At 37.2% G+C, this 61,557-nt stretch overlaps 3 protein-coding genes, 2 long non-coding RNA genes and 1 pseudogene across 8 annotated transcripts; 5 read left to right on the forward strand and 1 right to left on the reverse strand.

Annotated features, from left to right (window-relative positions):
* The first annotated feature begins 2,806 nt into the window (after positions 1 to 2,806).
* On the forward strand, positions 2,807 to 4,165 carry LOC147943795 (thionin-like). The gene is made up of 3 exons (XM_087450115.1): positions 2,807 to 3,407; positions 3,512 to 3,589; positions 3,865 to 4,165. Exons 1-3 carry the CDS (start codon positions 3,176 to 3,178, stop codon positions 3,960 to 3,962), a joined length of 408 nt encoding a protein of 135 aa, XP_087306241.1. The 5' UTR covers positions 2,807 to 3,175; the 3' UTR covers positions 3,963 to 4,165.
* Positions 4,166 to 11,316: 7,151 nt separating this feature from the next.
* Positions 11,317 to 41,334, forward strand: LOC147943796 (uncharacterized). Of its 2 annotated transcripts, XR_015557037.1 has the most exons (4): positions 11,317 to 11,436; positions 40,497 to 40,722; positions 40,828 to 40,905; positions 41,034 to 41,334. It is a non-coding gene; the product is annotated as an uncharacterized LOC147943796 (long non-coding RNA). The 2 variants fall into 2 exon arrangements; XR_015557036.1 differs by lacking the exon at positions 11,317 to 11,436 and having other exon boundaries at positions 40,302 to 40,722.
* A 3,911-nt stretch (positions 41,335 to 45,245) lies between these two features.
* On the reverse strand, positions 45,246 to 47,645 carry LOC104770618 (uncharacterized). The gene is made up of 5 exons (XR_764586.2): positions 47,163 to 47,645; positions 46,833 to 46,958; positions 46,195 to 46,285; positions 45,981 to 46,077; positions 45,246 to 45,477 (listed from the first exon to the last, which is right to left on the reverse strand). It is a non-coding gene; the product is annotated as an uncharacterized LOC104770618 (long non-coding RNA).
* A 1,899-nt stretch (positions 47,646 to 49,544) lies between these two features.
* On the forward strand, positions 49,545 to 56,280 carry LOC147943797 (uncharacterized). Of its 3 annotated transcripts, XM_087452771.1 has the most exons (6): positions 51,858 to 52,024; positions 52,104 to 52,388; positions 52,473 to 52,578; positions 52,689 to 52,899; positions 55,696 to 55,906; positions 55,989 to 56,280. In XM_087452771.1, exons 1-6 carry the CDS (start codon positions 51,873 to 51,875, stop codon positions 56,278 to 56,280), a joined length of 1,257 nt encoding a protein of 418 aa, XP_087308897.1. In that variant the 5' UTR covers positions 51,858 to 51,872. The 3 variants fall into 3 exon arrangements, with proteins under 3 accessions (XP_087308896.1, XP_087308895.1, XP_087308897.1); XM_087452769.1 differs by lacking the exons at positions 55,696 to 55,906; positions 55,989 to 56,280 and adding an exon at positions 49,688 to 51,307 and having other exon boundaries at positions 51,401 to 52,024; positions 52,689 to 53,273; XM_087452770.1 differs by lacking the exons at positions 52,473 to 52,578; positions 52,689 to 52,899; positions 55,696 to 55,906; positions 55,989 to 56,280 and adding exons at positions 49,545 to 49,585; positions 49,678 to 51,307 and having other exon boundaries at positions 51,401 to 52,024; positions 52,104 to 52,392.
* Positions 53,717 to 55,554, forward strand: LOC147943798 (uncharacterized; annotated as a pseudogene).
* A 1,548-nt stretch (positions 56,281 to 57,828) lies between the features above and the next one.
* LOC104770617 (thionin) lies at positions 57,829 to 59,711 on the forward strand. The gene is made up of 3 exons (XM_010495072.2): positions 57,829 to 58,155; positions 58,268 to 58,345; positions 58,442 to 59,711. The coding sequence occupies exons 1-3, from the start codon at positions 57,927 to 57,929 to the stop codon at positions 58,546 to 58,548; spliced, it is 414 nt and encodes a 137-aa protein (XP_010493374.1). The 5' UTR covers positions 57,829 to 57,926; the 3' UTR covers positions 58,549 to 59,711.
* The last annotated feature ends 1,846 nt before the right edge of the window (positions 59,712 to 61,557 follow it).

Raw genomic sequence — 61,557 nt, forward strand, 5'->3', positions numbered from 1 at the left:
CCGAGTAAACTTTCGCAAGCCGAGTTCTGTCCGAAGTCGTTTCTTCTGTCCGTAACGGATCCGTGACCCTCGGTCACATCAGTAAGGATCAGACTCGAACCTCTAGATTCCGTCGCGAGCCCTCAGTAGAATCCTTTTCGCACTACTGTGCACGTCAGATTCACCATCACCATGGATAAGTTATATTAGAAAAACAAATACACACACACACAATTACATTACAAAAATTATGTATTCTACATCTCAGTTAGCAACCACAATCATTTGCACCATTGAACAAACGACAAGAGCCATGGATCTCTTTGTTGAGTATAAATAAACACACGTTTGTTTGGTGTCATATAGAGCTGTCAAATGGTCCGTCCATAGACCATCTGGACGTGTCAATCTGGACATTCTTTTGCATGGGCCAAAGTTGGACAGTCCGAAATGGACAATGGTCCAAAAAGTGTCCATGCCCATTAAGACCATTTCCAAATGGTCATGACCATGGACAGCCCATTTCTTTTCTATTGTTATTCACTTATAAAATCTGAGTTTTATTTTTGTTCTTTTTTTAATAAAATCTGAATTTATTTTCGTCTAAACCGTAAAATTCTATTTTCCCGCAAAAACCGTAAAATTTCTGTTTTACCACCAAAACCCGTAAAATTGCGTTTTTCCGCCAAACCCGTAAAATTATGTTTTCCCGCCAAAATCCATAAAATTGTGTTTTCTAGCCAAACCCGTAAAATTATATTTTTCCCGCCAAAATCGTAAAATTGCGTCAGGACATGGGCATGTCCACGGGCGGCCCGCCCATTTGACATCTATAGTGTCATATCAGAAGTTGCGGTGGCTCAATTGATATTGAATGTGATGCAGTTATGTCTATAAGGATTGAAGACCCATAAGGATTACACATGATAAATACAAAAAAAATTGGGAGATTTTCAAAAATAGTACCAAAATAAGTTTTTGTTCCAAACTTAGCACAACATCTCTAAAAACTAAATACCAATTAATCTTTTAAAATTAAATCCTAAATTCAAAATACTAAGCCCTACCCCTTAAAACTATACCCTAAACATGAAATTGAGTACCCAAACATCAAAAAACAAATTCTAAAAATTAATTTTAAATATTTTAATATGTTAAATAGTGCTATTTTTGGAAATTAATGTAATGTGTGCTATAATTGTCCATAAAACTTGGTTTAATGCTATTTTAGGGTATTTCTCAAAAAAAATCTGGTTATGCAATATTGTGCCAATGCAAAATCATATCTATAGACCACAAATTTTTCTGTTGACAAACTCACACTAAAAGTGAAATTAAATAAGCCAAATATTATACAAGTGATATGAACTATTCCAAAAGCCAAATATGCAGAAATAATTTTCAAATATTTTAACACACCACTAAAGTTATATATATTTCTGAAACCCAACACACTTCATTTCATATATCATGAATAAACCAATCCATATTTATGAAGATTCAATGTAAATAATCAAATCATGTCAACAAAGCATTCATTTGGTCCCAACGTAACATTCAAAAAAATAATAATAATAAATAAAGAGTTGGTAAAAACAAAAATAAACACAAAACACGTTGTAACAAACTATTTGGATTTTTCTCTCATATTTTAATTCGCCATTAGACATAACTAGAAGATATATAACTAGAAATTTCTACAACCACAATAAAGAAATTAAATGTTTTAATATTTTCACAAATAATATTATTTTATGAAATTTCTGATGAAATGTTATAATTATTTAGATTTTTGAACTTATATGCGATGTGCCATTAAATTTACTTCAAGTTTTCCGAGTTATTGTTAATTAGAATCTTATTTTCTTGTAATTGTTTATTTTATAATCTTCTCAATCGTATCCATACTTCATTTTTTCTCATTCTTAATGGGTAAAATGGTTAAGTAGAAGATATATAAAAAATATTTCAGTATCATTGTTTTGTTTTAAGTTATTAAAAAAAATCCAACTGCAACTGCAAACGCTGCGGGAAATTGCTTTTGGAATACAGTAGTTTCAAGCGGTTGGGAACGATTGGGAACTATTAAAAGCGGTTTATGTGATTGGTACCAATCACTAACAACCGTTACCACCCGAAAACGCAGCATTTATGGGAGGGAGCAGGAGAACCAATCAACACCTTGTTATATTGTGCCAATGCAAAATCATATCTATAGACAACAAATTTTCTGTTGACAAACTTACACTAAAAGTGAAAATAAATAAGCCAAATATTATACAAGTGATATGAACTATTCCAAAAGCCAAATATGCAGAAATATTTTTCAAATACTTTAATACACCACTCAACTTATATTTCTGAAACCCAAACACACTTAATTTCATATAGCATGAATAAACCAATCCATATTTTTAAATGAAGATTCAATGTAAACAATCAATTCATGGCAACAAAGCATTCATTTGGTCCCAACGTAATATTCAAAAAAAAAAAAAAAAAAAAGAGTTGGTAATAACAAAAATAAACACAAAACACGTTGTAACAAACTATTTGGAATTTTGTCTCATATTTTAATTTGCCATCAGCTTATTAGACATAACTAGAAGATATTTGTTTCTAGAAATTTCTACAACCACAATAAAGAAATTAAATGAAGAAACACAAAACTTTATTGACAGAATACAAGTATTATTTAAAATCTCTACTCATACGCATATATATATATATTTATAAAGCTAATCATATTTAAGAACGTCATCATAATTACACAAGTTAGCACGTACATACAAAATATATATAGCCAGCAAAACTAATACGGAATAGTGACTCCCTATTAAGTATCCTGATTCAAATATATCAAGTAATTAACACAATTTATCAAAAAAAAAAAAAGTAATTAACACAAAACTCTAATAGATTTGTTTTTCTTTATCTGGTTAACCAAAAAGAAAAAGAAGAACAGGATTTTAAACAATCCTTAGTGTGAATTCGATTGCCATTAAGATAAGGTTTGGTCCACGCAGCGTTTACACACAAAGTCTACAGAGAATGTGATGATAAGTGTATCATACGAAGTTTGTGGTTGCTAAATGTAGACCAACTAGTATTTAAACGAACCTTGTCTCATCACCATTTCATCAATACAAGCTTATAACTCTCCACATATACATTTTGCAATCAAACAAATCGAAAGATGGAAGGCAAAACTTTGATTCTAAGTGTGCTCGTAATGAGTCTTGTCATGGCGCAGATTCAAGTCGAAGCAAAGAGTTGTTGCTCGAGCACGACTGCTAGAAACTGTTACAATGTATGCCGTCTTCCTGGAACTGCTAGGGAAACTTGTGCAAAACTTTGTGGATGCAAAATTATTAAGGGGAAAAAATGTACTACTCCGCCATATATACATGCCATTCTTGAAAACTCTGGTAATTTCATACCTTTTTCTTTGTTGTTTCATTAAGTTACATCTCTTACATGTTGGACCAAGATTTTCACGATCCAAAAACTTTTTTTTTTAAATTTATTTAAGGTGATGCTGTCAACGAATACTGTAAGTTGGGTTGTGCATCCTCTGTGTGTGGTACCTTAACCACTCTCCAGAACTCTGGTAACGTGAAAACTCATTATTATTATTATTATTATTATTATTATTATTATTATTATTATTATTATTATTATTATTATTATTATTATTATTATTATTATTATTATTATTATTATTATTATTATTATTATTATTATTATTATTATTATTATTATTATTATTATTATTATTATTATTATTATTATTATTATTATTATTATTATTATTATTATTATTATTGTTAGATTTCTGGAACAAGTGATAAATCAATTAATTTTAATTTTGTTTTGGTGAAATAGATGCAAGTGAAATTGTGAGTGGAGCAGTTGTACAATGCACCGAGGCATGTTCTGAGTTCTGTACCAAGGACTCATCCAATGCAGTTGAAACTGCCTAATAAGGATATCCAAGAACTGTGTTGTTGTTTTTGCTGTTTTCAATAATTGTCGTGTATGTGACAAAAAATGCTAGAGTCTTAAGCAAGCATCTACTATATCCAGGATTTCTATGTGACGTATAAGAAGGTCATTGATCCCTAGATTGTTTACCCCTTCTACTTGCTATTATCCAAATAAAGACTAATAATGTGTCCTTATCTTCTATCTACGATCAAAACTCTCGCATTAACGTAATGTTCTCACAATCAGTTATTTTTTTTTTTTCCGGCAAATCAATATATTTGATATTAAAAAGTGTTTACAAGATATAAAGACATTTCTAAGCAACCGATTACACAAATACAGGAAATTATTACAATTTCGATGAAAGAGTGGAGGGTAACCATGCTATCTTTAGACTTATAGGCTAACAGATTATATATGTTATGTCCCTCTTTCACATACATTTTAATGGCTAACAGCTTATAGCTTAGACTCCAAAATGCACTTGGCATTACATTACTTAAAACAATGAAATTAAGTGTCGCTAGAAATGTTTCTGGAACTTGTTGTCGCATTAAAATCAAAATACTTGATGGTTACCACAAAGATTCTCTATGTTCATCATGATATATCCGTCGGTGATCTCTCCCATGGCTGTTGCCCTAGTGATTGTTTCCAAAGTGACCATTTTTAATATGGAACACAAATCTCTCATGTCTCTTGCCAACGTTGCCTTTTTGTAGCGATGCTTCTCAGTAGTAAGATCATGAACTTCCACAACATGTTGGTCCGAATTAGAAACAGAACTATATTCATCAATAGCCTGATTTTCTTTCTCCATGACTTCAATAATAAGGTCGTAAACGTTGGCTTTTTGTATCCAGAGAGGAATTAACTTCAATACTTCATCTTGAATATTTGGAAACCATTTTTGGATTGTTATCATACAAACAGGAAAAAAGCCATAAACTTCTCCGAATCACCAAAGACATCTCTTCGTCTGACAATTGGGGAAGTGGCAAAAGTTCATCATCGGTTCCTAGATTAATCCTAACTAGGTTCGGACCCCGCACGTACGTGCGGGGTTATTTTATAAACAAAATTAATTTTGTATATATAATCAAATTTATATTAATTGAGGATTTTTGTTTGATATTTGGTTTGGTTTATTAATGTTTGAAATTTAAAATAATAATGATTTCACCAGTATCTTAAAATTTGGAACAACATAACGGTTGGACTGGTAACAAACTAAATCAAATAAATGATTGGTTAGATTCTATTAAATTTGTGAACTATCAAATTGGATATATAACCGCTAACAGCGATAAAAACCCATTTGAAACATATACAAATATTTAGAATGGTCATAACTCTCTTTTCGTTTTGTCAAGTTCCATTATGTCCTACACTCGTTCTCAAATTTTCGTTTGCATAACAAAAAGCATTCCCAATATGGAACATTCCGGATATGGGAAAAAAATTGTATTTCCGATTGAAAACGGGAGGGGGACCGGATGAAAACATAAATTCTCGAACTCCCGTATGAAATATACATAAATATAATTCATAGTATATATGTATATCATATTTTTTAGTAAAAATATTACGAAATTAATTGACTTTTTTATTATTACTATTTTATATATATTTCACCTATATTAGATTATGTTTTTTTTTAAATACTTTTAACTGTTATAGAACATATTTAAGTCTTTTTATTTTTATTTTAGTTTGAACTTATGCTAGTTCAATTGAAAATAGTAATATTTATTTGAAAAAATAAATGTATTTTAATCTTTAATAGAACATGTCAAGAATTAAAATTATTTATTTAGTATGTGTAAACATATTTATATAGTATAACATCATTAACCCAAAATTTTGTCATTTTGGTTTATGAATATTTGGGGTGTTTGAGTGTTAATCAGTACTTTAAGATTTAGATTACAAATTTTTATACTATGAATTATACTATGAGTCATCGTTACCTTGAATATTTCATTAGAGATTCAAGATAACCATGACTTAAAAGTCTATAAAAAATTTAAAAAGTATTGAGATTAACATTCAAACACTCAAATTTCAAAGAAAATTTTAATAGACTTTTTAAAGATAACATGACTTAAAAACAAATTTCAAGGTGCTCATGTTATAAAATTTTACTGCCATGTGTGTTTTTTTGTTTTCTTTTCCGTGTCATCTCAAATTATAGTGCCATTTTAATAAAGACTGTTAACATCATATATTTGGAAAAATAAGAAAATAATACAATTTAATACATACAGCTGATTACAATAAGTCATGGAAGATTAATTGTACTTATATAGTTTATGTATACGTAGCCCTTGTTGTATTTGCTGGTTTCAAAAGTTAATTAATGTTAATGCAAAGCTCAACTACATACTCTAATAAGAATTTCCTACAGAGGTTTCTTAAATAAATCTATATAAAAACTGATGAAAACAAACACTAACATTGTATTTTGTGATTTACCGGGTTCATATAAAAAATGTGGACTTCTTTTAAGCAATCAAATGTAATTTTCTTGTTTTGCAGATGCTATGTCAATTGGATGAACAGCCGTTCATACCACAATCTTCCCTTATATACAATATCTAGGTAGAAAAATGTATGCTTTCAAAAAATATCTTGATTTATATATGCTTATATACACGACAGAAAATTATAAATTTAACAAATCATAAGAATCATAAATCATAAACTGGACATATAGCATAGTATTGGTGAACTAAAAAAGAATATAGTAGATGTTAGCAATGTATATTATACAAACTCAATACAAAGACACTTTTTTTTTCTTTTTTTTTTCAGAAATAAAGAGATAAAAAATAGTGTTAGAGTGGTTTTATAACTGTATGTGAATGTTAGGTCGATTTCTCTATTTATAAGCTGGAAAGAGTAAACATTTTTACTTTTACGTTTAAAACTAAAAAATCTATATAAAATCTTCTAAAAACTTATTTAGTTTTCAGTAACTCTCAAATATACAATATGTTTGAGTCTATATGGATGATTAGATTTGAATTTTGAATTAATTGTCTAGATTTTCCTATTATACCGATGAGAGTAATATATAAGGTTAGTTTTAGAAATAATACCTAAATTTAGAAATTTGGTAAATAATTACTGATTTTATTTCAAGATTTCTTAAAATAAATAATCTATTTAAATTTAAGTTAAGTTATTTTAATAAATGCTATTAAAAATTAATTAGATTCATTTTTATAGAAATCTTGTTAAATAATAAGTTACATTTTTGGTATGCTATTAATTGCCGAAATCTCTTATTATTTTATAAAATTTTAATAAATATATAAATTCAAGGAATCATTAATATAAACAATTTCATTTTTATTATAATATTTTAAATTTCATTTTGTAATCTTGTTGGCTTTAATTTGATTTAGAAAACTATACATGTTTAATATTTAATACATGTTTAATATTTAAATACATGTTTAATATTTAATTTAGAAAAATATTTGGAAAATTTAATATATTCGAAATTAATTATTTATGCTTTATACGCATATCAAAAATAGATACGAAATCTATAACCAATTATAAAAAATTAATCATTTATTTCATTAATAGTTGTTACAACTGTTTTGGGAGATTTAAAATTTTATTATTATTTAGGCAAATAGGTCTGTTTGGCAACATGGATATATGTTATGTTTTTTTACTTTTTTTTATTCTTTAAGTGTACTCCCCAATTAATAGTATAGATATCGAAGCCGAACAATATATCCCTAATACCAAAAGAAACAAACAGAGAGAAGAAGAAATATCACCAGCAATACAGGAAATTGTTGTTGTAGTCATGAAATGAAGAACTGTGATCACAATCGCCAAAACAAACAGAAAGTGGGTTCCGTATATATGATCCGTCCGGAGTCGTATTCCACCCTTTCAAAATCTGTAAATAGGACTTCCTGGATCCCAAATCTGGGTTTGAAATTCTTTTCTCAATTTGAAAAAATTAACATCATAGTCATGAACACGACGATGTTGGAGACAAATATATTCAATATTGAGAAAACATAGGCCGCCTGGACAAAACCCCAGCGGAAAGACACCACCACTGTTCCGAAACCGATGCCAGATTGTGGTCGGAAAGAAACTCCCTTGAAAAGAGAGAACAACAATAATCGAACAAATTACCTGGGAAATCATATGCCGATGTTATTGATTATCTACAGAAGTAAACTAAAGTAAGGAAAGAGATCCGACCGACGCCAGAGAAGCCGACATCGGCCGGGGAACGATGAAGACGAAGAGTTTGGTTGGGAACGGTGGCTTGGAACAATGTCCAGAATGTCATATTCTCGAAAGAAAAAATGCTAGAATGCCATAGTAATATTTTTTTAATTATTTTTTATTTTCTTTTTAATTAAAATTTATTGAAAAGACCCAAAAACCCATCTAACATCATCCCTAATATTGTATCCCTTCGTTGATAACGTGAGACAAAATCTCAGATCTAGAAAAAAAAACTGACGAAATCGAGAGGAAGAGATGGATATAGAATCAGACAAAAGAGTGAAGAAAACTGTTAGAGATCTCGTTGATGGTGTTGAATCTGCGCAAAGGGAACCGATGTATCTATGTTGGCTTCAAATCCGATAAAGATTCATTTCTTTGCCATCGGAGATGTAAACAGACGACGCCGGAGGAAACCGTGGAGAGATTAAAATCTGGGGTCGACGGCAGAGAAGCGATGGCGAGAAGTAATGGGAGGTTGATGGTGCAGAATCGGCGACGGCGGCGGCGCTAGGGTTTAGAATTATAAGTGGTTTTGATTACAGTTGTACCCGTTGTATATAACATTTGTACTAGTTGTACTTTTATATATTAGTTGTACTAGTTTTACTATTCTTTATCAGTTGTACGCCCGTTGTATATATCATTTGTACTAGTTGTACTGTTATATATTAGTTGTACTAGTTGTTGTATTCTTTATCAGTTGTACTCGTTATAATATTATATCTCAGTTGTACCAATTGTCTTAGTTGTTCTATTGTACCAGTTGTCCATTTTTCTCTCAGTTGTTCTAGTTGTATTATTCTCCTCTAGTTGTACTTTTCGTCTTTAATTTCATTAAGGGTAATTTTGTAATCTCACAATTTTTATGGCATTCAGATTAAAAACTGGCATGCCAGATTAATTTTTTTCAGTTTGTGGCATTTTAGCCTGGCGCCCCGGTGGCTTTGGGTAATCGCCTGGCGAGAGAGAAAAAACGGTTATTATTACAAAAGTTTCATATCTTGACAACATCCAATGCAAACTTAGCAAAAACAGTTAAGACTTACAAATTTCAAATTCTATAATTCATTGTATGAACCATTCAGCATGCAATCGATAGGTTGAAGTAATGGAAAACTTTTAGTCATGATTGTTAGAGTAGTAACCCAATAACTTCTTGGAGCAAGTTCTTCAAGTTAATCTTACAAGCAAAAAGTTTTTTGAGAGCGAAGAAAAGTATCAGACGGAGCAAGAGAAGATTGCAACCTCGCAGTCCCAAATTAAAGATGCACATTTTTTGGGATCAAATGATGGCCCAACTTCATCAGACATAATTCCTCCTTCCGGAGCTGGACACTAAACTGCTTGGTGTTTACGGATATATCTCTTGTTAGCAATTTCGAAAATGTTCTTCGGCATTTAGTAAAGAGACTTACCCAAAGGAAGCACTTACATACAAAGAGTAAAACACCGATATATTGCCGCGTTCAATGATCTATTATTTTTATAGTAAACCCTAGCCCTGGGCATTCGGGTTCGGGGTTTTCGGGTTTTCGGGTTTTCGGGTTTAGACATATAGAACCCGTTCGGGGTGTTCTATACTTTCGGGTTTGGGTTCGGGTAATACCTGTTCGGGTTCGGGTTATTCGGGTATACCCAAACTCAATCGAACCATGAACAAAGAAAAAAAAAACTAATTTTTATTTCTTTATAAATTTAGAAAATTTGTATATATATAAATATTTAACATTTCTTTTTGAGATAGAGAAACTGAAGTGGCAAAATGGTTAATGATGTACCCGTAAATGTTCAAGGTTGTGGGTTCAAATCCCCTGAAATATATATTTTTACATTTAATTCGGGTTAGTTCGGGTGGGGGTATTCGGGTTCGGGTAATACTCGAACCCGATCGGGTTTATACAATATCCGAACCCGAACTGAACCATCCACTTCGGGTTGGGTTCAGATTCAGGTTTCGGATCCGGGTAATATGCCCAGGGCTAGTAAACCCGAAATATTTATCTGTATAACACTGCGAATGGATGATAAAATATTTTCTTGCATTCGAACACTTTAAAATTTAAAAGGCTTTCGTCGTAAAGGAAAATCAAAATATAATATTTTTTGGTTATGCAACTTAGTATATTGTGCCAATGCAAAATCATATCTATATATATAACAAATTTTCTGTTGACAAAACTCACACTTAAAGTGATATGAACTATTCCAACAGCCAAATATGCAGAAATATTTTCTGAAACCCATATCCATACTTAGTAAACCAGTCCACATTCTTAAATGAAGATTCAATGTGCTATACGTAATTTCCAATGGGCATGTACAAACCAATCTATATTTCAACAAAAATCCTTTTTTTATTCAGAGAAAATAAACAAATCATGCCCACAAGCATTCATCATGGTCCCGCGAAAAACAAACAAAAATAAAACACCGATTTATTGCCCACGACAAACAATCTATTCTTTTTACAGTAAACCCGAAATACATATAGAGGATACATAGATATATTATTTTTCTGGTTGAACTGAATTTTATAATTTCAGTGAACATTTAATTTCTATCGATCACGAAAGCTATTAAATATTTAGTACTCTAGAATTATCAGTTAATTAACTCTAACACACTAAGTCGGATGGATGACATAAGTTTCAAATATTTTAGCACACCACTCAAATTATTAGGCACCAAGTGTTTATTTGGTCCCAACATATAATTCAAAACTCCAAACAAAAAAAAAAAAAAAAATTGGTTAAAAAAAAAACACAGAACACGTTTTAACAAACTACTGTATTTGGAGTTTTGTCTCACTCCAAATTATAAGAACGTGCTTAATAATTACACGGTTAGCACGAATATATACAATATATAACCAGCAGAACCAATACCAAATAGTGAATATTAGGTATCCTAATTCGAATACTAAGTTAACCATAACGAAAAAGAAGAAGATGATTTAAATTTATCCTGTCTGAATCAGATTGCCATAATGCCATTAAGATAAGGTTGGTCCACGCAGCAAGTACAGAAAGACTCTATAGAGAGCATGGGATAAACATATCATACGAAGTTTCTGGTTGCCAGTCGTAGACCCAACTAGTATTAAAAGCGAGCTTTGTTTCATCACCATTTCATCAATACAAGCTTATAACTCTCCACATATACATTTTGCAATCAAACAACTGATCAATCGAAAGATGGAATGCAAAAGTTTGATTTAGGTGTGCTCGTAATGAGTCTTGTCATGGCACAGATTCAAATCGAAGCAAAGAGTTGTTGCCCGAACATGACTTCTAGAAACTGTTACAATGTATGCCGTCTTTCTGGAGCTTCTAGGGAAACTTGTGCAAAACTTTGTGGATGCAAAATTGTTCAGGGGCCATGTCGCCCTCTGGATCCATGTAATTTAATTTCACATTTTTTTGTTGCTGTTCCATTAAATTATGCTGGACCAAGATTTTGATGCAAGTTACAGGAATTTTTTTATTTTATTTTATTTTATTTAAGGTGGTGATGTCAACCAATACTGCAAGTTGGGTTGTTACTATTATTATTTTTTTAATTATTAGATTTTTGGAGCAAGTGAAAAATCAATTAACTCTAATTAATATTGTTTCCGTAAATGAGATGCAAGTGAAATTGTGAATGGAGCAATTATACATTGCACCAAGGCATATTCTGAGTTATGTACCAAGGGCTCATCCAATACAGTTGAAACTGCCTAACAAGCATACCAACGAACTATGTGTTGTTTTCCCTGTTTTCAATAATTGTCGTGTATGCGACAAAAAATGCTAGATTCTTGAGCTAGCTCCTACTATTTCCAGGTTTTCTATGTGACGTAGAAGAAGATCATTGATTCCTAGATTGTTTACCCCTTCTACTTGCTATTATCCAAATAAAGAATAATAATGTGTCCTTCTACTTGATTTAACGTAAATTTCTTACAATCAGTGTATATATATCTTCACAACATCCAGTGCCAACTTAGCAAATCGATCAATCTCAAATTATATAAAGCCTTGTATGAACCACTGATGTAGCGACATCTTATTCTCTTAATGGACTTTACTCTATATTTATTTTCATTAGTTTTGTTGGGCTTTGTTACTTATTATTGGGTTTCTTTTAAGTCCGTGTAGTTGTTGCTAGGTCGACAAGTTCCGACGAGGGTTTTGTGTTTGCGGAGACATATAAATACTCTGTTTTTCTGGTAAGGTGGACGGCAGTTTTTATTCAGAATTATAATAAAAGAGAAGTTTCTCTTGTTCCAAGTCTTTGAATTCTCTTATTCTTTGATCCATTGATACAAAGATAATAGACTCAAAGCTGCCACTTGTTCTTCGAGAATCCATTGATCTCCGGAGTTCGTGTCGTACTATCACACTGCATTAGTTGGTATCAGAGACAAATATCCTAATCATGCCTCCAAAGAAAAATCTTCAAACCCAGCTCGATGAACACAACGATGAATTCTGGAAGATGATGGCTGAGATGCAAAAGAATTTTCGAGATACCATGCGAACTACTATTGAATCTGCAGTAAGAGCTATCTTCCAAGACGAGGATGTGCGGAGACAAGAAGAGCCAGTTTTCGATGAGGATGACGACGAGGAGGAGGTTGAAGATAACCCTTTTGCACCACTTGGTGACTTACCAGATCGAAGAAATCAACATCGTGACATCATCGCAGCTCGACATTTTGAAGATAGGAGGTGGGAATCAGGTTTCGGGCTTGAGATACCTGAATTTACTCGAGGGTTACAGCCAGATGAGTTTCTCGATTGGCTTAACACAACGGAAGAATTGCTGGCGCTCAAAGAAGTTCCTGATAAGATGTGTGTATCTCTTGTGGCGACACGGTTCCGAGGAAGAGCATTGGCGTGGTGGCAGCAAACTAAGGAATCACGTGCAAGGGCAGGAAAAGATCATATAGCTTCGTGGGAAAAGCTGAAAAAGCTGATGAGAAAGGCCTTTTTGCCTTATAATTACACATGCACCTTGTACACACAACTTCATAATTTGAGACAAGGTTCAAAGTCCGTTGATGAGTATGCATCAGAATTTTTTTCTTTAATGGCCAGAAATTCATTAACAGAGAATGAAGAGCAGAGAGTGTCGCGTTTTATTGGCGGTCTTCGTTTACAAATTCAGAACACTCTATTACAGTTTAATCCCATGACGGTTTCAGAAGCACATCAGCGTGCTTTATTAATTGAGCAGTAGGCTCGAGGGCAACCATCTTCTTGGAACTCATCTCGTGTACGTTTGGGTTCTTCCATTGAAATAGGGGCAATCAAAACTAGTGAACCTGTGCGACAAAACGATTTTCACGAGAATAGTGGGATGTCAGGACAAACGCGAACATCGGCTTCTAAGTGTTTTAAGTGTGGGGAACAAGGTCATCATCAAGCGAGTTGTCCCACTCTCCAATGTTGCGGCCTGTTAACCAGTGATGCACCTGTTTATGATGATTATTTAGACGACCATGAGCTTGATGAGACTACAGAAGAAGTACTCGACACAGGGACTATGTAATGACCCTCACCAAGAGTAGAAATCTCAAAATAAAAGATCAAGGAAATGGTCCGGAAAAGACCTAAAATAAAAGAAGAAGAAAAATAAAGGAGAACGACCAAAGGAAGTTGCCCAGTACCCGAGGAAATTGTCGAGAGCTCGAGGAAGTTGCGGAGTACCCGAGAAAATTGTCGAGAGCTCGAGGAAATTGCCGAGTACCCGAGAAAATTGTAGAGAGCTCGAGGAAGTTGCCGAGTACCCGAGAAAAATTGTCGAGGCATCCGAGATGCATAGTCGAGGTATCCGAGACATGCTGCCGAGCGAGACCGATAGTAACCGAAGGAAGTGTCCGAACGAGACCGGGAAATGCCGAGAGCTGTCGAGTGCATCGGACAAAGGATCAAATATTTTTGGGAAAATTATTGTTTCCTTAAAATTTCGACCAATAAGAATTGAGGAAAGTGGAGGATTAATTTAATTAAGGATAAGTTAGTGGAGGAAATTAAAAATTCAAGGAGATTAAGGGAGATAGTGGAGGATTAGCTTAATCAAGGAGATTAATGAAGATGGCGAAATTCTATTGGCGAATGGCTAAGGTTAAGCACAATTAAGTGACATGCTCTAATAGAATGAGTTACATGCACTAAAAGAGTGGAGTTAGTGGAAGAAATGGCGATTAACGATTGGGGGGTGTTAATCACATTCAACATGCAAGGCATGAGCTAGCCACTTGTCGAAGAGCACTAAGGGAAGAAGAAGAGAAATCTCGTCTATAAATAGAGAGCAATCGACCTCATATTCGTGTTTTATTCTCTCATTTTTGCTCTCAAACACGTAAACACCAAAACCTTTGTTTTCTCTCAAAGTCGAGAGAGAGAGAGAGAGAGAGAGAGTTTGTCGAGAAAGATCGAAAGAGAGATCGAGAGGAGAAGTCACTTGCGTCGAGAGGGAGCTAATAAAAGATAGTATTTTGTCAAAGCGATTGAAGAAAAGGAGACTTTGTCGAGAAATCATCGACGAAGAACCGGAGTTCGTGTCGAAGAGATCACCAAGAAAATACGGTGATAGTGTCGAGAAGCTCATCGACAAAGACGGAGTTTGTGATCAAGAAAAAGGCCGGTAATTGTGTCGAAGAAAGACCAAGAGCAAGACGTATCTTGTGATCAAGGAAGATCGAGAGTGAAACTCGGTTTGCGGTAGGGTGAAGCCGAGAGAAAAAGTTGGTTGCGGATCGAAGCGGACGAAGCGAGAAGCTGTTCGACGTGAAGGAGGAGCGGTTTGTCTGATCAAGTGGTGCGGTGAAGTCCGAGTATCATCGCCGGTTGCGAAAGAGGTGAGTCTGTGGTAAGCATGTAGAGTTGCTGCATGATGTTGCGGTTAAAGTTTGTTGCATGCATGATCAAACCTGGAGGAATTTGAAAGTAATAGGCCTTGCTTATAATTGGGTACATACATGACTTAACGAGTAAAGCATTGTGCATTCTAAGGCATAATATTGGTTAAAAAGGGGTTGCATGCATAATTTGGACTTAAGAGACCTAAACGGTTAAAACGGTTGGGGTACATGCATAATTTGGCCTTAAGAGATTTAAGTGGTTAAAGCGAATGGACCTACATGCGTAAATTGGACCTAAGGATTTAAAAGGGTAAATCAAATTGGTTGCATGCGTAAATAAACTTGTTGCATGAATTGCTTAAGTTGAGGATATAAGTTGCATGCATGGAGTTTAATCATAAGTTCCTTGAATTTCTATTCTCGTTACTTGTTGATTTGTTGCATGTACTCTTGCTTCAAGTTTCTTGCTTGTTGTTGCTCGATTTTCTTGCTTGAGTTGTGGGAGGTGTGTTAGCGAAGTCTCTTGAATATGTTTCTTGAGTCTTCGCTAGTGTAGTGTCGATTATTCTGTTCCAAAAGCGGTTGTCACGCGTGAGTTCCCGACGGCCACTCACGTGGGGACACTGTCACGGCTAGCTAGCTACTAGCGTGACCGCTACATGACGATGTAGCTAAGTTGCGGGCACAGTGCTGGTGACCTTTGTGGTCTCGGCATGGGGGATGGTATGGAACGGAACAGATAATCGAGGGCCCTTAGGTGAAAAGAGTCTAGAGTATTCCAAGATCCTTGTAGTATTCTAGATGTCTTTGCTTGTTTGGTAGGCGAAGGAGTCTAGGTAATTCGAGTGTCCCTTGTTTTACTCTAGAATGTCCTGCGAGTCGCATATGGGTCAAGAGTCTAAAGTATTCTTTAGTCGTCTTGTAAGATTTATAACGAGTCTAGATCATCGAGTTGAGTCGTATGGATCTAACCTCTCTCGCTTGTGTGTGGTTTAAATTGCTTCCGCAAATGTTTTCGTTGTGTAACTCTGATAACTTGTCAAGTTTGTTTACTTGCTTGTTTTCTTGTGGACGGGGTAGTTGAGTTGGGGAAAGTAGAATCCCGTTTAGGATAATGGGGTACCCAGGCTCACTGAGTAATCTTAGATTACTCATGTTTTATTTGTTGTGGTCTTGTAGGGATGCCTAAGTGAGTCTAGTGCCGGAGCAAACGTTAGGGTACCGGATAGGGTTTTCTTGTGTTTCTTGTCAAACCCTATATTTCTTAAACGAATAAGTGTAAAGTTTTCCGACTATCTTTATGTATTGCTTTAATAACTTATTTACAAAGTAATATTTTGTTAAAGTAATATATTCGGTTGCAAAAGATACTCGGCCTTGTCCGGGCTAACACAACGCACCAGGCCGTGAGGGTTGCAAAGCCTAAGTAACCTCGGTTGCGGGTAGGATTGTGCCAGGGAGGACTGGTCGGGAAGTCTGCAGCTTCCGTCCCTCGACCGGATCACCTTGGTACAGTTCCGCATCGTAGCGTCTCGTGGCTGTCCGACGGCCTTCGTGGTCATAGGACGGTTCGGGGGCGTTACAACGGTGGTATCAAAGCGTTGTTTTCGAACCCGCGAGCACTTGTGCATTTCAAGGTTTTATCGAGTAAATGTGTCGCAAAAACACAAAACTTTTATCCGGTCGTTTGCTTGTCTAGTCTAAGTGGAACCTTAGAATGAACTAAGCATCTGACCTTGTTTCTTGTGGGTTTTAGATGTCTTCAGGTGATTCAGGTTGCGGAGACGGTTCAGGGAGTGAGGGGCCGAGACAAGAGGATTATGGGCATCACAATGGGTATTTGTCGACGAAATCAGAATCGAATGATTGGGATGAGGACGGGGTGTTCGACGCTGACGACACCAACTGGTCTATCGAGACCGATCCGTCCGAGTGTTTAGAGGAAACATAGGAGGTGGAAACTGATCAAGGTGACCAGACCATAGTGTTGGAGATTGGAGAGCCGAGCCGTCTTCAAGTTCGAATGGACGCGCAAGGAAAGTTTGAAACTATTCCGGTCGGAGACCATGGAGAGGCGGAGGTGGAGCTAGCCGATAGGCTACAGAAATTACTGTTAAATCTGGTGGAGGATCAGGGAGACGATATCAGTCCCGAGAACTATATGAGGGAGTACCCGGAGGCAGTGGAAAAAATCCTAGATTTCTTGACGGACGTGTACGTACCGGAAGAAGGAGGCAACGCTAGTGGTGCGGGAGTTGTGCCCAAGGCTGGAGGCCCTAGTGGAGAGCGACCTGCGGAGGAACGACCAGAGACGGTTGCACAGATTCTCCTGATACTAAACGAGATGCGCTCACCGGAGAGAGCGAACGAGGGCGATGGTGAAGTCGTTGTACCGGAAACTGGAAGAGAAGAGAATCCAACCGATGGAGATACTAAGACTGAGGGACCGACCAGAGAAGTGGAGGTGATCGACCTTGTGTCAAGTGATGATGAGGGGATTCCGACTTTCGTAGTGGCGCCTAGGGGTGACCAAGAACCGATGCCGAGAGACCAAGACCGAGAGACGGAGACTAGTGCGAAGTCGAGGGAGAATGCGAGATTAAGGGCTAGTTCGAGCCAAGCCGCGAGAGAACGAGGAGAACCAAGTCAAGTTGCGAGAGACCGAGGGGAACCGGATCTCCTAATGCCAGACCAATTTGTACCAGATCAAGCGGAGCCGAACCAGATTGTGCCGAGGCACAATAGTCCCATTAGAGCCGTACCATTGAGGATGGTGTTGCCGAAGCAAGAAGAAGAACCAATAGACCCAGATTTGGAAAGGCTCGCTAAGATGTATGAGATAAGGAGACAATACCAAGAACAATCAAGACTTGAAAAGGGAGAAAGTAGTTCGAATTTGAAGAGATCGAGAGAGTACTACCAAGAGTTACAGGCGAAAGGGGAGTTAGAGGTGTGTTCCGTGACCTTTCAACCGAGAGGCCGGCTGAGGGTGAGAGCTACTGCCCGGAAGAGGGTGATCTACCCGAACCAAGTCCATATGCGAAACATACCTTACTGCGAGATATGCGAAGGCATTGGACATTGGACAAGGCATTGCTGGAGGACGTCGTTGAGATGCATGTGTGACCCGACGAACAAGGATTGTGAATGGTGCGGAATGCGAGGGCACTTTGCCTATCGCTGCCCAAACCCTGACCGCATGAGATACTGGAGGCGATGTGAGGCGTGTGCAGAACCGGGACATCCGAACAATCATTGCTGGAGGACAAGACCTCAGCATTTTCCGGACCCTGAGTGGGTTGTGTGTACCATGTGTGGTGGAAGAGGACACTATATCCATAGTTGTCCGTATCGGATTGTGCGTGAGAGATTGAACCCAACCAATCAATTCGAGGAGACGGGAGTGAACCCGATAGGTCGAATCGAGAGAGTTGAAGTAAACCCGACGAACCAAGCTGGAACCTCGATGGCTGCTGCCTCTACCTCAACCGAGTCTCCCGCTGAACCGCCACCTGATGAGCCAGTTGAAGAGCACGTGTGCACGTGTGAAGCGTGTACTAGACTCAGGAACCAGTAGGACTTTGGGGAGTAAGGGAAATTCTTTTTGGGGTTATATGTAAGGGTTGGATAGTATTCTTTTTGTTGTCTCTAGACCTAACCTTGTTGTGTTTGTCTAGGATCCAAAAACCCTTAAGAGTATCGGCTAAGTGGTGTAGAACCTTTGTGACTTGTGTAAAAGTACTTTGCGTTCTTTAAGCCGTGTTTGTGTTGTTTGTTGCTATTTAACTTATTGCTAATCTTTGCTCGTTTGAATTACTTGCTTTGATTGTTGCTTGAGTTTTATAGGATGCGTAGTTAACTATTTGCATAATTAACTTGCACGCAATCGATGAGGATTCACGTAAGTCACCACAAAGCGCGATCAGACAAAAGAGAAGACGTCCAAGGGAATTCAAGAGAGAGTTCAGCCAAGGCAGAATAGTTAGTTCAAATTGAAAGTAAAAGAAGGAGAAGAGAAAATAAATGGAGGAAGATGAAACAAATTCGAAAGAAATCGAAAGAATAAAAGTGTTGGTGCAAATTAAACGAAAGAGGCAAACGAGTTTGAGAAGGTCGAAACGGTTATGACCAAGGCGGTGAGAAAAATAGTGCGTGGCTCAAGAGTTAAGACAAAGAGGGTGCAAGGAGATAATGTGTAGAGGACGAAATTATCGAAGGATAAACAAAGAGGGTGCAAGAAAATAATAGGTGGCAAAAGAAGAAGCATTTCTATGTTAAGAGGCGAGAAGTGGGTAAGGTTATCAAACCAAAACTCATACATAACGGAGTTAGAAGGAGACGGGCGAACCAAGAAATCGACCAAGGAAGAAACCGGAAAAGTTCAAAACCCAAAGGAGCGTGAAGCTAAAGGCATCAGAGATGTTAAAATTCAAAGGAGTGCAAAGCTAAAGGAGTCAAAGAAATTAGAAAGAAGTGAGATGGTTAGAGGAGTCGGAGAAGCTGGATCAGCAAAGTATGGTGATTAACAGATGAGGAGAGTATGAAATTGTATGGTGATGGTGAACACATCGAGACAGTGGAGTGACCAAGGATGTAAGTCAAAGAAAAGAGTCAGGAACAAGCTGAAGAAAGAGAAGCATTAAATCAAAGAAGTTGAAGTAGTGGACAAGTCATGATGCAACAAGGCAAAAGCCTCAGCGATTGGTGAACATAAAGAGTATAAGGAGCTAAGTGAATGCTGGAGATGAAGAAGCTTTCCAAGAGGTATCAGCAAACGGTGTTATAAGTATGAAGGGAGACTATAGAGACGAAAGAACCAAGGAAAGTAGGAATTCGGTAAAGGTTTTGACGTGATAGTAATCACAGGGCAACAACACCTATGTCAAAGAGTATCGACATCACCCGAAAAGAAGGAGAAGGCGTGAGAATTCAGGGACGAATTCTTATAAGGGGGGAGAATGTGATGACCCTCACCAAGAGTAGAAATCTCAAAATAAAAGATCAAGGAAATGGTCCGGAAAAGACCTAAAATAAAAGAAGAAGAAAAATAAAGGAGAACGACCAAAGGAAGTTGCCGAGTACTTGAGGAAATTGTCGAGAGCTCGAGGAAGTTGCCGAGTACCCGAGAAAATTGTCGAGAGCTCGAGGAAGTTGCCGAGTACCCGAGAAAATTGTCGAGAGCTCGAAGAAGTTGCCGAGTACCCGAGAAAATTGTCGAGAGCTCGAGGAAGTTGCCGAGTACCCGAGAAAAATTGTCGAGGCATCCGAGACGCATAGTCGAGGTATCCGAGACGTGCTGCCGAGCGAGACCGATAGTAACCGAAGGAAGCATCCGAACGAGACCGGGAAATGCCGAGAGCTGTCGAGTGCATCGGACGAAAGATCAAATATTTTTGGGAAAATAATTGTTTCCTTAAAATTTCGACCAATAAGAATTGAGGAAAGTTGAGGATTAATTTAATTAAGGAGAAGTTAGTGGAGGAAATTAAAAATTCAAGGAGATTAAGGGAGATAGTGGAGGATTAGCTTAATCAAGGAGATTAATGAAGATGTCGGAATTCTATTGGCGAAGGGCTAAGGTTAAGCACAATTAAGTGACATGCTCTAATAGAATGAGTTACGTGCACTAATAGAGTGGAGTTAGTAGAAGAAATGGCGATTAACGATTGGGGGGTATTAATCACACTCAACATGCAAGGCATGTGCTAGCCAATTGTCGAAGAGCACTAAGGGAAGAAGAAGAGAAATCTCGTCTATAAATAGAGAGCAATCGACCTCATTTTCGTGTTTTGTTCTCTCATTTTTGCTCTCAAACACTTAAACACCAAAAGCTTTGTTTTCTCTCAAAGTCGAGAGAGAGAGAGAGAGAGAGTTTGTCGAGAAAGATCGAGAGAGAGATCGAGAGGAGAAGTCACTTGAGTCGAGCGGGAGTTAATAAAAGACGGTATTTAGTCAAAGCGATCGAAGAAAAGGAGACATTGTCGAGAAATCATCGACGAAGAACCGGAGTTCGTGTCGAAGAGATCACCAAGAAAATACGGTGATAGTGTCGAGAAGCTCATCGACAAAGACGGAGTTTGTGATCGAGAAAAAGGCCGGTAATTGTGTCAAAGAAAGACCGAGAGCGAGACGTATCTTGTGATCGAGGAAGATCGAGAGTGAAACTCGGTTTGCGGTAGGGTGAAGCCGAGAGAAAAAGTTGGTTGCGGATCGAAGCGGACTAAGCGAGAAGCTTTTCGACGCGAAGGAGGAGCGGTTTGTCTGATCAAGTGGTGCGGTGAAGTCCGAGTATCATCGATGGTTGCGAAAGAGGTGAGTCTGTGGTAAGCATGTAGAGTCGCTGCATGATGTTGCGGTTAAAGTTTGTTGCGTGCATGATCGAACCTAGAGGAATTTGTAAGTAATAAGCCATGCTTAAAATTGGGTACATGCATGACTTAACGAGTAAAGCATTGTGCATTCTAAGGCATAATATTGGTTAAAAAGGGGTTGCATGCATAATTTGGACTTAAGAGACCTAAACGGTTAAAGTGGTTGGCGTACATGCATAATTTGGCCTTAAGAGATTTAAGTGGTTAAAGCGAACGGACCTACATGCGTAAATTGGACCTAAGGATTTAAAAGGGTAAATCAAATTGGTTGCATGCGTAAATAAACTTGTTGCATGAATTGCTTAAGTTGAGGATATAAGTTGCATGCATGGAGTTTAATCATAAGTTCCTTGAATTTCTATTCTCGTTACTTGTTGATTTGTTGCATGTACTCTTGCTTGAAGTTTCTTGCTTGTTGTTGCTCGATTTTTTTGCTTGAGTTGTGGGAGGTGTGTTAGCGAAGTCTCTTGAATATGTTTCTTGAGTCTTAGCTATTGTAGTCTCGATTTTTCTGTTCCAAAAGCGGTTGTCACGCCTGAGTTCCCGACGGCCACTCACGCGGGGACACTGTCATGGCTAGCTAGCTATTAGCGTGACCGCTACATGACGATGTAGCTAAGTTGCGAGCACAGTGCTGGTGACCTTTGTGGTCTCGGCATGGGGGATGGTATGGAACGGAACAGATAATCGAGGGCTCTTAGGTGAAAAGAGTCTAGAGTATTCCAAGCGATCCTTGTAGTATTCTAGATGTCTTTGCTTGTTTGGTAGGCGAAGGAGTCTAAGTAATTTGAGTGTCCCTTGTTTTACTCTAGAATGTCCTGCGAGTCGCATATGGGTCAAGAGTCTAAATTATTCTTTAGTCGTCTTGTAAGGTGTATAGCGAGTCTAGATCATCGAGTTGAGTCGTATGGATCTAACCTCTCTCGCTTGTGTGTGGTTTAAATTGCTTCCGCAAATGTTTTCGTTGTGTAACTCTGATAACTTGTCAAGTTTGTTTACTTGCTTGTTTTTCTTGTGGACGGGGTAATCGAGTTGGGGAAAGTAGAATCTCGTTTAGGTTAATAGGGTACCCAGGCTCACTGAGTAATCTTAGATTACTCATGTTTTATTTGTTGTGGTCTAGCAAAGAAGCCTAAGGGAGTCTAGAGCCAGAGCAAACGTTAGGGTACCGGATAGGGTTTTCTTGTGTTTCTTGTAAAACCCTATATTTCTTAAACGAATAAGTGTAGAGTTTTCCGACTATCTTTATATATTGCTTTAATAACTTATTTACAAAGTAATATTTTGTTAAAGTAATATATTCGGTTTTCAGAAAACATGGCAAGTTGCAAATGATACTCGGCCTTGTCCGGGCTAACACAACGCACCAGGCCGTAAGGGTTGCAAAGCCTAAGTAACCTCAGTTGCGGGTGGGATTGTGCCAGGGAGGACCGGTCGGGAAGTCTGCAGCTTCCGTCCCTCGACCGGATCACCTCGGTACAGTTCCGCATCGTAGCGTCTCGTGGCTGTCCGACGGCCTTCGTGGTCATAGGACAGATCGGGGGGCGTTACAGACTATGATGATGATTCGAAGAAATTTCATGATTCCACACTGTGTTGAAAAATCATGGCTTCGTACTAACATATTTCACTCTAGATGGATGGCATGTCTCATTAGCCGGCACTGGCTTTCGATTCGGGGAAAAACTAGAATAATCCGCTGCACTGAAGAGATGTTCGGCACTTTCATCTAAAAAATTTCCATCAAATCACACATCGCAGTATACTAGGCCTTCAGAAGGTGCGCGACCCAATTCTCTCTCGAGCACTAGGTACTTCTTAACAGTAAGGAGGAGTAGGTATGAATAAACTTGTACCATTCGGGGAAAAGTTTGTAGAATAATCATTGACTCTGGCAGCTGCACTAACGTGATTTCTGAGGAAGCGGTGACAAAGTTGGCCTTGTTTACAGAGTCTCATCCTACTCCGTATCAAATTGCATGGCTTACGTCTAAATCCGACATGCGTGTGTCTAAACGATGTCGGGCTCCTTTTTACATGGGCCTAAACAATAAAGACTTGGTGTTGTGTGATGTTGTTCCCATGGATGCGTGTCATCTCTTGTTAGGGAGACCTTGGCAGTATGATCGTCGAACGAAACATGATGGCTTTGTTAATACACATTCTTACAACTATGAGGGCAAGCGTATTACTCTGGTACCGTCACTGTAGTGACCCTCACTAAGGGTAGAAATCCCTAAATAAAAATTCGAGGAAATGGCCCAGAAAAGACTTAAGGAAGTAGCGGGAGTAAAACAAAGAAGAATGACCACAATAAGTCCGAGAAAAAAATTCATGAATCGGAGAATGGCCGAGCCAATACTGAAGTGACTGGAGGTGCGATCGAAACCTTAAGGCTGGTCGAAAATTATCAGTCTATGCGGAAATGGCATCCGCAGAAAGTCGGGTAAGTACCGGGAAGAGTACCGAGACATCCAAGGAGTGGTCGAGACAATCTATCGAGATGATCGAGAAAAGTGGTCGAGACAATCTGTCGAGATGATCGAGAAAAATGGTCGAGAAAATCTGTCTAGATGATCGAAAAAATTGGTCGAGAAAATCCATCGAGAGAGTCGAAGGAGTCGAAAATGTCCGAGGAACGCCGAGAGAACCAACGATGTCCGAGGCATCGAGAATATTGTCTGGATATTGGTCGAAAGAGCCGATAGCATCCGAAGCATCGAGAGAATTTTCCGGAACTGGTCGAAGGATTATCGACGATGGTCGAGAACTGTCGAGAGTGCCGATAGTCGCGTCCGAGCGATATCGAGAAATTCGAGGATTGTTGAAGACGATGGACGAGGACGACGGAGCTGGTCGAGAAAACGCAGAAAACATGCTTTCCCAAGGAATTGACCAATCAGCTTACATGCAAGGCATGCAGAGATAATTTTGGTGGTTTAAGAAGAATGGCGCGAGGAGATTGGGCAGTGTAATGCACGCGCCACATGCAGCCAAACTTTTGCCATTTGTCAAATTCCACTAAGGGAAGAAGGAGAGAAGTCGAGCCTATAAATATGGGCTTAGTGGCTTCATTTGGGAAATTTCTCTCATTTCTCTCATTCCACTCAAACGAAAAAGCTTACTTCTCTCTCTAAACCTAGAGAGAGTGTGTCGAGAGAGGGAGGGTTTGTCGACAAAGATTGTCGAGAGAGTTGAGGGAGATCGTCGAGAAGGAGATCAAAGCGAGGTGCTGCTTGTGTCGACAAAAATTGTCGAGGGAGTCGAGGATTTTCGGTGAAGCTGAACGAGGAGCTGTCAAGCGCGAAGGAATTGTCTGATCTGCGGTGCCGTGAAGTCCAAATATCACCGATCGCGTCAAGGTGAGTTCTGCGGTAATTGTTTGTTGCATGTAGACTAGATTCTTGGTAGAATCAGTTAAATTGTTGCATGCATAAACTTGGTAGGATTCACGCTAGATTCATGTTAAAGATTACATCGAATTTGAGCTAGGAATCATCATGCAAGATCGCGAATGAATTTGGATGCATTTTAAGCAATTTTGGACTTGCATAAAAATTTGGGTTTAGTCGCATGCATGATCGAACCTAGTTTTACTTGAATTTATTCTTGTTGAAAAACCGGTTTCATGCATGATTAAATGATTAAGTATTTTGCATAATTTTAATCGAGGTTAAGACATGCTTAAATGAACCTTAAGGATTTAAATGATTAAAACGAATAGGTTGCATGTAAAGTGGGAGCTAGAGATTTAAATGGTTAAATCATAAACAGTTGCATGCATAGTCAAACTTGTTGCATTAACTTGCTTAAGTTGCTTATATTGCTTGCATGCATGTAGAATAATCTTAAGTTGCTTGATTTATTTTCTTGCTTCTTGTTGATTATTCCATGTTAATTTTCTTGCGTGATTTCATGCTAATGTGCTTGATTTATCAATGCTTAAACTTGTAGTTGTGTGTTTCAATTTTAGCTTAGCCTCTCGAATTTGTTTCTTGAGTCTTAGCTAGTGTGTAGAGTGTCGATAATTCTGGTTCCACAAGCGTTGTCATGCGTGAGTTCCCGACGACCACTCCATGCGGGGACACTGTCACGGCTAACTAGCTACTAGCGTGACCGCTACATGACGATGTAGCTAAGTTGCGGGCTCATTGCTGGTGACCTTTGTGGTCTCGGCATGGGAGATGGTATGGAACGGAATAGATTATCGAAGGGCCCTAGGTGTAAAGAGTTTAGAGCATTCAAGTATTCCTTGTCTAAGTCTATTCATCTTTACATGCGTGTGTTGTCTAAGATTTTAGGATAGTTCAAGTATCCCTTGTTTATTCTAGTCGTCTTAGAGAGTTGCGTTTGGTTCAAGAGTCTAAGTGCTCTTTAGTCGTCTTGTGCTGTGTATAGCGATGTCTAGATCATCGAGTCAAGTCGTTGAATCTAACTTTTCTCGCTTGTGTATGGTTTAAATTACTTCCGCTATGACTTTTGTTGCGTTGCTTTGATTACTTGCTAGCTTGTTTGCCTTGCTTGTTTTCTTTGCTTGCTGGGGTAGTTGGGTTGGGAAGTTAGTATCCTGTTTAGGAGAAAGGGGTACCCAGACTCACTGAGTAATCTTAGATTACTCATGATAATATTTGGTCTTGCAGGGAAGCCTAAGCGAGTTTAGAGCCGGAGCAAACATTAGGGTACCGGATAGGGTTTTACGTGTTCTTTGTAAAATCTTATATTTTGTAAACGGTTATGTTTATTTTCCTGACTATCTTTATATATTGCTTTAATGATTTATTTATGATGAATTATTTTATTAAAGTGATATATCTACGGTTTTCAGGAAAACATGGCAAGTTGCAAACGATACTCGGCCTTGTCCGGGCCAACACAACGCGTGCTGTGGGACGCAAGGGTTGCAAAGCCTAAGCGAACCTCGGCCGTGGGCGGAGTCGCGTCCAGGAGGACTGGTCGGGAAGCTGCAGCTTCCGTCCCTCGACCGGACCACCAGGGTGCGGTTCCCACAACAAGTAGCGTCTCGGCGCCGTCCGATGGCCTCCGTGGTCATAGAGCGGTTCGGGGGCGTTACAACGGTGGTATCAGAGCGGTGTTTTCGAACCCGCGAGCACTTGTGCATTTCAAAGTTTTATCGAGTAAATGTGTCGCAAGAAACATTAGAAACTTTTATCCGTTGGTTTGCTTGTCTAGTTCTAGGGTGAACCGTAGATTGGACTAAGCACCTGACCTTGTTTCTTGTGGGTTTTAGAATGTCTTCAGGTGATTCAGGTTGCGGAGACGGTTCAGGGAGTGAGGGGCCGAGACATGAGGATTTTAGGCATCACAATGGGTATTTGTCAACGGAGTCGGAGAGTAGCCATGAGCCAATTGACCCGGAAACTTGGAGTGTGGACGGGCTATTGGACGAGGATGATTTGGGTGTTGGGATTGAGGATGGTGTGTTAGGTGCTAATGACACCGAGTTGTCTATCGAGACTGATCCATCGGAGTGTTCGGACGAACCAGAGGAGATGGAAGCGGATCAGGATGATCAAACGATCGTATTGGAGGTGGGCGAGTCGAGCCGTGTCCAAGTAAGGATAGACGCTCAAGGAAACTTTCAGACCGTGCCAGTTGGAGAGCAAGGAGAAGCAGCGTCTAAGTTTGCCGAGAGACTGCAGAATTTGTTGTTGGAACTCGTGGAGGAGCAGAATGATGATACCAATCCCGAGGAGTTTATGCGAGAATACCCGGATACAGTCGAGAGGATCCTTAACTTCTTGACAGAAGCGTACGGGGATGGAGAAGAAGCTAATGTTGAAGGAAACGGGGTAACACCCGAGACTGGAGATAGCCGTACAGAGCAGCCGGTAGAGGAGAGGCCGGAGACGGTCGCGAGGATCATGCTTGTACTGAACGAGTTGCAATCACCGCAGAGAGCGAGTGAGGGTGTGGTTGAGCCGATAGTATCGGAAACCGCGGTAGAAAGAGGTGAAGGTGGTGAAGATCATAAAATCGAGGAACCAAAGACCAGAGAAGTGGAGGTGACCGACGTTTTATAGAGTGATGACGAGGGGATACCGACGTTTGTGGTAGAACCGATGTATGACCAAGACCCAATACCGAGTGACTTAGACCGAGAAGCTGAGGAAGGCGTAGAGCCGAGAGATGACGTGACGCCAAGGGCTAGTACGAGCCGCGATGTGAGAAACCGAGGTGGACCTGACCGAGAGGAGCCGGATCTTTTGATGCCAAACCAAGTTGTACCAGACCCTGTGGAGTCAAACCAGATCGTGCTGAGGCGCGATAGTCCTATTCGAGCTGTACCACTTCAAGTGGTGTTTACTGATCAAGAGCGGGAACCAAGAGACCCATTTTGGGAAAGAAGTGATAGGATGGCCGCCCTAAGGAGAACGAACCGAGAACGTATAAGGTTCGAGGAAGGAGAAAGTAGTACTAAGAGACCGAGGGTTTCGTACCAGGAATTTCAGGCGAGGGAACAGCCTGTGACCACACAGCCGAGAGGGCGATTGAGGACGAGAGCCACTGCTAGGAAGAGAGTAGTGTACCCCCAACAAGTTGTTAGGAGGAGTATGGCTTATTGCGATCTGTGTGAAGGAGTTGGACATTGGACCAGGCACTGTTGGAGACCAGAGCTGAGGCGGATGTGTGATCCGACGAATGTGGAGTGCGAGTTGTGCGGAATGCGAGGGCACTTTGCCTATCGCTGCCCAAACCCAGACCTTATGAGATACACGAGGCCGTGTGAGGTTTGTGGGATGCCGGGACTTTTGAATTGCCATTGTTGGAGGACGAGACCGCGACATTTACCGATCCCCGAGCATGTTGTGTGTACCGAGTGTGGGACGGGAGGACACTTCGCTGATAGCTGTCCGGACTGAGTTGTGCGAGAAGAAGGGAATTCATCGAGCCAACTTGTGCATACGGGAAGGAACCCGTTAGACCGAGCTACCCGAGTCGAAGAGAGCCCAACGAATCAAGATGGAACCTCATTGTCTGCTACCTCTACCTCAACCGCATCTCCCGCAGAACCGCGACCTGATGAGCCAGCTAGGGAGTGCGTGTGCACTTGTGAAGCGTGTACTAGGCTCAGGAACCCGTAGACTGGCTGGGAGTAAGGGAAGTTTTTGGGTGTTGTGTAAGGGTTGGATAATTTTCTTTTTGTTGTAAGTTCTAGACTTGACCTCGTTGTACTAGTCTAGGATCCGAACCCCTAGGTTTGTCGGCTAAGTGAAGTAGAACCTTGTTGTCTTGTGTAAAAGTACTTGTGTTCTTTAGCCGTATTTGTGTTGTTTGTGGTACTATTTAACTTTTTGCTAATCTTGACTTGTTTAATTACTTGCTTGATTGTTGCTTAAGTTTTATAGGTTGCATGGTTAATTATTTTGCATAATTAGCTTGCATTGTTCAACGTGATCGATGAGGATTCACATTAGTCACCGCAAAGCGCGATCAGACAAAAGAGAAGAAGATCAAGAAAGATCAAGAGAGTTCAACTAAGAAAAAGGGCAATCAGTTCAGTTAAGAACAAAAGAAAGAGAAGAGAAATGATGGAGAAGGATGAGGCGAATCCAAAGAAATCGAAAGAGCAAAAGAGCGGTGCAACAGTTTGAGAAAGGCAAACCCAACATGAGCAAGAAAGTGGCAAAAACAAACTAAGAAGATCGGATCAAGCGCGATCAAGAAAATGCAAAAGTAATGCATGATCCAAGTATTAAGTGCACGAGAGGGTGCAAGAAGATAATACATGGGAGGTGAAGTTGTCTGCGAATAGACTAGAGGGTGCAAGAAAATAATGGATGACAAAGATGAAGAAGCCAATCTTGTGCTGGATGACGAAACAAGTGCGGTTCTATTGAGCCAAACTTGGGAAAAGAACTGAGAAGGTAAAAAAATTTGGAGAAAAACCAAGGAGTTGGGAGATAGAAGTCAACAATAAAGTTGAAGATGTTACATCAAAGTGATGGCATGGAAACTAAAAGAATCAAAAAAGTTTCGTAATCGGATCAAGGCGTGGAAGGAGTCAGAGTGAACCAGAATAATTACCAAGGCAAAGAGTCAAGAAAAAGCTGAAGAAAGAGAAGTAGTAAATCAAAGAAGTTAATACTCAAAGCGAGATTGAAAAATTTGAGAGACCAAGTAAGTGTTGGAGATGAAGAAGCTTTCCAAAAGCATTAGCAAACGGTGTAAGTGGTACAAGTATGAAACAAGACTATGGGGACGGAAGAGTCAAGGAAAAGAGTGTTCCAATAAAAATGTTGGCGTAGTGGTAATCACAAGACGCGGACACTTGTGTGGAGAAGTGTCGATATCTCAAGGAGAGGAGCAGAAGAAGTTTGAAAATTCGGGGACGAATTCTTATAAGGGGGGGAGAATGTAGTGACCCTCACTAAGGGTAGAAATCCCAAAATAAAAATTCGAGGAAATGGCCCAGAAAAGACTTAAGGAAGTAGCGGGAGTAAAACAAAGAAGAACGACCACAATAAGTCCGAGAAAAAAATTCATGAATCGGAGAATGGCCGAGCCAATACTGAAGTGACTAGAGGTGCGATCGAAACCTTAAGGCTGGTCGAAAATTATCAGTCTATGCGGAAATGGCATCCGCGGAAAGTCGGGTAAGTACCGGGAAGAGTACCGAGACATCCAAGGAGTGGTCGAGACAATCTGTCGAGATGATCGAGAAAAGTGGTCGAGACAATCTGTCGAGATGATCGAGAAAAATGGTCGAGAAAATCTGTCGAGATGATCGAGAAAATTGGTCGAGAAAATCCATCGAGAGAGTCGAAGGAGTCGAAAATGTCCGAGGAACGCCGAGAGAACCAACGATGTCCGAGGCATCGAGAACATTGTCCGGATATTGGTCGAAAGAGCCGATAGCATCCAAAGCATCGAGAAAATTGTCCGGAACTGGTCGAAGGATTATCGATGATGGTCGAGAACTGTCGAGAGTGCCGATAGTCGCGTCCGAGCGATATCGAGAAATTCGAGGATTGTCGAAGACGATGGACGAGGAGGACGGAGCTGGTCGAGAAAACGCGGAAAACATGCTTTCCTAAGGAATTGACCAATCAGCTTACATGCAAGGCATGCAGAGATAATTTTGGTGGTTTAAGAAGAATGGCGCGAGGAGATTGGGCAGTGTAATACACGCGCCACATGCAGCCAAACTTTTGCCATTTGTCAAATTCCACTAAGGGAAGAAGGAGAGAAGTCGAGCCTATAAATATGGGCTTAGTGGCTTCATTTGGGAAATTTCTCTCATTTCTCTCATTCCACTCGAACAAAAAAGCTTGCTTCTCTCTCTAAATCTAGAGAGAGTGTGTCGAGAGAGGGAGGGTTTGTCGACAAAGATTGTCGAGAGAGTTGAGGGAGATCGTCGAGAAGGAGATCAAAGCGAGGTGCTGCTTGTGTCGACAAAAATTGTCGAGGGAGTCGAGGATTTTCGGTGAAGCTGAACGAGGAGCTGTCAAGCGCGAAGGAATTGTCTGATCCGCGGTGCCGTGAAGTCCAAATATCACCGATCGCGTCAAGGTGAGTTCTGCGGTAATTGTTTGTTGCATGTAGACTAGATTCTTGGTAGAATCAGTTAAATTGTTGCATGCATAAACTTGGTAGGATTCACGCTAGATTCATGTTAAAGATTACATCGAATTTGAGCTAGGAATAATCATGCAAGATCGCGAATGAATTTGGATGCATTTTAAGCAATTTTGGACTTGCATAAAAATTTGGGTTTAGTCGCATGCATGATCGAACCTAGTTTTACTTGAATTTATTCTTGTTGAAAAACCGGTTTCATGCATGATTAAATGATTAAGTATTTTGCAATATATTGCATAATTTAAATCGAGGTTAAGACATGCTTAAATGAACCTTAAGGATTTAAATGATTAAAACGAATAGGTTGCATGTAAAGTGGGAGCTAGAGATTTAAATGGTTAAATCATAAACGGTTGCATGCATAGTCAAACTTGTTGCATTAACTTGCTTAAGTTGCTTATATTGCTTGCATGCATGTAGAATAATCTTAAGTTGCTTGATTTATTTTCTTGCTTCTTGTTGATTATTCCATGTTAATTTTCTTGCTTGATTTCATGCTAATGTGCTTGATTTATCAATGCTTGAACTTGTAGTTGTGTGTTTCAATTTTAGCTTAGCCTCTCGAATTTGTTTCTTGAGTCTTAGCTAGTGTAGAGTGTCGATAATTCTGGTTCCACAAGCGTTGTCACGCATGAGTTCCCGATGCCACTCACGCGGGGACACTGTCACGGCTAACTAGCTACTAGCGTGACCGCTACATGACGATGTAGCTAAGTTGCAGGCTCATTGCTGGTGACCTTTGTGGTCTCGGCATGGGAGATGGTACGGAACGGAATAGATTATCGAAGGGCCCTAGGTGTAAAGATTTTAGAGCATTCAAGTATTCCTTGTCTAAGTCTATTCTTCTTTACATGCGTGTGTTGTCTAAGATTTTAGGATAGTTCAAGTATCCCTTGTTTATTCTAGTCGTCTTAGAGAGTTGCGTTTGGTTCAAGAGTCTAAGTGCTCTTTAGTCGTCTTGTGCTGTGTATAGCGATGTCTAGATCATCGAGTCAAGTCGTTGAATCTAACTTTTCTCGCTTGTGTATGGTTTAAATTGCTTCCGCTATGACTTTTGTTGCGTTGCTTTGATTACTTGCTAGCTTGTTTGCCTTGCTTGTTTTCTTTGCTTGCCGGGGTAGTTGGGTTGGGAAGTTAGTATCCTGTTTAGGAGAAAGGGGTACCCAGACTCACTGAGTAATCTTAGATTACTCATGATAATATTTGGTCTTGCAGGGAAGCCTAAGCGAGTTTAGAGTCGGAGCAAACATTAGGGTACCGGATAGGGTTTTACGTGTTCTTTGTAAAATCTTATAATTTTTAAACGGTTATGTTTATTTTCCCGACTATCTTTATATATTGCTTAAATGATTTATTTATGATGAATTATTTTATTAAAGTGATATATCTACGGTTTTCAGGAAAACATGGCAAGTTGCAAACGATACTCGGCCTTGTCCGGGCCAACACAACGCATGCTGTGGGACGCAAGGGTTGCAAAGCCTAAGCGAACCTCGGCCGTGGGCGGAGTCGCGTCCAGGAGGACTGGTCGGGAAGCTGCAGCTTCCGTCCCTCGACCGGACCACCAGGGTGCGGTTCCCACAACAAGTAGCGTCTCGGCGCCGTCCGATGGCCTCCGTGGTCATAGAGCGGTTCGGGGGCGTTACAGTCACGGTCTGCCTCCGAACCTCTTGTTGCTAGTCACGATATTGAGCAACCCACGAATCCAGCTACTACTCCTAAGGCCACGTTATTGGTTTCAAAAGCTCATATTGTTGATGAAGTTGAACATGCCGAATTGACGTATCTTATGATTTTAAAACCAGACTCTCCATCAGTGACAGCGACTACACCTATTGCGTTTCATGCTCTCCTACAAGAGTTCAAGGACGTTTTTCCTAGTGAGTTACCAGAGGGATTACCACTAATGCGTGATATCCAGCATTGTATTGACTTGGTGCCCAATACGGTTTTGCCGAATCGACCTCACTGTCGTATGAGCCCAATGGAGCATGATGAACTTCGTAAGCAAGTAGAGGAGCTTCTTGCTAAAGGTTATTTGCGAGAAAGCCTTAGTCCGTGTGCAGTGCCAGCCTTGCTTCTTCCCAAGAAAGATGGTACTTGGCTCATGTGTGTGGATAGTCGAGCGATTAATAAAATTACAGTGAGGTATCGGTTTCCAATTCCTCGTTTGGATGATCTCCTTGACCAAATTGGTTCTGCTTCTATATTTACCAAATTAGATCTCAAGAGTGGCTATCACCAAATCCGTATTCGCCCTGGGGATGAGTGGAAGACTGCTTTTAAGACTAGAGAGGGTCTTTTTGAATGGCTTGTTATGCCTTTCGGTTTGTCAAATGCTCCAAGCACTTTCATGCGTGTTATGAATCAAGCCTTGCGACCTTTTATTGGATGGTTTGTTGTCGTTTATTTTGATGATATACTGATTTTTAGTTCGACTCTTTCAGAACATCTTAACCATTTACGTGATGTTCTACTTGTGCTCCGCCGTGAGAAATTATTTGCTGCGCCTAAGAAGTGTTCTTTTGGCGTCTCGAAAGTGCTTTTCCTTGGTTATGTCATTTCTAGCAGCGGTTTGAAAGTTGATCCATCCAAGGTCCGTGCGATAAAATCTTGGCCATCACCGAAGACAGTTACCGATGTACGAAGCTTCAATGGACTCACCTCCTTTTACCGACGTTTTATTCAGCATTTTAACGGTATCATGACCCCAATTACGAACTGTATGTGGTCAAGTCAGTTCCTATGGACGGATGAAGTGGAAGTTGCTTTCCGGGAGATCAAGATGAAGTTGTCTTCAGCCCCAGTTTTGGTACTTCCCAATTTTTCTTTGGCATTTGAACTCCATTGTGATGCTTCAAAAACTGGCATAGGAGCGGTGTTAAGTCAGCTGGGCAAACCTGTTGCCTTTTTTAGTGAAAAAATAGCTAGCTCGCGTGGGTGTTATAGTACGTATGACGTTGAATTATATGTTGTGGTCCAAGCCATTAAGCATTGGCGTCACTACCTTTTTCACAAAGAATTTGTGCTTTATACTGATCATGATGCGCTTAAGCATATGGGGGCTCAAGATAAAGTTTCTTCACGACATGCTTCGTGGTTTGCCTATTTACAACAATTTACGTTTGTGATTAAGCACAAGGCGAGATCGCTTAATAAAGTGGCTGACGCTCTTAGTCGACGACATTCACTTCTCACGATGTCGCATGATCTATCACCGGTTTTGCGATGTTACCGGAGTTGTATCCTACGGATCCTTTTTTTGGGAAAATTTGGAGTGATGTTGAGCTGGACCGTAGCTCTGATTATTTGGTGGTCGATGGATTTTTGTTTCGTGGAACAAAGCTTTGTATTCCTGATTGTAGTCTTAGACTTCAAGTTATTCGGGAACTACATGGCGAAGGTCACATTGGACGCGATCGAACATTAAAGTTGGTGACTGACTCTTATTTTTGGCCAACGTTGAGAAGGGATGTTGAGCGGTTTATTGTAAGATGTGGTGTTTGTCAAGCTTCGAAGGGTAAAGCATCTAATGCGGGTTTGTATTTGCCTTTGCCGATCCCGACACAACCGTGGACTGATATTAGTATGGACTTTGTTCTTGGCTTACCGCGAACACAACGTGGTAATGATTCTATTTTTGTGGTTGTTGATCGTTTTTCTAAGATGGTTCACTTCATTCCTTGCAAAAAAACAACAGATGCGTCCCAAGTTGCTGTTTTGTTTTTCCGAGAGAATTATCGTCTCCATGGCCTTCCTTCCTCCATGGTCTCTGATCGAGATTCTCGATTTTTGAGCCACTTTTGGCGCTCTTTGTGGAAATTATTACGCACTAGTCTGGATATGAGTTCTGCCTATCATCCTCAATCAGACGGCCAAACTGAGGTGACAAACCGAGCTTTGGGTGATCTTTTGCGGTGTTTGGTTGGTGACAATATTCGTTCTTGGGATAGGGTTCTTTGCCAAGCAGAGTTTATGCATAATCATGCGGTGAATCGTAGCACTGGATTTAGTCCATTTCATGTGATGTATGGTTTTGTTCCCCGCGGTCCACTTGACTTAAGTTTAGCCCCAGATCGCACACGTTTTCATGGGAGAGCTTGTGATGTTGTTGAAGAGTTTCAATCTGTTCATGACCAGGTCAAAGCTAATTTGGAGGCCGCCATCGTGAAGTATAAAGCGGCTGTTGATATTCACAGACGTGACGTACACTTCGACATTGGTGATATGGTCTAGGCTGTTCTGACAAAGGATAGATTTCCTAAATCCACTTACAACAAGCACAAGGCTCGTAAGATTGGTCATTTAGAGGTTCTGGAGAAGATTAATAATAATACTTATAGAATTTGTTTGCCTCCTTACATGCATACAGCCGATGTTTTCAACAATAAGCACCTATTCCCGTATGTTAGTGATGATGAAGATGCCAATTCGAGGACGAATTCTTCTTCACCCCCGGCGACCTGATGTAGCGACATCTTATTCTCTTAATGGACTTTACTCTATATTTATTTTCATCATTTTTGTTGGGCTTTATTACTTATTATTGGGTTTCTTTTATGTCGGTGTAGTTGTTGCTTGGTCAACAAGTTCCGACGAGGGTTTTGTGTTTGCAGAAACATATAAGTACTTTGTTTTTCTTGTAAGGTGGACGGCAGTTTTTATTCAGAATTTTAATAAAAGAGAAGTTTCTCTTGTTCCAAGTCTTCGAATTCTCTTATTCTTTGATCCATTGATACAAAGATAATAGAACTCAAAGCTGCGACTTGTTCTTCGAGAATCCATTGATCTCCGGAGTTCGTGTCATACTATCACACTGCATTAACAATTCAGAATGCAATCGATAGGTTGAAGTAATGGAATCATTACAGTGATGATTGTTAAGAGTAGTAAACCAACAGACCTTTTGTTTTGATGAACATGAAATTCTCGGTAGTATATTGTCGACTGAATGGTTACACCAAATCAATACAATAAAACTAGAATGTGTTTCTCTTCAGTTGATGACACCTCAGCATTTTAGAGAAACCTCGAGCTGACACATCATTTAAAACGAAGTTACCAATCAAAATATCAGAATTAATACTACTCAACATATTCATCCAATAATAATATTTTTTTTCCTCTTTTCCACTGTGTACACATGTGAAGCATGATATAACTTTAGACATTTAAAAACTCTTCAACGCTTAAACAGTTTTGTTTTTATATAAAGCTTGAAGAAAATTTTTAATCAAAAGTTATGTTGAGTGGTAGCAATTCAAAATTCTCCAAAAAAAAAAATAATAATAAATCTATCAATAAATTTCTACAGAATTATCAATTGGATTGTAAATTATATTTTTAATTTTTCTAACTACAAGGCTAGTATCAGATAAAGAAAGAATTTTGTGCAAATAATATAAAGAAAAATGGCTCCACCGGTGCTGCTTTCAAGCAAAATGCATATATCCCTTAATTCTATTGTTTGTTTTTATCTGTCAGAAATTGGGTACAAGAAATTTCTAAATTCGTTACGAACTTTTTTATCATGAATATTATGTATAGAATCGGAGGAAAACTCTAATGTTGATTTTGGGAAAAACCTTTGGTTTGTTTTGGTAGATTAACTCGAATAATCTGAAAATTTTGTCAAGTATATTTGGCTCAGCAAGTTACATTTGAGGCTGTCACCTTAGAAGTACTATGATCTATGTGATTTTTGCTTCCATCTTATGTGTATATACTTATATGGTTTCTTTTATGTGTCTCTGATCTGATTTGATGGTTTTAGAACTTTTCATGAGTTGAGAGAACTTGATATTTTCTTCATTAAGGGGACACAAGATTATTTAAACATCTTGGTTACAAATTATTTGTAATCTAACATTTTTTTGGCAGTTTATTTTATTCTAAATAACAATGCACACTATGTGCAGAGTAAAATAATTATTAAATAATGTTATTGTAATTTATATATACAAAATCTATAATATTTATCGGTAAAATTATTATTTGGGATCTAAAATTTATTTGTGTAGTATATATTTTCAGTTTTAATTGAATATATTAAATTCTTGTATAATAATTAAGATTTAACATATGAAAATTATTATAATTTGAATTTTATATTATCTCACCATATGAATAAAGAGTTATTAAAACTTTATGAAAATATAAGTAAGTGATACAATTAAGTTATAAAGAAAATAGAAGAACTAAATTTTGGGTGTCATAAAAAAAAATACAATGGTATGTAAATAGAAATACTATTAAAAACATAAGACAAATAAAGAAATCATTTCTCGAGTTTTGTGGGTGTAACATGTCAGCATTTTTTTTTCTGAGAAAGTTTATACATATGAGGATATGAATCAAACTATAGTAATCTCTCAAGCTTCATTGGCGGATAAACTCTCTTTGTTAAGCATACATAACCTAACTTTGACAATTAACATAATCCTTATAAACCTAGTATACAGTTTAGCATAAATATAATATTTAAATAATAATACAAAACCAAACTAACCTAAAAATATGTATATTTACTTTGACGACTTGTTATAAAAAGAATAAATAATTTACAAAAGAAAACAAAACAAATAATAATGTTTTTAAACCAATTATACATCACAAGCAAGCAACAGATCAAGGATTAGGTCTACAACAGTCGGTAACTTACTGCCCAATTTATAAAACAAATCTAGGTTTCCTTACCTATAAATGGTCTCGACGATGGGTTACAAAAAAACCCTCACGCGTTTTCTCTCTCCCGAGTCTCCTCCAAACCCTAGCCGCCGCTGATTTCGCTTGCCTCTCTGCCGCCCAAGGCTTTCGCCGGCGGTGTGAGAGGGGCTCTGTTTTTCTTCTTTAGCTTGTCGTCCCAGTTTAGTCGTTCCAGTAGTGACCCGCTCTCTTCCTCCCCGTCGCACTGAGCAGTCCAACCGTTGCATAGTGATGGTGTGGTGGACGACGAGATCTCGGCTCGCCTTCCTCTCCGAAGACTGGTGGTGGGTCGAAGCTGCTTCGGGAAACCTTCATTGCAGCTTAGGGGCGTTGGATCTGAGTTTCGGATCGCGACCTCCTGTCTCCTCCACCCTTCTGCCGGAGATGCTAGTAGATCGGAGGTGTATGGTTGAGTCGGGTTGTTTAGAGTCTACCGTTTGTTGGGGAGGCTTAAGGTGTGCCGGTGGCCGAGATTTGCGGACATCCTCATAGCCGATGCTTCTCGAGAGCTTCCTCAACTTCTGGTGTCAACAAGGCATCTGCGATGTGGCCTTTCCAATTATGCACCGTGAGGTGATGATATGCTAATCTGGGCTTCAATTCTTTATCATGAGAAGATTAGCATTCGGGTTTTTTTTTTTTTTTTTTGTGTGATTAGTTTGGAAAAGTTGTAGCTCTTGCTGGTGGTGTTTCGTGTCTCTTGGTCGGTTCAGTCGGATGTATTGTCCGTTTTAGGTTTAGGACCGGAACAGTGAAAGCCGGAGAGACCAAACTTTTCTGATGATGCGCCGTTGGGTGTTGAAGCTATTGGGACAAGTTCTTAATGTCGATCCAGAGGTTCTCATAGCTGGGTTTTGATTGTTTTCAGTAGTAGTTTTTGGCCTTCTCTGTGTTAGTACTTGTTTTCGTGTCATTAGGTTAATTTAGGTGGTCTAAGAGATGATTTCACTCTGAGTTGTAGAGTGTTATCTATCTCATTGTGGGTAAAAAATGCAATGGTCATCGATTAGGTAGGCGGGTTGGGTTCCATCTGGTGTTCCAGGGTTGTACTTGATCAGCCATTGCATTTGTTTTGTGGTCCAAGTCTGTTGGGGCGAATGTAATGTGCCTTTGATTTGGTTGTATCAATTGGTTAATGAAAAGTTGATGTTGAGCCAAAAAAAAAAAAAAATGGTCTCGACGATGGGCTACGGCTGCTCCGGTGTCAGTGGGTGACATATCCGGTGACACACAGTGGCTGATTGACCAATGGCGGTGATCGACGGTGATCGTCGAACGACTGGCCTGGTTCTCGAGTACATTTCTCCTCTCCTTCTTCTCCTTTATCTCTTTGCTTCTAAGGGAGTTCGATCTACAACGGCGGTGGCTTAGCTTGGGATGAGAGCAATACAACAACGAAAACAGCCACGATGCCAACAACAACAAGCCAACGATTATGATGGTGAGCTCCGACGGGGTTAGCGTTCCCAACTCTCCTCTCTCGCCAGAAACAAAGATGGCGCCATACGTATGTATTTACATGTACACGAGATATAAGCAAAACGCAAAACCCTTGTCTTTTGTTCTTTTGATGGCAATAGGGCCTAATGGGCTGCAATTTCAAAATGGCTTACGTTCTAATGTTACACCTCACCTTCTCCAGAGATCACTCTCGGATTTAACAGGGATTGAGCGCCACAGAATATCCATATTGGAACAGAGAGGTTGAACCTCAGTAATTATCTTTGTTTCAAGGAGGAGGCCAGATCGGTAGGATCAGACTCGAACCTCTAGATTCCGTCGCGAGCCCTCAGTAGAATCCTTTTCGCACTACTATGCACGTCAGATTCACCATAACCATGGATAAATTATATTAAAAAAACAAATACACACACACACACAATTACTTTACAAAAATTATGTATTCTACATCTCAGTTAGCAACCACAATCATGTGCACCATTGAACAAACGACAAGAGCCATGGATCTCTTTGTTGAGTATAAATAACACACATTTGTTTGGTGTCATATCAGAAGTTGCGGTGGCTCCATTGATATTGAATGTGATGCAGTTATGTGTATAAGGATTGAAGACCCATAAGGATTACACAAAACACAAAACACGTTGTAACAAACTATTTGGATTTTTGTCTCATATTTTAATTTGCCATCAGCTTATTAGACATAACTAGAAGATATTTGTTTCTAGAAATTTCTACAACCACAATAAAGAAATTAAATGAAGAAACACAAAACTTTATTGACAGAATACAAGTATTATTTAAACTCTCTACTCATACGCATATATATATATTTATAAAGCTAATGATATTTAAGAACGTCATCATAATTACACAAGTTAGCACGTACATACAAAATATATATAGCCAGCAAAACTAATAAGGAATAGTGACTCCCTATTAAGTATCCTGATTCAAATATATCAAGTAATTAACACAAAACTCTAATAGATTTGTTTTTCTTTATCTGGTTAACCAAAAAGAAAAAGAAGAACAAGATTTTAAACTATCCTTAGTGTGAATTCGATTGCCATTAAGATAAGGTTTGGTCCACGCAGCGTTTACACACAAAGTCTACAGAGAATGTGATGATAAGTGTATCATACGAAGTTTGTGGTTGCTAAATGTAGACCAACTAATATTTAAACGAGCCTTGTCTCATCAGCATTTCATCAATACAAGCTTATAACTTTCCACATATATATTTTGCAATCAAACAAATCGAAAGATGAAAGGCAAAACTTTGATTCTAAGTGTGCTCGTAATGAGTCTTGTCATGGGCGCAGATTCAAGTCGAAGCAAAGAGTTGTTGCTCGAGCACGACTGCTAGAAACTGTTACAATGTATGCCGTCTTCCTGGAACTGCTAGGGAAACTTGTGCAAAACTTTGTGGATGCAAAATTATTAAGGGGAAAAAATGTACTACTCCGCCATATATACATGCCATTCTTGAAAACTCTGGTAATTCCATACTTTTTTCTTTGTTGTTTCATTAAGTTATATCTTTTACATGTTGGACCAAGATTTTCACGATCCAAGAACTTTTTTTTTTAAAATTTATTTAAGGTGATGCTGTCAACGAATATTGTAAGTTGGGTTGTGCATCCTCTGTGTGTGGTACCTTGACCACTCTCCAGAACTCCGGTAACGTGAAAACTCATTATTATTATTATTATTATAATTATTATTATTATTATTATTATTATTATTATTATTAGATTTCTGGAACAAGTAAAAAATCACTTAATTTTAATTTTGTTTCGGTGAAATAGATGCAAGTGAAATTGTGAGTGGAGCAGTTGTACAATGCACCGAGGCATGTTCTGAGTTCTGTACCAAGGACTCATCCAATGCAGTTGAAACTGCCTAATAAGGATATCCAAGAACTGTGTTGTTGTTTTTGCTGTTTTCAATAATTGTCGTGTATGTGACAAAAAATGCTAGAGTCTTAAGCTAGCATCTACTATTTCCAGGATTTCTATGTGACGTAGAAGAAGGTCATTGATCCCTAGATTGTTTACCCCTTCTACTTGCTATTATCCAAATAAAGAATAATAATGTGTCCTTATCTTCTATCTACGATCAAAACTCTCGCATTAACGTAATGTTCTTACAATCAGTTCATATCTTGACAACATCCAATGCAAACTTAGCAAAACAGTTAAGACTTACAAATCTCAAATTATATAATTCATTGTATGAACCATTCAGCATGCAATCGATAGGTTGAAGTAATGGAAAACTTATAGTCATGATTGTTAGAGTAGTAACCCAATAACTTCTTGGAGCAAGTTCTTCTAGTTAATCTTACAAGCAAAAGTTTCTTGAGAGCAAAGACTAGTATCAGACGGAGCAAGAGAAGATTGCAACCTCGCAGTCCCAAATTAAAGATGCACATTTTTTGGGATCAAATGATGGCCCAACTTCATCAGACATAATTCCTCCTTCCGGAGCTGGACACGAAAATGTTCGGTGTTTACGGATATCTCTTATTAGCAATTTCGAAAATGTTCTTCGGCATTTAGTAAAGAGACTTACCTAAGGGAAGCACTTACATACAAAGAGTAAACAACGATATATTGCCCGCGTTCAACGATCTTTTCTTTTTATAGTAAGCTCGAAATATTTATCTATATAACACTGCGAATGGATGATAAAATATTTTCTTGCATTCGAACACTTTGAAATTGAAAAGGCTTTTGTCGTAAAGGAAAATCAAAATATAATCTTTTTTGGTTATGCAACTTAGTATATTGTGCCAATGCAAAATCATATCTATATATATAACAAATATTTTTCTGAAACCCATATACATACTTAGTAAACCAATCCACATTCTTAAATGAAGATTCAATGTGCTATACGTATTTCCAATGGCATGTACAAACCAATCGATATTTCAACAAAAAATAAAACTTTATTCAGAAAAAGTAAACAAATCATGGCCACAAGTTAAGCATTCATCATGGTCCCGCGAAAAACAAACAAAAAGAAAACACTGATATATTGCCCACGACAAACAATCTATTCTTTTTACAGTAAACCCGAAATATATATATAAATGGGTGAGTTACTATACTATGTCGTAAATCGATGTTTATTACTAGAATGGGGGGTACGGTGTTTTGATCAAAAATGGCAAAATAACCTTTGGAAAATTGTGTTAGGAAAAAAATAATTACGAAACATGCCATCGTAATTAAAAGCCACGTAGGAAAGAGATCGTTAAAAGGGAGCTGTTTTTGGAGGGAAAATTTCCCGCCAATCCATAAGTCTACCATTGTAGTTACGATAGAGTTATATGAGGTTGGTAGAGTTAGCGAGTAGATGTATGGATTTTCTGAGAGTTATGCGGTAGATTGAAGTAGAATGGTGATAGAGATATAGTTTTATGGTACAGTTAAAAAACTAATAGAGTTACGCGAGAGAGTTATAAATAGCTATGGTAGAGTTAGTTAAAAATGTAGAGTTTTACGGTAGAGAAAGTCACTGCCGTAGACTTAAATTCTTAGAGTTATGGGCGAAATAGAGATATGCGATAGACTTAATTGTAGTGGTGGTAGAGTAAGAAGGTAGAATTGAGTTATATGGCAGACAAATAAATAGTGACAGCAGAGTTATCGTTTCTGATAGAGTTATCGGTAAGAATAGTTTTTAAATTATGTTATGGTAGAGTTACTGCTTACTAAAATAGGATAAGATTCATATACTTAGCATTTCGTGTGGTGATAGAGTTAATAATTGAACGTAGATTTAGGTCATCGTTTTACAAGTATCTTATTATATAAACCTTGGTTCTGAAAGTTAGTAACTCACCAGATCGTGACACGTGTTAATTTTAACGATCAGAGATCAAAGTTAAAAACTCACCAGATCATGACATGTGTCAATTTTAACGATCAGAGATCAAAGTTAGTAACTCATCAGATCATGACACATGTCAATTTTAAAAAGTTAGTAACTCATCAGATTGTAATACGTGTTAATTTTAACGATCAGAGATCAAAGTTAAATACTCATCAGATTATGACACGTGTCAATTTTAACGATTAGATATCAAAGTTAGTAACTCATCAGATCGTGACATATGTCAATTTTAACGATAAAAAATCACAGTTTTCAAGATTTGTGAAGGCACATGCGAAGAAAACGAAAATCATGGAGAACCGATTGGCATTCTTAAGAAAAAAGCTTGAACTAATCTCTTTTTATTATATTAAAAATCTTATTATATAAAGTTGGGTTTTCAAATTAGCCACATGTCAAATATACTGATGAAATGTTGACAAGTGTCAAAAATTAAACAGCTAATTAAAAAATAACATTAAATCTAAATAAAATTTACATGTTTATCTAAAAAAAATTTCTTAATCAAAAAGGAAACTTAACAAAACTAATATACTTTCCATTGTAAGCTACTTATGCTATACGTGTTTTGTCAATAAGATTTTGACATGTATAAACAAAAAAGTAATTCACTAAACATGTATATTATTATTAATAAATTATGTCAAAAGAATAAGTTGAGAATAATTAATAAATTATCCTCCTCTCCAGGATATCGTCGCCATACTTTTGATTCGGGTAAAAATAAGTTGAGAATTTATGATTCGAGAATATTTGAGACGAAGTCATAACTTTAAGTTGTTTTGGTACAATTGAATACTTCTGAAGAGTAAATAGGTCGTTGATCCTTAACATGATTATGACATATGTCATGTTTTGGATTGTATATAGTATAAAGTTTCTATTTTGTATATCTGAATTATCTAAGACTTATATATACTATCATGATTATAATTTTCAAATTTTTATTTTTATTATATTATATTAAATTTCTTTCAATTTCTCAATTTTTATTGGGTTAGTCATAAAATCATAGTGATTGAGTAAATAATTTTTACCAGTTGTTCATCCAATATATTTGGAGCAAAACAATTTTAGTAATTATAAGAACTATAATTATGCTAAAATGAAAGTAAAGCAACATAAAATTTGTTTAATTTGTTTAGAAGACATTTTATAGGTGGTGATAAAGAGCATACTTTAACAATAAAATAATTTTGGGTTTAAGAACATATTTTTAATGGTAAAACATAGAGTAAAATAGTATGTGGTTATTTATTAGATGTTGCTTTGATGAATTTGTTGCATGTAAAATATTTTGTGAATAAGTTGTGAAACGTTTTTGAAATTTGACAATAGTAATATTTGTAATGATGAATATTTGGCAAAAGTTTTAGTGGGATATAATTTAGCTTTAAATTATTATAATAATTGTTATAATATATTAAAAATATAGAAATGTAAATAAATGTATGAAGGTAAATACAAATATTCTCTAACTTAAATTATTTATATATTTACTTTAGAAAACAAAAATTTCTTTATATATTTTTGAAAAATTGTTTTAGATTTAGAATTTATTTTTCAAACAATTTTTAATCCCGCACATCGTGCGGGCCCTTATCTAGTTTTTTAGGTTAAATGAAGTAACCTAAATGGTGAAAAGACAAAAATAGCCTTAACGAAGAGATAACTGAATTTTGTACTAAGTATAAATTGAGAAATAATGTGAGTCTCGAAGTTTTTGAGTGGATTTTCCAACCGACTAAAGAGAATTAGAGTTTTATCTAGGATTCTATGTAAAGATCTAATTGCAAGGAAACCAATGCAACTAATGGCTTGCAAATCGAAGTTAATCTTCATGTGCAAAACTCCTTAGAATTCGGCTCATAATCATCAAATCTATTGAAAAAAAACATTGTGTTGATTTGCATGGTTCGTATGCGCATGTTCTAAGTTAGCTCATACTTATCTTCATGATCTAAAAACAAACCATGTTGTTTTTATTTGCATGGTTCGTATGCACATGTTCTAATCGAGTTTGAGGCAGTTGACTTGTCGGTTTATAAAAGTGATCAAGACAATTGGATATATGCACAATAACTCTAACGGTGGTATGAAGCTACTCAAAAAGTCGATGAAGAGCAAAATGATAAATTTTATAAATTTCAAAAGAAGACAATATAGCAACGGAGGATGTTCTAATTTGTATTTATCCAACCATACAAATAGAGGTATACAACAAGACTATATAAAACACTAGAGCTAATTGTTGTTATTGCACCCTCAGTATCCCAATCCAGATTTTAGTCTCAGAGGGTCATTCTTTGATAACTTGTACTCACCTACACAAATCGCTTGCATTGTAACCTGAGAAATCATAAAAAGCCAAACAAGCAAGTGTTAAACAAGTGAGAAATCTTTTAAATTATCATACCTTTACAAGAACCAAGAAGGGACAAACTGTATACAATAAACTCCCAATATAAAGGCAAAAACATTAAACCAAGTAATCATCAATTTGATAACCGTATAGTGTATCATACAGTCTGTATGACTTCATTCACATATATGGATTCAAAACTAGAAGCGGTTTCACTTTCCAATTACTTAAACAGAGGCAAAATGAAGCCATAAAGCTACTAAATTCGTCTGTCTTGATGCAGAGTACAAACAGAGTGCCAAAACAACCTAGAAAATTATGGAACTTGGTGGAAAGATACACAACAGACATACAAAACCACAGAAAAAAACAAATCTTGATTTAGGTTTACGGTTTTAAAGTTATGACCAAATTCCCAACACATAAGCAGAATGACAACCCTGCGAACAGTCAACTTTGGAAGCAATTTCCCACAGAAAAAAAACCGCACCTTGTTCGTCATCTTCCTCGTCATCTCCACTCTCATCTTCTTCTTTTGGTGGTGGGGACATCTTTGAAGCCTTAGTGTGAGATTCAGAGTGGCGAGGCTGCATGAGATAACAAAAGGAGTAAATAAAGATAAGAACCCAACCCAACATTGATTATTATTAGCTAGACTGTGAGAGAGAGAAAAAAAAAAGAATGGAGTAAACAGAAGCTTCTACCTTGGCACCGATAGATTTGCTTCTGCTACTGTTGTGGTTGTCAACCTCAAAAATGGTTGGGAGATCATTTATCATCTGTAAGAGCCTCTTCCTGAAAACAATTAACGAGTTCAGATGTCAGAGAATATAAAACAATTAACTCTTCAACATTCAAGAGAGGAACTAGAGGCTCTCACATGAACTTTGAATTTAATATAGTCAGTAAAATTGATTCAGCTTGATGTGAAACACAACACTTATGAGTTCACTTTTTATTCATAGAACAAGATATCTTGAGTTTAAAGGAGATTGTAACAACAATAATTGGGTGAAACAATGCCAAAAAGGTTGCAGGTACCATGACGGTTATTGTAATTACCCTATGATGAGAAACCACACAGAACACTAGCTTTATCATAGTTACGTATATGTTAGAAACCAAAAGCTCATGAAGCAAAACAAAAAAAATGCATTTTCCAACACGAATTCTTCCCTAATCCAGACCCAAAAGGAACTCATCTTAACTTGAGTAAAAAAAAAAACAACTCTTGAAAACCAACTAAACAAGCAAAGAATCAATGTGTTACGAAGCTATACAAAGATGTACCAGAAGACTATCTTTATTTCGAATGTGTAATTTATGTCATGTTTCTATTTACCTTCCCTCATGAGCTTGCCATGCTATAACATTGCCTGCTTCTTCTTCTATAACTGGCTATTCTCCAGGGACAGCGTTGAGTGTGTCTGAAGAAGTGAAGCCACTGTCACTGATAAATCTGCTTCCACTGTATACAAAACGAGATTGCTATTAGTTAATAATACCAGATTCAATGTGCTAGGTATCTGACGAAAGAATTACAAATGTAACTATACACAATCATCTAACCCAACAAAAAAAAGGCGTCAAATGCTAAAGGCGATATCGTTTCTCTAAACTACGAAACAAACATTTTGAGGCGTCAAATCAAAAGTCTAAGCTGAATACAAACCTGGCGAAGATACATCAGAAGCTAAAGGCGATATCTTTTCTCCTTGGCTCGAACCAGCATCATTCACCGATAGCCAAAACGAAGTCCGCAACCTTAAATCCGCATGAAAAGAAACGCAACCGAAAGAGACCTCCACCGCCAACTCCTGAAGCAGATACCACTACCACTACCTAATTCGAGAACCCTGCTTCTCATCGAAAGCCATGCCTCGGCGGAAGAAAAAACCACCAATCCAAAATACCACTCAAACCTTCCTCATGTCGGAATCGAACCACCGCAACCCCATTTCTCATTCTCAAATCTCCAATCAAAGCCGCAACAAACAAGAAAAAGAGAAGCAAAAGCTTCTGGCCTGAGAAAGGGAGGTCGGAACCGGCGCTAGGTCAGCCACCGCGATCCGGCCTCAGATCTACATTTTTTTCCGGCGGCTAGAGCTCGAGAGAAAAGAGAACTAGGTTTATATTTGTTTTTCTTTGGTTTTATATATATTTAAGTTTCTTTAAACCAAAAAATAATTCATAATGGCACTTATGTAATTCAAAGATTATAAAGGTGGTTATATGACTTTTCCCAACAAATGTATACTACTCTAGTAAGTGAAACGAATAAGGACCTATTCTAGTAATAAACACCGATTTATGTACTAGTATAGTCATTCTTTCTATATATATACATAGATATATTATTTTTCTGGTTGAACTGAATTTTATAGTATCAGTAAACATTTTGTTTTATCGATCACGAAAGCTATAAAATATTTAGTACTCTAGAATTATCAGTTAACTCTAACACACTTACTCGATGGATGAAACTTATTTCAAATATTTTAGCACACCACTCAAATTACTAGGCAACAACCATTTATTTGGTCCCATTATCTATATATACATTTTTTGAGACATTTATAAAATAAATTATAAAGTTGGCACTTATTTACAGGCATGTCATGGGCATTAAATAATTTATTTAATAAACATATTAAATTTACCTATATTCAAATCTTATTATAGAAACTAAATGTTTTAAAAGGTAACAAACATAATTGGAAATGTATGTAGATTTTATTTTCTTATTTTATAAGAAGATGAATGAAGAGGTTCACCCCTAGGAATTAATCCAAGTATTATTCTTTACTTGATAAAAATTTTAAAAATTGATTTGATGAAAAGTGACTTTTAATTCATATACTATATTTTACTTTCATGGGTTTCGTATGATGAGTTTTTGCAAATTAAAAATATTTGAACATGTTGCGTGATCCGCCTAGCATGGCGGATTTGGACTATAGAACCAACACTAAAATTATTAGTTTATTTCATATACTCACTACAAAAAATATATACATTGATAGCACCTCGTAATAGCACTAATTTCAAAACTGCTATCAAAGTTTAGTTTATAATTTTGTTACAATATGATAGCATTGTATAAACGCTATAATAGTGTTTTTAAGAAGCGGGAACTAAAATCACTTATTCCGCCAAACACTTAGCAAAATTTACCAAAAAATAAAAATACTAAACACTCTCGCTTCACTTATCGCACTCTCTCTCCTTCACTTCACCCCTTTTCTCTCGAAACCCTAAAATCTCGAGAGGCAATTCCTCGCCGTTGCCGCTTCTGAAGCACTGCCGGACTTAATTAAGCACCGCCGTTTCCATTCTTTTGGTTTGTTCGAGTCTCTCTCCCAGTTACCCGTAAATCTCTTACACATACCAATTGGTTCGCCAATCGCCGTCGCCGTCACCGCCCTCTGAAGTACCGCCGGAGTTAACTTCTGGATTTGAGCTCCACTATTGTTTTCTTCCTCATATGATTGTTTTATATAAGTTTTGATTTTTGGACATGCAATAGATTTTTTCAATTGATTCAGAGCATATTAGTATCCGATTAGTTACGAAATTGATTCACGGTTATGAAATTGGAACAATACACAGTTATTTTTCGACATGCAATAGATTTGTTTAATTGTATCCGATTAGTTATGTATCCAATTAGTCTCTTCAATTTTGTTTAAGTATCCGATTTTGTTATGTGTCCAATTGAAACTTATACTCTTTCTCTAATTATGTTTTGCAAGTGTTGCTAAGTGTACATCTTGGAACTGAACAAGTTTTTATTTATCTCCATTTACAGCACAGGTTAGTTGCTTCTTTCTTTCTGTCTCTTATGTGTATTGAACAATTTTTTTTTTCTGTTTGGTTGTTTCTAAATATTGTTTGTGATTGCTATTGATTTAATATATGTGATATAGTTGTCTAAATACTGTTTTGTGTTTTTGATTGCTATTGATTTAATATATGCGATATATGTGTGTGTGATTGTGATTCATGTCTAAGATTCTGTCAATAAATCGTATATGTTGTTTATGTAGTAAGGTTAGATCATATAATGGTGGACAAGGATTGGGTGCATCTTTGTAGGTATATCATTGCATAAATTATTCTGGTTAGGCTAGCTTAAGTAGGGGTTTAGAGAGTTTACCTTTTTTTTTCTCTTCAATTATGCAATGAAGAGCTGATCCAGCTTACAAGAGAGGGCTATAAATTTTGTACGAGTTGTGGCTGCTGATTTGGGAGATGGTGATATGATTATATGTCCTTGCATTGACTGTCGTAACATTGACCGTCACTCAGCCAGTGTTGTAGTTGACCATCTTGTTACAAGGGGTATGGATGAGGCTTATAAGTGGCGGTCAGATTGGTATCATCATGGAGAGTTAAAGTCTGGGGTTGAAGGTGACAATAAAGCCAGTCAGTTTAATGATGAGATATATGGGTTATATCAAGCTGTTGAGTTCATGGATGATGACTTTGTCAGAAATGCTGAACTCGGTGAGATTGCAGAGTGTGAGGACAAGAAAGAAGATGAGTTTCTTGCAAAGCTTGCAGATGCTGTAACACCCTTATATCCAAGTTGTGTTAATCACAGTAAACTCTCGGCAATTGTGTCCCTATTCAGACTTAAGACACAGAATGGCTGGAGACATTGCCGGAAATGTTACTAGAGGACAATGTGCTACACACGTCACTATATGAGGTGAAGAAATTTCTTAAGTCATTTGATAAGGGCTACCAGAAGATTCATGCATGTGTTAATGATTGCTGCTTATTCAGAAAGAAGTACAAGAAGCTCGATAATTGTCCTAAATGCAAGGCTTCTAGATGGAAGACGAACATGGTTACTGGTGAAGTAAAGAAAGGTGTTCCACAGAAAGTGTTATGCTACTTTCCCATAATCCCACGGCTGAAGAGAATGTTGAGGTCCGAAGAGATGGCTAAGGACTTAAGGTGGCATCAGACTAACAAGAGGAACGATGGTAAACTCCGCCACCCTGTGGATTCAGTAACATGGGATCAGATGAATGCCAAATATCCTTCCTTTGCAGCTGAAGAAAGGAATGTGTGGCTTGGTCTTTCCACAGATGGATTTAATCCATTCAATATGAAGAACAACAACTACAGTTGCTGGCCTGTTTTGCTAGTAAACTACAATTTGCCACCTGACTTATACATGAAGAAGGAGAACATCATGCTTACATTGTTGATACCTGGACCACAACAGCCTGGTAATAGCATTGATGTATACTTAGAGCCGCTCATAGAGGATCTTAACCATCTCTGGAACAATGGAGAGACAACATATGATGCATTCAGTAAATCAACTTTTAATCTGAAGGCAATGCTGCTTTGGACGATTAGTGACTTTCCGGCTTATGGGAATCTTGCAGGCTGCAAAGTAAAGGGTCAGATGGCCTGTCCATTAGGTGGAAAAATACAGACAGTTTGTGGTTGAAGTTCAGCCGAAAACATGTCTATATGTGCCATCGAAAGAGACTGCCACCAAAGCATAGTTTCATATTAAAGAAGTCGTGGTTTCATGGAAAAACTGAACATGGGAGAAAAGGAAGGATATTGTCTGGGCAAGAAATTTCTCAAAACCTAAAAAATTTCAAAAATAACTTTGGAAATTGGAAACGATCTGCGCGCAAGAGGAAAAAGACTGGGTGTACTAGTATAAAGTCTGATAAAGAGGAGTTATCTAGTGAGTCAGAAGAGGATGAAGAAAATGATGTAAATGTAGATGAGGGAGAGTTATCAAGATGGAAGAAAAGGTCTATATTTTTCAAGTTACCGTATTGGGAAGTATAATTTTATTTTCGAATTTTATAGTTATTTTCCATTACACTTTGTGTAAACTTATAGTTATTTATTGTATTTGTTCTGTTTATTTCTTAGGATCTTCCTGTGAGGCATAACTTAGATGTTATGCATGTAGAAAGGAATGTGGCTGCAAGTATTCTCTCTAATTTGTTACAGTGTGGGAAATCAAAGGATGGTCTAAATGCCCGTAAAGATTTGGAGTATCTTGGTATAGAAGGATTTGCACCCTAGGATTCAAGGGAAAAGAACATATCTACCTGCAGCTCCTTGGTCTTTATCAAAGAAAGAGAAAAAAATATTATGTAGTCGTCTTGTTGATTTCAAAGGACCAGATGGCTACTGTTCAAACATAGCGAGAGGCGTATCTTTAGACGACTGCAAAGTAACAGGTCTGAAATCACACGACTATCACGTGTTAATGTAGCAACTCCTTCCGATTGCACTTAAAGGTTTGTTGCCAAAAGGTCCTAGGCTAGCGATTGTACGCTTATGTGCATTCTACAACCACTTGTGTCAGCGAGTAATTGATAGAGAGCAGATTTTGGTAATGGAAGCTGAGGTTGTTGAAACGATATGCATGTTTGAAAGATTTTTTCCGCCAAGTTTCTTCGATATCATGGTGCACTTGACGGTTCATCTAGGAAGGGAAGCTCGGCTAGGTGGACCAGTCCATTTTAGATGGATGTACCCTTTTGAGAGGTATAAATTTTCTCTTTTTGTTACTGTTAATATGTTCATTTTGTTCATTTCTAACCTATAAGTCTTCAACATTTCACAGGTACATGAAAGTTCTCAAAGACTTTGTGAGAAATACTGCGAGACCAGAGGGGTGTATTGCTGAGTGTTATCTAGCCAAAGAATGCATTCAGTTTTGTAGTGAATTCTTAAAGAAGTCTACAAACGTACATGAAAAGCTAGATAGAAACACTGACTATGATAATAGTTCTATTCTAGAGGGTCGTCCTATATCCGCTGGAACTTCCATAACTCTTTCAGAAATGGATAACAAAACAGCTCATCTTGCTGTCATCCAAAATATGGTTGTGGTTGAACCTTATATCGAGTAAGCATATTTTTTTTTTCTCTTATCATTTACAATTACATTTGCAGTCTCTCATGAAACTTATTATTATTAATTTTGTACAAGTGAGCATCTTCAGCATCTACAAGACACAAATGGAAGATGTCGACATGATGCATCAGTTTTATGGGCTACGCACACTGAGAATTTTGCATCTTGGTTAAAACTACAGGCAAGTTTCATCAATTCTACTATTTTCGGTTATTATTTAATGTTTATGTTTGATACCACTTGATTAAATTTCATCAAGTCTGACTTTTTATTTTGTTTTATTTGTTGTAGATACCACTTGATTCAGACTGCTATGGAGAAGTTCTAAAATGGTTGGCTTATGGTCCACGTTGCACTGCACGGTCATATACGGGTTACATAGTGAATGGTCAACGGTTTCATACAAGATCAGTTGATAGGAAAAATCAGAATAGTGGGGTTTTTTATGAGGCGACGTCAGTCTGTAGGGCTAGTGCGAAAGACACTTCACAAGTGGTTGATTTGGTATCCTACTACGGCAGAGTGATAGACATCATACTGTTAAATTATAATGTTTTTTATGTTCCTCTTTTCCGGTGTCAATGGGCAGTATTGGGTAATGGAGTTAAGATAGAAGATGGTTTCACATTAGTTAATTTGAATCATAGTCAAGTCTCCTTTTTAAGAGATCCATATATATTAGCCTCGCAAGCAAAGCAGGTGTTTTACTTACGGGAAGACGCAGAATCAAGTTGGCATGTTGTTATGCGAGGTCTTTCAAGAAGATATAAGAAAGATTTGGATGATGGGATTGGAGACATTGGACCATTACCGTCAAATGTGGACATGGATGAATCTGAAAATGCCCGAAATGATTGTGAAGGCATATATGTCTGAAATGGAGTTTGTTAGTCATTTACATTCTTCTAATTGTTTATTTGCTATGTCTGATGAGTGCTTCATAATTGTTTGATTTGTAGTTGTGTTTGTTTGTTATGTTTGATGACTGCTTGGTAATTGTTTGTTTGCTATGTCTCATGACTGGTTATTAATTAATGACATGGTAATTGTTTATTTTCAGGTGAATTGACATGGGACGACCGAAGAAGAATGTAGGGAACATAAAAAATAAAAAGAACTCTGATGAGCCAGAATTCGTGTGTACATTGCTTCCACAAACTGAACAGCCTACAAGAGAGCAGCCTACAGGAGAGCAGCCTTTAGGAGAGCAGCCTTTAGAAGAGCAGCCTTTACAAGAGCAGCCTTTACAAGAACAACCTTTAGAAGAGCAGCCTTTAGAAGAGCAGCCTACACGTAAGAGAAAGCGAGGACCAACAAGGATGAAAGACATCGCCAAGGATCCAAATAGCAGAGTACATGTAGACTTCACTTTCATGGGAGAACATTATGGTCCTGGGTCTGTTAAGTTGTCATCGTATCTGGGTCCATTGGTACGAGAACACGTTCCTGTGACAGTTGAAAAATGGTCAAAAATTACTGAGGATGTCAAGACAGTGCTTTGGAAATCTGTCCAGATAAACTTTTCTCTACTTTGACATCTACTTACTTAATAGCTGGTTTAAATATTTATTCTTAAAATGTGATTGATTACACGTAAGGTTTGAATTAGACGAAGATTACCAAAAGACTGTCGTGCTTAAATAGATGAGAGGCTTGTGGAGGTCATCAAAGTCACGACTGGTTAAGAAAATTAGGGAGGCTCACACTAACCAACAAATGATGAATATGCGACCTAAGAATGTTAATCCAAATTGTTGGTGTAAATTTGTGAAAAACAAAACTAGCAATGAGTTTAAGGTATTATTTTTTAATTAAGTTAGTTAATTTTATGTTTGTTTTTGGATCTAATATGACATATCTACAATCATGCGTTAGGTCCTAAGCGATAGCTATAAGGAAAGGAGACGCAAACAGATACCACACACTTGTAGTTGCAAAGGAATGGTTAGACTAGCTGAAGAATTGGTAAGGTTAATGCAATTACGTTGTTAATTCTCAGCACTTAAAAAGTATTTTGAATGATATATTGTTTATTTGTTTAGAAACAAGAAAGTTCAGATCATTCTGAAGTGTCAAGACTAAAGGTGTGGGTGAAATCGCGTACTAGAAAGGATGGGACACCCGTGAATACAAATGCAGCTGAAAAAATTGTAAGTTATAATTTAGTATGCTCGTTATTTAGGTTTTTAGATTAACTCGTTAATTTATATTTAAATTATACTGTTTTCACCTGTAAATGACTACATTTGCAGGAAAAGGCAGCAGAACTTGTTAATTCTGATAATCCATCAGTTGCAATAAATGTAGGACAAGATACACTAACCCAACTCTTAGGACCAGATAATCCTGGTCGATTGAGGGCAATGGGCAGAAATATGAGTAAGACCAAATTAGCTTGTTTCCAAGTTAAGCACAAGTGTTTCGTTGAAATGGAAGAGAATCAAATTAAGCTCAAGCACAAGGTTACTGAACTACAAAATGAAAATTTTAATCTGAAGAACCAGGTAATGCACTATTCTATTTGTACAATAAGCTGATTGATAATGATGTAAACTTTGTTTCATATTTTTCTTGCATTTTACAGAGACAAGCAGCTGAAGTTGGTGAAAATTCAGCTGCAAGGGTAAGTGATTAATAATCCATTATATTGATTTCTTTATAACTATACACTCTGTTTTTTATTTAATAATCTAAATTTGCGTAGAGTGTGAACAAAAAAAACACAACCAAAGTGTATTTTGATTGACTAGGCTGGTGATGCTGTGAATGTTGCTGAGGGACGTATTATATCGACGGATCCAGATGATGTTGTGAATGAGATTCGTTTAGGTCCTTTAGATTATAAAGTATTGGTTGACACTGCCACTGTACCCGAAGCATTCCTTTGGAGACCTGCTAGTGAAATGTTCACGATTGAAGAATCTGTTGGGCACATGATTGCATGGCCTGCCACGAAGTGTGTTAATCTAGAACAGGGAGACCACGAAGAGGATATGACACCACTTGTAAAGTTTCTATCTTGTTTATTAATTAATAAGTTTGTACATATTATAGATCATCTAGAATACTGAAGTGATTTATTAATGTTTTTTACAGGGCACAAGAACCAATTCTTCGAACAAATGCAAACTACTTGATCTGTCTGACGATGATGTAGTTGTTGCTGAAGGCCGTTGGAACACACAAGATCAGAAAGCTTTGGTGAATGGACTTCCACTCGGACCAAAGGGTGTCAAAGTTTTTGTTGATGTGGTACGCGAACCCAACACATTTATTTGGAGGCCTACAGTAGATGTGACATACATAGAGGACTGTTTACTGTCTTTTGTAGCATGGCCTGTCACCAAGGTTGTCTTTGAAAACAACCTAGATGAAACAGGTCAGTTATCTCCTACTCAAAAGTCTGCATCTAAATCGCATAAGACACAAACCTCAGCATCATGCGAGAAGTCTCCAAGAACAGTTCAAAAATCTAATGCAATGGAAACTCAAATAGCTGCACAATCACCTCTTCGAAGATCTCCGGTAACTTATATTTATATGTTCTGAGAAGTTGATTATGGTTATCTCTCGTTCCTGTAGTAATTGGTTGATATTGTCAAATTGTCAGCGAAAAAATGGAGCTATCAAGGAAAATCAGAAGTGTAAGTTAATGGATATTAGCGGAAGGAAGCGGGTTGTTGCTGAAGGACGGGTGCATTCAACTGATCTAGAGCAAAAGGTACACTGTGTTCGCTTGGGTCCTAACGCTGTGCGAGTTTGGATAGATATAGTCATGGTAGATAACGCAGCGGTTTGGAGGCCATCAGATGAGATTGAGTATATGAGAGATGCACTTGGTTCATCAATCGCATGGCCAATTGATCAGTTGGTTATCTATTGACTGTTATAAACTGATGCTTTTGGTAAGTATTATTTACTGTGATCCTTGTGCTTTTAGTATTTCATGTGCAACACTGATATAAGACAATGTCCATTATTGCAGGGGATGAAGCAACTTTGGTCCAGCTAGTTTAAGACAACTTTGGTCCAGACAATGTCTTATGTATTTCGAATTTGGAATGTTTTATGTTGTGCATTTTGGATTTGGAATTGTGTTTGGTATTGTGCTTGGGATGTTATTCACAATGCTTTTGAGATCTTATATAAATGGTATCTTTTTCGGAAAATTACAGATTATATATATTACATATGATAGCATGTTCTATTTTAAAAGATAGCACTAAGTCATCTATATAATAGCAGGAGAAAAATGTTATATGCAACTATAATAGCAAAAAAAAAAGATGTTATAATATACATCATAGAGAATAAACTTAATTATGTAATAAGGTAATACAACACGAAAAAGAGTTATGAAAACATAAATTACGGCAAAAAATATTTGCTATTGTACAATGATATATCATAGCACCCAATTTGAGTTGTTAGAAAAAATTAAAAATTTTTATAAATTGTTATGAAAAAATAAAATTAAAATTTTTATAAATTGTTATGAAAAAATAAATAACGGCATTCAGATATTGCTACGAAAAAACTAAATTAAAACATTTAACTAACGTTATTGTATATGAACTTATTATAGCTCAGAAAAATAACGCTATCGTAGATGGGGTATCTACCATAGCTGCCGATATAATAGCATTTATGAAATCGCTATGTATTACATATGATAGCATATTTTCCAAGCTAACAATGTACGTCTTTCTTGTAGTGACTATAAATTTGTAGTTATAGTTTGGAAAATTAACTTAAAAATTGTTTAGTGTATGAACTACAAAATATTACACATACTACAATACATCCTTAATATTCCCAAAAAAAAATTGTATACACATAAAAATATACACTAACATACCATATATGCATATATCTCTGTTTAATTATTGAAAACAAAACTAAATCTTTTAAAATTTTATATTCTATCTAATAATAAATTTAATGTAATTAGGTTTTAAACTGTATAAAACGTAAGAAAGAGAAAAAATATTCTAAATAAAATTAAAAATTAATTAATTAGAAATTTAAAAATAAAATAAACTAAAAACTATTATTTAAAATACAATAATTTATAATTTAGTCACGCAGTGTATCGCGGGTGAAAACCTAGTATAAATCAAAACTCCAATACAAAACAAAAGAGTTTGTAAAAAAAAAAAACACGTTGTAACAAACTATTTGGACTTTTGTCCCACCCCAAATTATAAGAACATACATAATAATTACACGGTTAGCACAAATATATGCAATATATAACCAGCAGAACCAATACGAAATATTGAATATTAAGTATCAGATTGCAATTAAGATAAGGTTGGTCCACGCAGCAGGTACAGACAGACTCTAGAGCATGTGATGATAAACATATCATACAAAGTTTCTGGTTGCCAGTCGTAGAACCAACTAGTATATAAATGAGCCTTGTTTTTTTTTGTTAAAGATATATAAATGAGCCTTGTTTCATCACCATTTCATCAATACAATCTTATAACTCTCCACATATACATTTTGCAATCAAACAACTGAAAGATGGCAGGTAAAACTTTGATTCTAAGTGTGCTCATAATGAGTCTTGTCATGGCGCACATTCATGTCGAAGCAAAGAGTTGTTGTCCGAGCACGACTGCTAGAAACTGTTACAATGTTTGCCGTCTTCCTGGAACTGCTAGGGAAACTTGTGCAAAAATTTGTGGATGCAAAATTATCAAGGGGACAAAATGTCCTCAGCCATATACACATGACATTTTCGAAAACTCTAGTAATTTCATCTTTTTTTCTTTGTTGTTTCATTAAGTTATATCTTTTACATGTTGGATCAAGATTTTGATGCAAGTTCTAAGAATTTAATTTTTTAATTTTTTAAATTTAAGGTGATGTCGTCAACGAATACTGCAAGTTGGGTTGTGCATCCTATGTGTGTGATACATTAACCACTCTCCAGAACTCTGGTAATGCAAAAAGTCATTAATATATATTTTTTATTATTAATAGATTTTGGAGCATATAAAAAATCAATTAATTTTAATATTGTTTCTGTAAATTAGATGCAAGCGAAATTGTGAATGGAGCAGCTGTACAATGCACCGAGGCATGTTTTGAGTTTTGTACCAAGGGCTCATCCAATGCAGTTGAAACGAGAATTCATCTCTAGTGTCCCTATACCAGAAATTTATCTCTGCATTACCCCCACTTAATCTCACTACCCCTTTTTTTAACGAAAGGATGAAACTACCCCTCTAACAATTTTTAAAGAATAGTTGTACCATATATCTCCTAGTTGCACCTTGCATAGTTGTACCATATATCCCCTAGTTGTACCAGTTGCACCATAGTTGTACCAGTTGCACCTTGCATAGTTGTACCATATATCCCCTAGTTGTACCAGTTGCACCCTAGTTGTACCAGTTGTACTGCGCATAGTGGGATTCGAACCCTAGGCGCGCGTGCGTGCGCATGGAGCTCACAACCACTAAGCTACTATGTTTTTCGTTGAACAATTACTTATTTAATTATATTTAACCTAAAACAATCTTCATTAAGGGTAATATTGTCCTTTTACCATTGAGGGAGTTTTGAAAATTTGTTTTGATAGAAAGGGTGTTATGAGATTTTAGCTCGAAACGAGAATTCATCTCTAGTGTCCCTATACCAGAAATTCATCTCTGCATTACCCCCACTTAATCTCACTACCCCTTTTTTTAACGAAAGGACGAAACTACCCCTCTAACAATTTTTAAAGAATAGTTGTACCATATATCTCCTAGTTGCACCTTGCATAGTTGTACCATATATCCCCTAGTTGTACCAGTTGCACCATAGTTGTACCATATATCCCCTAGTTGTACCAGTTGTACTGCGCATAGTGGGATTCGAACCCTGGGCGCGCACGCGTGCGCATGGAGCTTACAACCACTAAGCTACTATGTTTTTCGTTGAACAATTACTTATTTAATTATATTTAACCTAAAACAATCTTCATTAAAGGTAATATTGTCCTTTTACCATTGAGGGAGTTTTGAAAATTTGTTTTGATAGAAAGGGTGTTATGAGATTTTAGCTCAGTTGAAACTGCCTAACAAGCATATCCACGAACTATGTCTTGTTGTTTTTCCTGTTTTCAATAATCGTCCTGTATGTCACAAAAAAATGCTAGAGTCTTGAGCTAGCTTCTACTATTTCCAGGTTTTCTATGTGACGTAGAATAAGGTCATTGATCCCTAGATTGTTTACCTCTTCTACTTGCTATTATCCAAATAAAAAATAAGAATGTGTCCTTATCTTCTATGATCAAAACAAACTCTCGCTTTAACGTAATTTTCTTACAATCAGTTCGATATCTTGACAACATCCGATGCAAACTTAGCAAAACAGTTAAGACTTACAAATCTCGGATTATATAATATCTTGTATGAGCAGAGCATTCAGAATGCAATCGATAGGTTGAAGTAGTGGAAAACTTTTTATTTAGTAATGGAAAACTTATAGTCATGATTGTTAGAGTAGTAACCCAACAGACCTTTCGTTTTGGTGAACAGTAACCCAATAGACTTTAAACACAAGGGAACGGTGAAATTCTCGGTAGTATATTGTGGACTGAATGATTACACCAAATACTTCTAATTATGAGTAGTTTAAAGCTAAAGCTAACGTTTGATTTTAGTGTTTTAGACTGCAATTAAATTGGCAAAGATAAGTAACCGGCTGTAAAAAATATTAATCCCACTACGTTTGATTTTAGTGTTTTAGACTGCAATTAAATTGGCAAAGATAAGTAACCGGCTGTAAAAAATATTAATCCCACTCATTATTAATAAATTTATTATTAAAATAAATAAATTTGTGAGTATAATTCTAAATATCTAAAACGAATCCAAAATATTAATTGATTTATTTATTCTGATCATAAATTTTAAAAAATGAAATAAAAAGGTAATTTTTTTTTCACTCTATCGCAAAGAAACAAATCGAGTTTCTCTATATATAAAGAAAACTAGGATTTAACCCGTGGAACACCACGAGACAACTATTTAATTTTATTTATAATGATGTTTGATTTTAACGGTATTTAATTTAGTAATAAAATTATATATTTTTAATATTTAGTATTTTTTATATTTAAGCGGTATTACAATTATTCTTAAAGTATTATAATTTTATCTGGATAAAATACTAAAATTATGATATATAACTGTTTGTATAATGTATAATTAATCAGAATAATATTTTGTATTTATTTAAAATAATACTATTATTTTTTGTTTAATATATAATTATTTAATTTAAGTGATTGTTTATTTTTTAGTGTATGCAGTTTAATACTTGATTTTTTTTTACTATTATATTGGGACACATATATAAAAACAAATTTTCTATTAATAAGGAATTTAGGTAGAATTAATTAGTTTCTATAAAAAAAATTGATTTTGCCAATCTACCATATTTTACTTATTGCTTTTAGTGCAATTTTGTAGGGACTAAAATTTTAAATAAGCAAAATTAAAAGGGTAGAACCCAAAATGTACTTCAAAAATGTATATATAGATAATAATAATATCTATTTCAAAAGCGAAAATAGAAATGAATTAAAGTAAATTTAGAGTTTATAGAAGAATGAAGATGGTGAGTTTGCGATGCTCTTATGTAGTACGATAGACTTTATAAGCTAATCTGGAGACGGGCTTCCTCACATATTGACATTTATGGAGGAGACACACAAGTGCAAATCGAATGCGACATTTGTCGATAAAAAGGTGGAATAAATAGCTCTACATCTTAGAGCTGCAAAGGAGGAGAAACTGGCAGTTCAGTCAGCAAAGAAATTCACCAATAGACTACCAATTATCCCTAGTCGAGAAAGATGACGTTTTCCACTCTCTAAGTTTTCATACTTTAATTTAATTATTGCATAGTAGTTATTTTATTTCCAAATTTCTCAGTATCAAGTAGAATTAAGAAAACGCAGAGATGTGGTGTGGGCTCAATCCGGTTTGACAAAGGTTTTGGAGCAAGTTCTTCAAGTCAATCTTACGAGCAAAAGTTTCTTGGGAACGAAGAAAAGCATCAGAGGGTGCAAGAGAAGATTTATAACTCTTTGACCGCCAATTTTCTTAGTGGACTCCATATCTACTACAAATCTATGAGCCAATATTACCCCTAGGAG

The sequence above is a fragment of the Camelina sativa genome, chromosome 5 (assembly GCF_030686135.1).
Source record: "Camelina sativa cultivar CO46 ecotype springtype chromosome 5, ASM3068613v1".
In the NCBI taxonomy this organism is placed as follows: domain Eukaryota; kingdom Viridiplantae; phylum Streptophyta; class Magnoliopsida; order Brassicales; family Brassicaceae; genus Camelina; species Camelina sativa.

What these genes read in the sequence shown, in the direction of transcription:
- LOC147943795 (XM_087450115.1), top strand. Translation starts at nt 3,176, where the DNA reads ATGGAAGGCAAAACTTTGATTCTAAGTGTGCTCGTAATGAGTCTTGTC. An exon ending in TGCCATTCTTGAAAACTCTG is followed by an intron (nt 3,408 to 3,511) that starts GTAATTTCATAC and finishes AATTTATTTAAG; the next exon opens with GTGATGCTGTCAACGAATAC. An exon ending in AACCACTCTCCAGAACTCTG is followed by an intron (nt 3,590 to 3,864) that starts GTAACGTGAAAA and finishes TTGGTGAAATAG; the next exon opens with ATGCAAGTGAAATTGTGAGT.
- LOC147943797 (XM_087452771.1), top strand. Translation starts at nt 51,873, where the DNA reads ATGGAAGCTGAGGTTGTTGAAACGATATGCATGTTTGAAAGATTTTTT. An exon ending in CATCTTGGTTAAAACTACAG is followed by an intron (nt 52,579 to 52,688) that starts GCAAGTTTCATC and finishes TATTTGTTGTAG; the next exon opens with ATACCACTTGATTCAGACTG. An exon ending in CACTTCACAAGTGGTTGATT is followed by an intron (nt 52,900 to 55,695) that starts TGGTATCCTACT and finishes CAGTAGATGTGA; the next exon opens with CATACATAGAGGACTGTTTA.
- LOC104770617 (XM_010495072.2), top strand. Translation starts at nt 57,927, where the DNA reads ATGGCAGGTAAAACTTTGATTCTAAGTGTGCTCATAATGAGTCTTGTC. An exon ending in TGACATTTTCGAAAACTCTA is followed by an intron (nt 58,156 to 58,267) that starts GTAATTTCATCT and finishes TTTAAATTTAAG; the next exon opens with GTGATGTCGTCAACGAATAC. An exon ending in AACCACTCTCCAGAACTCTG is followed by an intron (nt 58,346 to 58,441) that starts GTAATGCAAAAA and finishes TCTGTAAATTAG; the next exon opens with ATGCAAGCGAAATTGTGAAT.